Raw genomic sequence first — 67,053 nt, forward strand, 5'->3', positions numbered from 1 at the left:
TGTCCATCACATATGGTCACTGGTGCTGGATAAAACATACTAATTACTCTGTTAAAATTCCAGTTCAGCAGTTTTCTCAGTAATGAAGGGTTAGATTCTCTTGTAAGTGCAACATGGTTTCATTGTTGGCGTGGTGTTTGTTTGTTTACAGGGTGGGTTTGAGTACAAGCGCGCCATCGTGGACTGCATCATCAGTATCATAGAGGATAACCCGGAGAGCAAGGAGACAGGTCTGGCCCACCTGTGCGAGTTCATCGAGGACTGTGAGCACACGGTCCTGGCCACCAAGATCCTGCACCTGCTGGGGAAGGAGGGGCCACGCACGCCATCCCCGTCCAAATACATCCGCTTCATTTTCAACCGCGTGGTGCTGGAAAGCGAGGCTGTTCGTGCAGGTGAGAAGTTCCTAAACGTGGCTGTGGTTTAACGCACGTAAATTCCTTCATTTGTGTTGGCATCACCTGCTGTGCTCCATTTCCCAGTGTTCTCACAACTTTGGATCTCAATATATAAAAACCATGTTCTAATCTCCCAACAACTCCTGTCTGCTGTCAGGTAGTAATAGAACTGTAATCTTTGGAATGTAGTAGGAGACTGTACCATGTGGGCTTGCTTGCTTGGTTGTTTTTTTTTGTTTTGTTTTGTTTTGTTGTTTATGTTCAAGTCTTGGCAGGAAGCTGTTATTTGCTTCAACATCCTACAGTGTGACCTGACCCCTAACAAGGTTTAACACGTACTTCATATGGCCAGAACTCCCAGAAGGTGCACTACATAATATAAGTGTGCGATTCCAACGCTGGGGGTCTCTGGAGCGGGAATGGCCCTGTGATGGGCATGGCCCTGTGGTGGGCATGGCCCTGTGGTGTCTGACACTGTGGTCCCCTCTACTCCACAGCTGCCGTGAGTGCTCTGGCTAAGTTTGGAGCCCAGAATGATGACCTGCTGCCCAGTGTGCTTGTCCTGATGCAGAGGTAGGCCTGCCTCTCACATGGACCACCATCACCACCACTTGGCACGTTTAATGCACGCTGGTTTTTTTTTAAGGCATTATACAGGGCTGCTCGCTACTACCTGATTCCCTACAGAAATCCTAGAACATGAATATAACACAGAGGAAGGAACTAAGTTTGCACTGTCTGTGTCTGTCTCTCTCTCTGTGTGTGTGTGTGTGTGTGTGTGTGTGTGTGTGTGTGTGTGTGTGTGTGTGTGTGTGTGTGTGTGTGTGTGTGTGTGTGTGTGTGTGTGTGTGTGTGTGTGTGTGTGTGTGTGTGTGTGTGTGTGTGTGTTGCAGGTGCATGATGGACAGTGATGATGAGGTGCGTGACAGAGCGACATTCTACATGAACGTCCTGCAGCAGAAACAGAAGGCACTGAACGCTGCCTACATCTTTAACGGTAGGCTTTGTGGGCATGGTTTATTGCTACACATGTGGGCATGGTTTATTGCTACACATGTGGGCATGGTTTATTGCTACACATGTGGGCATGGTTTATTGCTACACATGTGGGCATGGTTTATTGCTACACATGTGGGCATGGTTTATTGCTACACATGTGGGCATGGTTTATTGCTACACATGTGGGCATGGTTTATTGCTACACATGTGGGCATGGTTTATTGCTACACATGTGGGCATGGTTTAACGCTACACATGTGGGCATGGTTTAACGCTACACATGTGGGCATGGTTTAACGCTACACATGTGGGCATGGTTTATTGCTACACATGTGGGCATGGTTTAACGCTACACATGTGGGCATGGTTTAACGCTACACATGTGGGCATGGTTTAACGGTAGGCTTTGTGGGTGTTATAACTGTCTGTGATTAGGGTTTTCCTGTTAAACTAATAATTCAGCTAAACATGGTTTTATACTAACTGACTAACTTTCTGCTGTTGTGTGAAGGTTGAAGTTTAGTCTTATTAGACTGTGGCAGGATTTTCATGCTTGGTTTGTGGTCTGGGCTCAGGGTTATCTGTATCTATTCCTGGACTGGAGAAATCTCTTCACCAGTACACACTGGAGCCTTCAGAGAAGCCCTTCGACATGAAGACCGTCCCCCTGGCTACGGCACCAATCACAGAACAGAAAACAGGTACAGAGCTCTGAACCATCACACCTTACATACCATTATGCCTTATCCCATGAATTCATCCTTCCACTTCCAACGCCTGTATCAGTGGGGAGAAACCCTTTAGCAGGAAGTGAGTTTCATGACATGGTTCCTGTACATAAAGCTGCTTGACCGTGTATTTGAGTCTTAGCTGAGTGTGACCTGCAGGGTTTACTCACGAATGCTCAGCTCAGCTTCCATGTTCCATGTTCTTTGTCAGAAATCGCCCCAGTGGCTACAAGCAAGCTTCCTGAAAAACTGGCCCCCTCACGGCAGGACATTTACCAAGGTAAGAGGCTTACCGAGCAAATATCTGCCGTGAAAACTGGAAATAAAGGAAGTTGGACAGGAAAACAAATAGTTTAGTCGTGCTCAGTTCCTCTCACTGTTAGGAATGCATCTGTGTATGGTTTACACACTGCAACGTGATGGTCTAAAGACTTTAGTCCTGGACTTCTCTCTATCCTCACACCCCTCCCTCTGTCTGTCTGTCTCTCTCTCTCTCTCTCTCTCTCAGAGCAACTGGCTGCCATCCCTGAGTTCCAGGCTCTGGGCCCTCTCTTCAAGTCCTCGGAGCCGGTGCAGCTGACGGAGGCAGAGACGGAGTACGTGGTGCGCTGCATCAAGCACACTTTTGTGGGACACATGGTGTTCCAGTTCGACTGCACCAACACGCTCAACGACCAGCTTCTGCAGCGCGTGCTGGTGCAGATGGAGCCGTCGGAGGCGTACGAGGTGGTGCAGCACGTGGCTGCGCAGAGCCTGCCCTACAGCCAGCCCGGGTCCTGCTACACACTCGTCCGCCTGCCCGAGGACGATCCCACAGCAGGTGCCATGCGTAGAATTCACACGTGCCCTCACCTCCTTCCTGTGTTTGTTGCTCTGCCGTTAGTGACTCGTGCGCAGCTCTGTCCGAATGCGCTTGCCTGGCCCTAAAGATGTCGTTTGTCGCGTTTTCCTCTCAGTGTCCTGCACCTTCAGCTGCGCAATGAAGTATCTTGTGCGGGACTGTGATCCCAACACGGGAGAGCCCGACGACGATGGTTACGACGACGAGTATGTGGTACGTGTGCTCTTACCTGACCAGGTCTGTCTCTTCTGCCAATTATTGGACCCGTAGCCAAGGCTATTGTAGACAGTCAACAGACTGTGTGTGTGTGTGTGTGTCTCTCTCTCTCTCTCTCTCTCTCTCTCTCTCTCTCTCTCTCTCTCTCTCTCTCTCTCTCTCTCTCTCTCTCTCTCTCTCTCTCTCTCTCTCTCTCTCTCTTTTTTTTTTTGTTTGCCCCTCTATTAGTTAGAAGATCTGGAGGTGACAGTAGCAGACCACATACAGAAGGTTCTGAAGCCGAATTTCAGTGCGGCGTGGGAGGAAGTGGGAGACGAGTTTGAGAAAGAGGAGACGTTTGCTCTGGCTTCAGTCAGGACCCTGGATGGTAAAGATGACCTTTGAGCTGCGCTCTGTTGCGTTTAGCACCCAGCTGACGGCTCGCAGCGCGTGGCTGTGTCCTGAGAATGCTGTGCTGGTCCTGACGTCCTGTGTGTCGTCCCGCAGAGGCCGTTGGCAACATCATCAGCTTCCTGGGCATGCAGCCGTGCGAGCGCTCTGACAAGGTTCCTGAGAACAAGAACTCGCACATCCTCTTCCTAGCGGGTACACATTCACTTCTTCACCTGGCACTTTTTTTTTTAATTATTATAATTTTTTAAGGAGACCGTGTGAGCTTTCCCTCGCTCATTGTAGCAGCAATTTACACAATACATGAAAGTTTACCCATTCCATGTATGGCCCCCTCCCTTCAAGATAAGATCTATTAATGCGCTGACAGGACAAAGTGGCATAAAGGTTGCAGTAGTCTGCATTAGATTACTATTCAGCAAGTGTCAGATTTGAATTTGAAATTTGATGAAAGCGCCTCTGATGCTGATGTGTGATTGGCTCCCTGTATGGAGGAAGAAAGCCACATTCAGCCCTGCAGTGGCTGAGACAGAGTGCCACATGACTCGGGCCTGATGTATGTATGTATGTGTGTGTGGTGCACCGTTCGGCTCTTTCCGCAGGCGTGTTCAGAGGAGGCCACGACGTGCTGGTGCGTGCGCGACTCGCGCTGGCCGACGGCGTAACCATGCAGGTGACCGTGAGAAGTGTGGATGAGAACGTGGTCGACGTCATCCTCGCCTCGGTGGGTTAACAGAAGAGTGATGTCCCCAGCCGACACCACCAGGGCCTCACATTAGGGAAAAGTATTTTTTTTTCCTGCTGTACAAGTTAATATGTGATATTTGTATGTTTTCATATTGCTCTTTCCAATATGACATATTATAAATCAAGTAAAACAATGAGGCAGAGGCTGTTTCCATTCACATCCAGCTGTGGCTTTAGTATTATTCCTGTCTTTTAAGGAGTAGTGAAACCTGTCCTGGACATTATTAAGTCCAAATGTCTTATCAATAAACAGCACTGAAAAGGTGAAAATAGAGTGAGGCACTGTTTGTTTATAATCGCAGCTTCTCTTCTCTCATCGGGTTCAAATGTATTTGAGGAACCATTCAACAAACTGTTTAAAAAAAATAACCACTTTATTTTTGATAAATTGAGCACATTAAAGTGTTCATCATTCCTTTTTATTGAAAACATTCAATATTTCCAAATTGCCTTTTGGAACTATGCATATGAACAGGGGTTTGATCATTGTAGAACAATAAAACATCACGACATCAATCAGAACAGAAAGGAACAGCTCTCAAACAGTGTAAAAACAGCGCCATTCCTAACTGATGTGCTGAGCTCTGAGGCATTCATTGATCGGTACTTGTCCTCCTACTTTTGCAAATTGCAGTTTTTGGGGCCATTCTTACGTTTCTCCATTTGCACTCACACTTCATGGCCAAATTCTGCTTTTCTGTACGTCAGGCCAGACTGTCCTTCCTCCAAGCTTCCCCAATGCCACTGTATTTACCGTAATGTTGAAGTAACGTCAGCCTGTAACAAGCTGTGAACAACCGACTTGTAATCCGTAGATTGAAGAATCCCCTCTGAACACGACTCTTCTGGCTTTATCACTGCAAACTTAAATTATGTTGTGCATTGACTGCTGAAAAAGATGAGTAGGCCATAATGAACTATAACCATAAAGAAACATTCCTTGACCACAGCACAGGAAACACTGCTTTTAGTATTACTAACAATGATCTGTGACTATTGTAACAACTTTTTGTTTGTTTTGAGTTTCAGCAGAAGCCCAGACTCTCATTATGTTTACAGCTGCTGCTCTGAGATCAGATTCCTCCTGTGCATGACATTCATTATCAGTGTTCCTTTGTAATGGTTGCCAGTGTCCTGCTTCGGCAAGTCAGCGCATGACATCGGCAGGACAGGACGACTCAAAATGAGTTGATGAAGCTGAGGTAGGCGTTCATGAAACCTGTGGGGTCCTCCAGCTGTGGGTAATGACTGATGTGCTCGTCCAGAATCGAGATGGTAGACCTGTGAACCAGCGTTCTGCAGATGTTAAAAAGAAAAAAAACAAAACAAACCTATGTGCATGTCATCAAGCTCTATAAATTAGTTAGCTGTGTGAAGTATGTATATTAATTCATTTTAGGAAAGAAACTTAAACATTACTGGTTAGGAATAAACCAAACTTTTCCAATACATTCTTCAGAAAGTTTCAGCTCAGGAGTTGTAAATGTATTTCCCCCCTGCCCCTTCCAATCGGACACAGCGTGGTCGGCTGATGTTACATCCTGGCCATCCACCAACGCAGGTCGTGCAGCTGAATTACAATGCACATGACAGTTTGTATCATACGCCATAAATGCTGCGTGTCCACTTACTGGTAACGATGAAGAAACTGATTGCTGGGGTTAACTGGATCTAGTGGTCCATAGATCAAATGCACTGAAACAAACAATACAAAAAAAGAAATGAATACTTCAAACCCCAGAGCTTTATCTTCGGCTTCAAGTGTCCTCGTCTACCGTCACTTTGTCCCCGCCCCACCAAAGATTAAGACCGTATTCAGGAGTGTATCGGCGTCTCAGACTGGCTGAGTCCTGTGATATATCTGATGGTCGTCCAATGGTGGGGGATTGGTCAGTGATGACAGAAAAAGACTAGGGGTGTGGTCAGGGGAGGAGCTGAGGAAGAAGGACTAGTTTTAAGAAACCGCTCTCTTACGTGTACTCTATCCATCTCTCTCTCTCTCCCTGTCTTCTTTTCTGTCCTTATCCATCTATCTATTAGGGAACATTCAGGTTGTAAATAGCAGAAATGCTGCATTTCTTTTATTTACAATGCCATTTGTACATTTACAGGTGTCCAAACATTTCAGACAGGGCCATTAGACCATATCATTGGCATTTATGGCTTTCAGCTGACACATTTATCTTAACTTAATCACATCTGAGCACAACTTGACTGAGGATTTTGCTCAAGGGCCCAACAGTGGTAACTTGGCAGTGGATTGAACTGGCAACCTTCTGATTATAAGTCAGATACGTTAACCCCCGAGCTACCACTGCCCCAAAATGCCCAAAGGCTGGTCACATTTGACAAAGATGATGAATTCTTCAGAATATTGAGCACTCAAAATATAAAAACTAAACAGTAGGGTGACTAACAGCTGTAAGATCTTCTCTCTAGTGTTTCCAAGCTTTGCTTCATAATGTCTTCTGATATTGAATTCCTTAATTACCCAACGGTCTCTTAAAACATTCGCTATGGCTCTAGATGAAACGTATTCTCCCTGTCACTATGACCTTTGTGTGTTTTGCCTGTAGCCATGGCTAAATGTCATTCAGTAAATTCATTTGCAGTTAAATGTGTGGGCCTGTGCTGCCACCATCAGGCAAAATGGAAAATTGCAACATGCTGGCCAGCGTGCGAGAGAGCTATCCGTAACCGATTCCGAGAGAGAAGCAACGGGACCTGCATTTGTCCTGCACGTTGGGCAGCCCTGGTACAGCCTCATTACCATATCTGTCCGATTATAATGTGTAATTAATTGGCTCCTTACCTTGAAATCAAACAAAGCCCAGGTGTGGATTTAATTACAGATCTCAGATTGCAACAACTGTTCATGTGAGCACTGTGCATATTCTTAATATGTGTCAAAGAAATGTATGTGTTTTACTACTTTTCTTTGGTCTATGTAATGTGTAACTAACTGGCTTGTATTATGGTAATAAATACATGCGTTACCTTGAGCTCACCTGAGGCTCAGTTAGCCTAGCACGACATAACGTAAATGTGGACTAGTGAGCAATTTTTATTCTTAGTGAGGAGCAGCTATGCATAAATGACAGATGGGTGTATGGAGCTTCTGGAGAGATTTTCAGTGGATTAAACACTTAATCCCACAGACTCAGAATACAGGTCACTGATTCTCTCCCCCCCCCCCCGGCCTATAATGGCAGCTGAGGAGAATGCTAGCAGGTGAGTACAGCAATAACTCCACGATCTCTGGGTTTGCCACGAAGAGTTCACTGTCTTGGTAATGAGCGGACTAGTCTGGCCATGAGGAATGTACTCACGTGGGGTCAACGTAGAGGTCAATGCTCCGACCCATCTGTCCCTGTGTGTCAATCTTTGGTTTATATACTGCAGGACGCTAGATAACAATAAGAGGAAAAAAAACAAACGGAACAGCACACACACCTCATTACTTCGTTATCTCTGCCATACAACGTTCAATTTAAGAGGCTCCCCATAAACCTTTAAAGAAAATGTTTATGATTTTGTGTAACATCTGCACTAGCACATTCAGCACAAACATGGCTGACACGACTTTTAAAAGGTACAGTGCCAGCAGGTTTTCTAGACAGCAGAAGGGTACACACACTGCAGCTGTGTGTGTGTGTGTGTGTGTGTACCCAAGCAGTGCAGCTATTACCTGTCCAAGACCAGGTTTCCGTCATTAAAGCGGACACTTGTCCACATGTCCCAGTGCTCTGCCTCGGTTGGCTGTGTGTACGGCCCGAACACCTCTCCAATCCTGACACACAAACACACTCTACTCCACTCACTTTACTGCACTTTTGTTTTACATCAGATGGTTTTCATTAAACACGGACAGCAACAGGCCACAGGTTCATGCGTGAAAGGCTGCACGGCGCTTTAACACTGACACTCACCCTCTGGAGAAGAGATGGAAGTTTATTAGACGCGTGAGCAGAGGGGAAATGAAGCCACAGTCTTTCAGGAGCTGCAGACACAGACAAAGTGAACAAAGAGTTTTTATATTTCAAAATTATACAACTTCATAGAATGGGCTGGAAAGCTACAAGCACTTACCTTTTGAAGGAATCGTGGGTAGTGTGTTTCTGGAAATATACCTTTCAACCAGAAAATATCAGTAGTTAGTAAGTAGTGCTTTATCTGTTATTGATAATGACAATTACAAGAGAACTGTTGCCTCTCCATTATAATTTAACAATGTATCTAAGATCAGTAGTTTTTACTAGCCCACCTGTGCCTGAGAAACACACTGCCTGGCCAAAAAAGGTCACCACCTGGATTTAACTAAGCAAATAGGTAAGAGCCTCCCATTGGATAATTACTTAATGGGTGATTGTTACAGCTGGCAACAAGTTAATTGACCCTAACTGATGCAGTGAATAGCTTCTCATTTGTTAAACAACCATGTCGAAAGACACATCCTGAAACTACTAAAATCGGGTTAAGAACCGTCCAACGCATTATTAAGAAGTGGAAGGACAGTGGGGAAACATCATCTTCGAGGAAGGACTGTGGTGGGGAAAAAATCTTGAATGATCGTGATCGGCGATCACTTCCAACATTTGGTGAAATCAAATTGTAGAAAAACAACAGTAAAATTCAGGGATATGTTTAATAGTGAAAGTAAGAGCATTTCCACACGCACAATGCAAAGGGATTGGGTCTAAACAGCTGTGTAGCCTTAAGAAAACCACTTGTCAGTGAAGCTAACCGGCAAAAACAGCTTCAATTTGCTACGGAGCATAAAGATTGGACTCTGGAGCAATGGAAGAAGGTCATGTGGTCTGATGAGTCCAGATCTACCCTGTTCCAGAGTGATGGACGCATCAGGGTAAGAGAGGCAGCTGAAGTGATGCACCCATCATGCCTAGTGCCTACCGTACAAGCCTGTGGGGGCAGTGCTATGATCTGGGGTTGCTGCAGTTGGTCAGGTCTTGGTTCAGCAATGTTATGTGCCCAAAGAATGAGGTCAGCTGACTACCTGAATATACTGAACGACCAGGTTATTCTATCAATGGATTTTTTCTTCCCTGATGGTACGGGCATATTCCAAGATGACAATGCCAGGATTCATTTGGCTCAAATTGTGAAAGAGTGGGTCAGGGTGCATGAGATATCATTTTCACACATGGATTGGCCACCACAGAGTCCAGACCTGAACCCCATTGAGAATCTTTGGGATGTGCTGGAGAAGACTTTGTGCAGTGGTCCAAATCTCCCATCATCAATACAAGATCTTGGGCAAAAATGCAACTCTGGACAGAAATAAATGTTGTGACATTGCAGAAGCTTGTGAAAACGATGCCACAGTGAATGTGTGCCATAATCAAAGCTAAAGGCGGTCCAACGAAATATTAGTGTGTGACCTTTTTGGCCAGGCAGTGTAGATTTCCTTTGACTAAATGAAAACATTAAATACATGTATGAACTGGGTGAAACTCTTCATCTGCACTGGCAGATCCTGGAACAGGGAGGTTCAGGACCTAATGTCTAGTTTTTATATCAACTCCAGTGGTCCACTGATAATTAATCTCTGCAGTGCTGCCCTCCCCAGGCCAGGTGACGGTGGGGGTGTGGGTGCAGCAGTGCCTTCTCAGTTTCTTCATGTTGCCACACCCTTTTTAAAAAAACAGTTTTCAGGGTTTTGGATGTATTTCCTTGCAGTGTTTTACAGGAGTGCAGAAAGTTGCAGACAAGGGTTCAGTTGCTCCGGCAGACCGAGCAGCTCAGGCAAAGAACCAAGCTGGACAGAAACGCACCTCCATTGGAAAGGCAGAGGCTGTTGATGGCCAGGTGTCCGCTCCGGTTCTGCTCACTCCTGTGTGGTGAACAGTCCATGCGAGAGCCATGAGGACCATATAGACAAACACAACAGTCACCTTCAGCGTGATCTGCATGCTACAGACCCTTTGGGGTGGATTTTTGAAGCTCCCCATTAGCTAGGCATTTTGGGAGTGCCTGTAACAATAGCATAGCCTTCACTACACTTGGACAACTCATTTTACAGATCAGCACACCAATGTTACCTCACAGTTTTTGGCATTTCAATTCTCTCCATCCACTAGGAAGCTGTGCCGACACGTTCCTTTAAAAATGAACACTTGAAACACTGGAATCTTAGACTGAAACATCTTCCATCACTAGTAGCCCAGTGTGTAGGCCTTCGGACTCTCAACCAGAAGGTTGTGAGTTTAAGCCACAGCTCTGCCATACAGCCATTGTTGGGTCCTTGACCAAGGCCCTTAACCCTCTCAGCTCCAGCGGTGCAGTACGATAGCAGCCCCTGCTCTCTGACCACAGTAATTCAAGCACAAGTTGATTTGACCATGTCTTTCATTTTTGAGCAAACCCACCCACTTGGGTGTAGCTTTCAAAGCTCGTATGTCATCCTACCTGTAGAGAAGCTCCAGGGCCACCGTGTCACCATAGTCGTGTGAGAGAAGGTTGACCTTCTGCTCCGCCAAGTCCAGATGAGAGAGCAGGGCCTCCACTATACTGGCCTGCTCAAATATGGAGTACGCATGAGGCCTCTGAAACACAGAGCCAACACAGCACCAATACAGTCAACACAAAGCTAACACAGAGTAAACACAGCATCAACAGAGTCAACACAACACCAACACAGTGTCAACACAGTCACACACAGTCAATACAGCGCCAACACAGTCAACACAAAGCTAACACAGAGTAAATACAGCATCAACAGAGTCAACAAAATGCCAACACAGTGTCAACACAGTCACACAGTCAATACAGCGCCAACACAGTATTAACACAGTCACAACGCAGCAGCAACACAGTCAACACAGCCCCAACACTACATTACTACATTACAACACAGTCAACACAGAGTCAGTGCAGTCAACACAGCGCCAACACAGCGCACACAAAGTCAACACAGCACGAACACACTCAATACAGTCAACAGAGTGCCCACACAGTGCCAACACATCACTAACACAGTCAACACAGTACCAACGCAGTCAACACAGCGTGAACACAATCAAATGCTACTTTTGATTACAGGTAAAACAAGCCTGGCTCAACTAAATAAAAATATCAGCGCGATACAAAATATTAAAAAGAAAGTGACTTCTTTGAAGACATGTAAATAGTAAACCGCAATTTTGTTTGCCTCTTTATTAATAATGTTGAACATGAGGCTATTTAGCTCACAGGTTTGTCTGAAAAGCCAAAGCCCAGGAAGTCAGGAGCGATCACTCTGTGAAACCGCTGCTTCAGAGGTTCCCAGATCTACAGAGCGACAAGAGAAGTTTTTCCTTTAGTACAGACCTACTTCAAACGGCCATAAACAAACAAATAAACCAGCTACTGGCTATGGAAACACATCGCATGTTTCTACTCTGAACTGTGATCTACTCATGCATTCTGTTTCATGGAGGCATGAATATTATTTGGGTTTTGCATTGTTCCTGTCTGCACATTGATTAAACTGTTACATCTTGGTGTAATCACAGCGGACTGGACAGGGACAGTTACGACAGACTTTCTGTAGCCTTTCAAAAGACTGAAAATATTGGCCGTTCTCCATGACAGTAATCAGCGAGATGGCCAGCTCACCTTGTGCCAGTCATAGCTTGATGTGGGGAATCCATGCAGCAGCACAACTGTGTCAGAGCTCCCCACAGGCCCCACTGCCTCTGGCATGGACCACAAAGGATTTTTTAAAAATAGCTGTTTGGTGAAATTTTCCACCCCTATTAAATGATGCATCTCTTTTCTTGGGGTGTGTACTTTTATTAACCAAAATTTCTGGGAAACTGCCTTTAATCCAACAGTAAAGACAACCGTTTCATTGCATTTTTGAGCATACTGAGGATGCCAATAATTGTGCATGTCACTGGACCGAAGAAAATTAAAAGATTAGCAGCGCAAAAATAATTTCCTGCTAAAGAAAGATATCTGCAATTTCTATTAGACAATACTTAGATTACTATGTCATGAAATAAGGAAAGTGCTCGTTTGTGTGCAATATTACACCCACGATTTAGAAGACATTTTTGTTAAAACATGTCTAGTGTATAATGATTCCATTAGAGAGGCTGCGCGCCGTATCTCACCTTTGTAAAAGATGCTGTTTCCACGGAAGCTGAACGAGCGGCCTGTGGCGCGCCAGGTGTGCAGGGCGCGAGACAGCTGCGGCTGCGGCACGTGCAGGTAAACCGCTACCAAGGGGACGCACAGCAGCGCCACGTGCAACCACCATTCTCTCGTCATAGCGCGAGCACGTGCGCGTTCCTGCCCTGCGTTCTGACGCGACACGAAAGATCACGTGGCGAGCGGATCACATGCGCGCAGGGCCGCTGCTTACCTGCGAGCGGAATGCGCTACAATTACAAAGACGCGAGCGGAGTGAGCACGTGCCGGACGGCCAGTTTTAGGGTCGTCATTAAACAGACCCATGGAGCAGATCTGCGCATGCTGTCATGCTGCCACGTTTGTTGCCCTCGCTGCGCGTAACCGGCGTGTTGAGGACGCAGTGGGGAACCTGCGCAGCCACTTTGCGCGTCTAGGCTTCTGTGGCGCTAACGCAGCTGCGCGCGCAGTTCTTCCTTTACTTTGAACTGCCAAAGGTCTCGCGCTCGGAATGAAGCCCAGGGCAGTGGAGGACGCCTGGCGGCGCGGGCGGCGAAGTGCACCCAAGGCAGCCCGAGGCTGTAAACCTTCATTTACGGCTCCCCGCTGGTGGAGACTATAACAAACACGCTAAAACATTCCTTTTAACTTGCGTGTTAAGATGCGCTTTTAAACATTCAGTGCTATTTCCAGAGTTTGTGTGAAATTGCGTACTGTGTGTTCATTATAATGTACAGAAGGACTCAGTGGTATGAAGCAGCCTGCTGTTCCGCTCTGTGAAGGACTTGTATCAGCTGGGTAACTGTACCCGTCCTCTCCAGCTCAGTCATACTAAAATAAAATAAATTAAAATAAAATACACGATTTCAGACCCGAACCACACGCATTCACCACAATTGCTTACTACACTTCCACACTTTTAAGTGCACAAAAGAATTTATAAGAAGCTACTTTAGGATAAGATGGTAAGACATGGTTTATTGTTTAATTTTCAAAAGAAAATACGTTATGAATATTGCGAAAACGTAGCCCTCTAAAACAATACAAAACTATTTTATTATAATCTTATTGATTCCTCTGGTAAAAGGCCATGTAATAGACTGTATAATGTGGACTACAACAGTATTGTTCACCGTGTCAGTTAATTATTGATTTATTTTGTTTTCTTATTTAGCAATAATGTACCGTTACATAATGTCCTCAGAGATGGAAGTATAACAATAATAATGGATTGGCAGTCAGTGACTGCGTCCACTACCTGGAGTCAGAAGTTTTAAATGAAAGTAATAAGGATGTTATCGCCATTAACCACAAGGTGGCAGCAGAACAAGAAACAAAACGTATCCCGCGGAATACTGCGGGCGTCTGAAGCAAATGATCTGTGCAGGAATACGTTTTATGGCGTTGTATACTTTCTGAAAAAAACAAACAAACGAATATTTCTCGCTTGTAAGTGTCTAACACAATATTAGAAAAATATATGAACATATTAATAATACATGAGCCCACTGCCTAAAAGTTTTGCAAGACACCCCGGCCTCATGGCTTTCAGGAAAAGGTCTGCGCAGTACTTGGCATATGACAAGAACCAAAAGTTTATTATCAAAAATTATACGCATAAAATTAAATATAATAAAAGTAAATTAAACAAAAGCACAACTTCAAAAGGTTGTTGGAGACAAAGGACTTTCTTCACAATAGGAGTAAGAGGGCCTTTAAACTTTGGTAGAAGCCAACACCTGTACTTACCTCACCCTGTGGGACAGAAAGCACACGGAACAGAGCTAAGCAGGACGTGGCCTGTTTGATAACATCACAGTGGGGTTAAAGTTCAACGGTGTCCGTGTAAGGTCACAGCCCAGAGTTCTTGAACAGTTGACAGGTACTCTTTCTGAACAGAATCCCCATACGTCTCTGTGCGAAGAGCTGAGAAGATAAAGGATCAAATGACTCCTGGGTTTTCACAAACCCATTTCTCATTCACCTGTTTAATCACTGTTAGTAGTGATGGGACCGGATTGCTATTAATGCAGAATTTGAATCGTGTCAGTTTTAGCGATAACCAGGCTAATTTAAATCCCAAGAAGAGCCTTCAGGAGAACAGGTTGCCAGTTAATTTCCTGAATTTGTGTTGGGAATCCTGTGAGACTCGTGCTGTGAGGGTCATCTTACTGACCATCTAAGACTGGAGTACAGGAGTCCATGTGTAGGTGTGGATGCAGTAGGCTGCAGGAATAACACTGCAGAGTCAGAATATACATCAGCTAAATCCGAAGGGCTTCCCGCATGGTTTTCCTTCCAAACTTTAGGAATTGCCAAGCTCCATTTTGGGATTTCCAGGAAGGATTTTTAGTATCTTATTTAATGGAAAAACACTAAACAAACTAAATGCATTAAGAATCTGCAGTCATTTTATGCTTACTACGGGACAAAGAGGATGGCTTTCCTAAATTGAGTTCATAGGACCATGATCACTTGTGAACATCAGGGAAAAAACATGGCCCTTAGATTAGGCTAAATATTCATTTTTTATTCTTAAAAACCATACACATTACTCGACAACTTTCAAATGTAAATTGAAATCACAATAACCATTTACATTGCTCAAGATAAACAGACATGAAGTATTTTTATTTCCAAATGTTAAGATAAAAAAATAATAAATCCATAAAACAGATGGAAAAACATTCATCCCTGTTACAGGAAGATGCTTCAGAACAAACACATGGATTGCTTTCCTTCCACATCTTCCCTAAATAGCAAACTAGACAGCTCTTCTCATTTAATAAATCCAAAGGGGAAAAAAAGTGGATGCACTGATGGAACAACGCTTCCCTTTCTTCTCTGTCTTCACCTTTTCCCTTGCAGACCTGAATGGTCTAAACCAGAACTCTGCTGTGAGTTGAAGAGCGGGGCACTGGGGAGAGGGAGCTAATCTAAACAGAAAAGCAGTGAGTGTTAGTATTTGACCACAGGTGTCTCCTTAAACCCTGTGTCACACGATCAGCCACCCTGAGTTATAGATTTGTAGCGGGACCAATCACAACCCTTGCTGGAAAAGCTCCCCACCCCAACTACAGTTTGTGTAAAATCTCCCCAAATCTGGTTCACCAGGTCAAAAGATGTCCTGTATGTTCCATAAAAATACAAAGTTAAGCCTTATTTATATGGTCTGTATCAAAATTTCCAAAGGGAGTTGAAATAAAGTACCCTGTGCTTTAAAAATCTTTTCCATTTTCTTTTAGTGTTTTTGTGTGTGTGTGTGTGTGTGTGTGTGTGTGTGTTTCCAGTATTTCAGGTGTCAAATATATTCTACAATCAAATCAATTGCAGCAATTCTTTTTCATGACTGGAACATTTATGGAATACAATTAGGAAAAAATACAAAGTTTTTGTGTGTTGCTGTTTTCAATTCCTGTAATGTCAACAAACCAGAAATCTTAAGGGGAAATATGAAGTTTCCAAAAAAGAAAACCCACAAAATTAAACGCAATTTGTATATCCTTTTTCTGCCTGAAAGAAAAGTTGAATTGAAAGAAAAAAAAAATCTTAGATTCAGGTTTTATAGATTGCATCCTTTTCAATTAATTTGTTCTGTGTTCATGAACATCAGTATTGTACACTGGTGGAGACTGAAATGTCTGCAGCAGACCTGTGTCATATCTTACTACAGAAGTATAAAGTTTGACTTGTGTCTGACTTGGGTTCAAAATCATTTCAAATCAAGATGAAACTTCTTCAATACAACCATTTTGATGACTTTCTTTAACAACCAAGAATGATGGAACTGTGAATTGGAAATGCAATGCATTTCCCACAAACATGAAAAATTAGCTTTGAAACTCTTAAAGTAATGCAGTAGTAAATATCTAAGGAAATGTACTGACAAAGGTCCTTACCTGTATCCCTGTCTTCACCTGTCTAACTTCAGTAATGGACCTCAACACCTGTTCGTTGATATACAAGCCTTAGTGTTATCTAATTGGCTAGAAGGTTCTATTTATCCACAAATATATAACAAATAAAACTTGCAGGCAAAAATAGTTCAGTTTCCATAGAAACACCTTTTTCCTGAAAATACAGCAGTATCTGAAATATTACTCTTATTTGATTTCATTTGTCCCCGTTTTTTCTGCATCAGGAATCTCCTTCACCAACAGAAGAAAAAAAGTATCTACAAACTTTGTAAACAGACCTGCTTTCAAAAAAACATAAATAATTCAAAATATTAACAGCCAAATAGAGCAAAAATTAAAGTATTTGAATGAGGAAGGGCCAAAGAATGAAATATACACCACCATTCAGAAAAAGAGAAGCCAAGAGGTTTGTCAGTTTCTTACAATTGATCTGCAAGCCATGGAGAGGACTGCCTCCTGTATTAGAATATTAATAATTAAATAACAACATAACAATAATAAAAAATACAGGTCACTTTCAATCTAAATTTGTAACCCCTCCACTCACAGAGGGGAGAGAAAAAGATTTCTATAAGTAGAAGTAGAAACAGAGAACCTGCCCCCCCCCCTCCAAGGGGATTCAAACAAGGGAGAAACTAGAGTCATGTCACAACAAAACTCTACATTTTGATGAATGCCTGCTCTTGTATCAGTCAAGCACAAGCTAAGCTCCCAGATTATGCTCCGCTCCACTGCACGTCCACGGGTCCACTGAGCTACAAGAGCCTCTGAAGAGGTGAGGGGTGGCAAAGGGCAGTGTGTGGAAGGGCGGAGCCGATCAGAGAGACGTCTCCAGACTGTGCATGGGGCTGACAGGGGCTAAGGGTGTGGCTGGTATGCTGGCATCTATGAAGAGGTGAATGCCACTGTCTACAGCATTATTGTTCTGATTGGATGAGGGAGAAGGAGGAGGAGGGGGCGTGGGCGTAGCGTTTCTCTTTGTTGGGCCTTCGTCCTCTGCGTCTGTGTCATCGATGAGGGGGATATGGGGCTCTGAGTCCTCTATCCGGAACTCCGGATGGGTCATGAAGTTGTGGATTGAGGTGCGTGACTCAGGCTTCTCCAGCCCCTCGTAGGGGGACAGGGAATTACGGAATGCATTCACCACTCGGATCTGTGGGAAAACAGAAGCATGGTCAGCTAAGAAGCTCCAAGTGGATATGCGGCAAAATGCACAGGCAGGCATGAAAGGTCACACTGTCCATTTTATACAGAGGTCAAACCATAGCCAAAGAAACTGGCTGTGATTAAGGTGAAGTGAGTTTGAGGGTGTGAGCTATGGGAAGACATACACTAGGAGCGGTGAGTAAAAACCTGATTCCCATATTACCGCAAGCTCCTTCTACCCTTCTGAGAGAAACCGTCTCTTTCGTTCCACTCTCTGACAAGGGAAAGTTTTATTGAAATAAAAAATATAAAAAAAAAAAAGAAAAAAAAAAAGAAAAATCATAAAAAAAAAACAACCATGAAAGACTTTTACCATCCTCTTAGTAACACCATAAGAAACTCTCAAAAAAAACGTGTCCAGTTAATCAAAATGCATACAAGAGCAAGAGAAAAAGAAAACTAGAAAATACAGAGACAGAGATAGACAGCATGAGTGAGAGAGAGAGAGAGAGAGAGAGAGACAGAGAGACAGAGAGAGAGAGAGAGAGAGAGAGAGAGAGAGAGACAGAGAGAGAGAGAGAGAGAGAGAGAGAGAGAGAGAGAGAGAGAGAGAGAGAGAGAGAGAGAGAGAGAGAGAGAGAGAGAGAGAGAGAGGTATGTAACAGACCGAGAGGACACGACTCAGCACATGAGGTTAACTGGTTTGAACATGCTTTGGTGAGGGGGACTGGGGGTCGTCAGTCGCCAGTTATGGCTCTGATACGAAAACTCTGAGCAGCCAAGCAGGTCGAAGCTGTACAGCACGAGTAATTCCACAAACAGACAAAACACTGGACCCATGCAGAGCGGAGCTACCTTTTCTTTTTCCACCAGAAGTAAACCTTTGAGTATAGCCCATGACACATTTCACAGAATCTAAAGAGGAACGTGTTGGAGTCAGTGTTACAGGTTTCATTTTTTGGCACCAGTTTGTAGACAAAAAGAACCCTTTGGCTACAGCAAGACACCATCCACTAGATTGTCTGATGAAATAAAATGGAGGTTAGATCACATGTCCAGGATATATCAGGAGACCACGATCAATGGTACCTAGGAATAGACATTTGTCATTGAAGAGCCATTGTCATTGAAGTTTGTTGAAAATAGACAAACAACAGTCATATAATGAAGAGCAAAGAATTTCTAACCAGGATGGACCTATAGAAAAAGCTGTGAAAATATGATTATGATTTAGGCATGGTACTTTCTAGAGTGTTTCCCTTGCATGGAAATGTTAAAAAAAAAAGAAGAAAAAAAAAAAAAAAAGACAACGAGCAGAGATAATCAAATCATTCATTTGAACACAGTTACAGCCGTCACAGGATCCGTGGTTCTGTGGTGCAGCATGGGGGAGAGGAACATGCAGGAGTGTGTAGAGGAAACAAGACTCCGCACATGTGCTGGGACTAATACCATTACCCTCAAAACACCTCGCAAACTGAACAAATGGACATGCCCACGACTCCGTGAAATTAAGTCACGCCGCAAGTAGCAAAAATAACAGAATAAAAAAAGCGCTAGAGGACCTGAGACACAGAGAGAGAGCGAGAGCGCTAGAGGACCTGAGGGAGAGAGAGAGAGAGAGAGAGAGAAGGTATGGAAAGAAGCAGCACGTGTTACATTCGGTACAGCAGTGTCTGACAGAGTGCTGGGCCTTCAGCTGTGTCTCAGAGTAGAATTAAGGGCTGACGGATGTTTCAGGAGGCAGCAGGAAAAGCCTGTGGAAGCCTGGAATATGCACAGCAGGTTGGCAGAGCAAGTCAGTTCCACTGCCTGAGAAAACTTTTTTTAAAAAACAAACAAACAAAAACAAAACACAAAGAAGATTGTCTTTAGTAAGGCTAATTTCTGATTTTAGCAGTCATGTGACTGATCTGGCTTTCAGTGTGACCATGGGCATATACTCAAAACATTTACACACAGAGGACTAGAGCAGTCACAGAGCCCAGTGAGCACGCCACGCGAGGAAGACGCCAGGCCACAGCAGCAGCTGCAGACACAGACACAATGTGGACCTGTTAGAACGCCTACACACTTTATCTGTGGATCCCAGCCAAAGCCATCAAACGGTACAAGGACACAGAGACCTCAGCCTCACTGGCCTCAGAACAATGCACACAGATATCTCCATATAAAAACAACACTCATATTAAGAAGCAATGTGGTGGGTATTTTTTTGACTCACTCTTTATTCAGTTTCTTTTCTTCTTTCTTTATATATATATATATTTTTAGAGAGGAACATTAGGAGAAGAATGTAGAACATTAGGCGAGTGAAGGAGGAAATGTTAATTGTCATGCACTAAGAAACACGCACTCACACCCCACAGTGGCAGAAGCTGGGCTGGAGGCAGTGGCAGTAGAAAAGGCTACATGTGTAGGGCTAGAAACATTGGTTACATCGTGCTGTTGGCTGCCGCTGGAGGGGTGACGCCTGAGAGCCCCCTGCAAGGAAGTGCTGCTCTGGAACGCACTCACTACATCCATCTGCAAAGAATTAGAGAGCATGACAGGAGGGCCCAAAGAACGCACACAGGAGAGAGGAGCAGAGAGGGAGAGAGGGAGAAAGAGAGAGAGTGAGAGAAGCGGGAGGGAAGACAGAAAAAGGGGGGCACCCATATAAAGAGAGGAAAGGGACAGTAGCAGCTGAGATAAACAAAGGCACTGTATGGAAGATAGTTGATGCCAGCCATTGCCTGCTTCCATTATCAACCAGCTCATTCCACAGACCAATTGTATTGCAAATCCTCCTCTCAAGTATTAAAAAGCTAATTTTCATTTTCACTGGAAATCTGCCTTAAAATAATTAACGGCACAAGAAGACACTGGCTAAATTCAACTATAACGAGCAACAGTGCTTTTGCACAAAGCAAGTTAAAGGACAGCAAAGTGCCAAGAGTAGAGGGACATAATCTGGGGCTCCTGGGCTCTACCGTAGTGGCGGTGAGGGAGAGGAAGGGGCCTGCTGAGGTTACCTGAGTCTGTATCCGGTTGAGGCCTCGGAACCAGAGGATCTGCCCCCTGCGCAGCTCACGCTCAGCGTGGTCGATCTCATCCAGGTCTTCCATGTCCTCCAGCTCCTCATCTGGGATCTCCTCCTTTTGAGTTCCATGACCTGCCGTCTTAAGGAACTTTAGGTGACTGGTAGGGATGCTGGAAATGACCTGCACACAAACAAAAACACAAAATACTGCCATTTTTACTTATTTTTTTACTCACCTTGGGCTCACATATATACATATATATGTAAAATACTTTAAATAAAAAAACAAAAAACAAACAAAAAAACCCCCACAACCCCCCCCCCACCAATTTTTTTTTTTAACTGTATTCATGGTTGTCTTCTCAAATGTACAGTTTGGCCACAAGAGAGCAGTGTTACACCATAGCATAATTACAAGCAGCCCACGTACACACAAGAAAACAAACCCCAAACCATTTTGCTGTGGTCTTGAATCCCAGACAGTTCTGCCCAAGAAAAGCATTCATATTTACATGGCCATTTCTCATATGAAAATCCAGTACTCTGGTACTCCTTCAGAAATGTTCTGCATTTGGTGCATATCAGTAAGATGGAAAACTAACTACACTCACAATTTTCTTTTGCGGGGGGGGGGTAGGAAAGCTTTTTGCATTTTGTAGGACAACTGCAAGCGTACCTGTCCCCAGAGCAGACAGCCAAATCCCAAGAAGACACACCACAGCCACTGGTCAATGGTAAGGCCCACACAGCTGAAAGGCTTTCCTCCAAACTGTACAATTACAATCTGACAAGAGATGGATCACATTTGCATCACATTTCTACACATTTGCTTTTCCAAGTAAAGCTTTTTATTCCAAAAACACCATTCTTGAAAGGATAGATCTGTCCTTCTCTTCTTTTTTACCTCCAACTTGATTCAGTACTCACCTGGATGACAAAAGTGCCAAAGACGATAGTGCAGAAGATCATATTGTTGAAGATGCCATCGAACACGTTCCTCTCGCCGTGGATCTTACGGGCATTGATTTCGTTGAATAGCTGCATCAAGACGAAGGTGTTGAAGACGATAGTGTAGTGCTCAGAGGGGGGCGCATGGAGAGGGGCATTACGACCACTGTCTATATCGAACATCTTCTCACCTATGACAGATAAAAAGCCTTCACCTGGAGCACAGAACCTTCTTTTAGGTGTGGCATCCTAGCCAGTCTGCCGCACTCAAGAGTGATGTGGGATTATGGTGAGGACTCGAACGCAAATCTAATTACAGTACTATACAGTAAATACTAGGGTTGACCGCAGAGACATTTTAAAGGCTTTGAACGCTCACTGATGTGTCCAAGAGAGTATCTGAATGCTAGTCATCAAAAACACAGTTCAAAACAAAATCATCAACACATCATAAATAACCACGATGTTACCGTAAGCATGTGTGTTCAAAATAAGTTATATCCAGTAAGTCACAATGATGAATTGATATTGTATACAGGTGATAGCACAAAATAACCAAAATATGCCAATAGATATTTGAAAAAGAGCAACTACTGGATAGGGATCACTAATCTTACATATAACAATATCTACCGTATAGTATACTGATATTATAAGTATATATACATGTTTAGACATGCTCATCATCCTATAATGTAAACTGCTCCCACACACTTGATTTCTGCTGTGCTACATCAGCCTGTGCTCAAGGCCCCTGCTCTCAGGTGACTTCTGCAAACAATTTTCAGCTATTCAGTTGTTTTCCCATCTTCAAAATATAGTTGGATATCAAAAAACAAATAAATATTGCAAACCGCCTAGGCCAGGCCTGTGAAAAACACTTTTAACCTACATTTTGCAATTAAATTGTTTTTAACTAGCTTGAAATGGGAAGATGGTAAGATTTCTTTTCCACTAATACCTACATGGACAGCTGTTCAGAGGTCATTCTTTATCCATCCATCTCAAAGACATCTTAAAATGTTAACCATCATGCACTCCATTGGTCATAGCCTTTTTAAAATAAATATTGTAAACAAGTCAGACACAAACTCCACAAACACAACCTTCCCCTCCTGTGTATGGGTTGTTATAACTTGTTAAAAGCCAGTTTAATGGCGTACTCCATGAATCAAATGTAGTTTCATTAGGTAAAAATACATAAAGTTTGAATTTTGATGAAATGGAGATACTCAAGTATATATACTTAATATATACTTTGATGAAATGGAGAAACTTAATTATTACATTAAGTGCACTTATGAATAAACTTGATTACACTTAAATTTGACCATTTCTGTTACCCAGTCCAATCAGAATCGACATCATCCTTCCTAGACCACCTCCTTTTCCATCCTAAGCCACATCATCCTTCCCAAACCACCTCATTCGTCTGTCTGTCATATTACAGCACAATCTGATAAACCCACTGCAATGTGCTTCATCACTTACAACCCACAGTTAGCTATCGAGTCATTTTAAAATGTCTAGGATGGCAAAAGATGTTTAGAAAAAATAAATTAAAAAAAATCAGCAAGTTCAATTATGTATTTGTCATGTAAGATTTCTACACAAATAAATGTGAACTATAAAACTAAAGTTCGCTGCTATAGCTGAATTATAAAACCGAAGCTTGCTTGCTAATGAAAACTAATACTAGCAATCTATGTAGCAACATAAGTTAACAAGCTATGACACTTGTGATGTCTTCTATAAGTAAATGACAAAGCATTTCTGCAAGTTGCTCTAGATAAGAGCGTCATCACCAACATGCTGCCCCCTGAAGTTTAAGAGCTGTCAGCACTCAGGTCGTTGGCTCTTACCGGCAAACAGCAAAGTGAAGATGATGGTGAGCTGGTAGACTCCATGACCCAAGATGTTCTTCATCATGGTCCTGGAGATAAGGGGCTTGTTGCGACCGTAGGGCTTCCTCAGCAGCAGAGACTCTGTCGGCGGCTCAGTGGCCAGGGCAAGTGAGGCAAAGGTGTCCATGATCAGATTAACCCACAACATCTGCACTGCTTTCAGAGGAGAGTCCTGACAGCATGAGAGGAGGGAGAGACGAAAAAAAAAAAAAAAAAGTTTATTTATTGGTCATTGTATGATTTACATCAGGAAGTAATTTAAGAGAGTTAAACCAGTTAAGATGCATGTCTCTAGCAAGGTTGCTGTTTGAGTGTAATCACCTAACAGCTGTAGGTTAAACTTGTTTTAATTAATAATTCAGTAGATCAAGACAAGCAGTGTATAAAGCATACGATATTATTCTGTTTAACCTGACACCCTTTGACCATTTATGATTTTTTAATAACTCTAAAATAATTCATGCTAACGTTTGCCAGCAGAATGGCATCTAATGCAAAGTAACAAAGATAATGCCAGCTTTCTCGCTTCCCACTCATTTCCAGAGTGGCTGGGGTCGAACTAACCTCCTTCAACAGATCTTCCATTGCTTTTAGCTGATTATCCTCCATATTACCCTACTGTTCCTTGCGTGCAGTCAAGAACTTGCGTGTTACCTGTGTAATGCAGGCTCCTGTGAAGGCCACAATCACAGCCACTACATTGACGGTGAGCTGGAACTGGAGGAATTTGGAGATGCTGTCATACACATTGCGTCCCCACATAACTGCTTTGACAATGCTGGTGAAATTGTCGTCAGTGAGAATGATGTCAGAGGCCTCTTTAGCCACATCTGTGCCAGCAATGCCCTGAGAACAACCGAAAATATTTATGTGCATGTATTCCCACTATAATGTGTCAGATGAGAATAAACATGCAATAAACAGGTTTACATTACTTAACATCCTTGTGAAATGTAATGCTGTCTACCAAAATACTAATTCTAGTAGAAAGTTATTCATTTAAAGAAAATACCATAGCAAATCCAACGTCTGCCTTTTTCAAGGCAGGGCCATCATTAGTGCCATCTCCCGTCACTGCTACGACTTGCCTCTGTTCAGAAATAGTGCTGTCAATTATACCTGTAATGAAAAGACATGGTGTTGGCAAACCTCATCTGAGATGGGCAGCATCTTTTCTCAGGCTGAATCACTCCACATCAGGTCACATTATGATTCCTTTAACAGTACAGGCATGAGAAAATAGCATACCTTTAACTAATGTGTGCTTGTCTGTGGGTGAAGACCTTGCTAGGACTCTGAGTTTAGGCCATATCCTATCAATACGCTCTTGTTCAATCTGTAAACGGGGCAAATCATGTTATTACATCTCCCAAACAAACAAAGAGGATAGGAGACTGCCTGCTCAGTTGCCAGACTGAAAGTGATTTAAATCAAAACATGAACAATGACACAAATAAGCAAACACAGGACGTAACAATATTTTAAGGAGTCTCTGTACAGAATAAAAGTCCTACAGAAATAGAGGTGACACTCACCTCTCCCTTCTCATTGCGTATCCGCCGGTTGAATTCTTTGCCCTCTAGGCAGAGGAAATCGTCTCCAGGCTGCAGGATGCCGCATTTGGTTGCTATGGCACGGGCTGTGTTGATGTTGTCCCCGGTGACCATCCGTACTGTGATCCCTGCACGCTGGCACTTTTTAATAGCATCAGGGACCTGAGTGAGAGAGCTTGGTCAGACTGCTGAAAACCGCTACAGTCTGACACCACTGATGTCTTTTACTTTAAGGTCAAGCATAAATGGACATGCAGTAAGCACTTCATCACCATCAACCTTCAAAATGAAATACAATAGAACATAAATGAGTTCTATTCAGCCGTGGGTAGAAAAGAATCTAGTGGCAATATTGAGGTCGTACTTCTGATCTGACAGGGTCCTCGATGCCCACCACACACACACAGGTGAGGCTTGTGAGGATGTCACTCTCATTTTCCCAGTCTGGCTCTCCGTGCTTGGCGGGAAAATCCCTGTAGGCCAAGCATATTGTCCTCAGACCTTCAGAAGCCATGGGTTCAATCACTTTCTTCACCATGTCGTCCCGGTCTCTGGGCCGGAACACCTTGGCCTCGCCACTTGCCGTCAGAATCTTATAACACCTGGACAAGAGGAGAGTAGAAGAAATGGAGGGACAAAGTTAAGAAACAGAAAAGCGGTCACCAAAACAGGGTAGCGAACGTCCAAAGAGTTTATTTCTCTGGGAAAATCAATCAGTAAAGAGGAAAGCATTTGGTCTGCTTATTGAGAGCGCAGACTCTGCTCGCTTCTCCATGACTGCTTCTTGTAGAAATGTTATGAGTTTTGAGAGATCCAACAGTGCAAAGACAGAACTGGGCTTTTGGTTGAAGGGATGCCTACTTCTTGAGTAAAATCTCCGAGGCTCCTTTGCTGAACATCCGGAAACTTCCGTCAGCATTCTTGAGCACGGTGCTCATGGATTTCCTGACAGAGTTGAAGGTGTAAACTTTGTAGAGTTTCTCCTCAGGGATCTCGTTGCGGACTGCTTGATAGTCCTTTTTCAGGTCCAACAGAAAGCCGAGTAAGGCACATTCAGTTTTATTGCCCACCTGCCGAGGTAGTCCTCCCTCCTTCTCCATGGGCTATAGAACAACAGAGTTGGAAAGAAGAGAAACACACACACACACACGCCCACGCACATCAGAAGCAGCACACATCAAAAACAAAGGCATGCATTTTACTGACCCACCATACGAGTAGAGAAGTAGAGTTTGTATTGTGCAAAACAGATGCAGGTACACGCACCATGATCTTGGTGGTGTAAGCACAGTTGACACTGATGCCCAGAAGGAGAAGATCCATGATGGTGGCAGGGATGACTTCTGGCTCAGGGACCCTCCTGTAGTGCTTGTCTGCTATGTACACCTGCACCACAGTCATCCTGTTCATGGTCAGAGTGCCTGTCTTATCTGAACAGATGGCCGTGGCGTTGCCCATGGTTTCACAGGCATCTAAGTGCCTCACCAAATTGTTGTCTTTCATCATTTTCTAAACAAGAAAAACAAATACAAAAAGACAAAAAATATGGTTTTACTAATGGGAACATGCACCATATAAACAGAACAAAATTCAATCATGAGAAATCATAAAGTCATAAATTCCATGTTAGACAAAAGGCACTGGATAGCATTACTGTACTGGCAATAGCACAGGTGAGCCAGTTTAATGCTACATAAAGAAAGTGTAGCCAACCAGAGTGGCAAAAATGATGTGTTGGCTAACGTGGATCTAACAAACTCAATGCAAGGCTATCTTAAGGCCCTGTGTCAGGAGAAGCCATGGAGATTACTGAGCCTGATTTAAGCTGGAGGAACGTACTTTGACAGAGTAAGCCAGAGAGATAGTGACAGCGAGAGGTAGGCCCTCGGGGACAGCCACTACCAGCACAGTCACGCCGATGATGAAGAATTTGACAAAAAACTGGATGTAGACAGGTGTGCAGGTCTGCTCCCATGGAAGGCCTTGAACCCAGAAGGTGTCCAATATAAACAACACCACCAGGATTAGGACTGTGATGGCAGACATCACCAGACCTGTACAGGGGAGAAACAAGCAGTGTTTTAAACCAATGCTATACCCAAACCACAACCCACAAACAGCACCATGACCTTAGCTTCAGCAATGACACAACAGGATCATAACCAGCAATAACGAATCCTAAAATTAGAGAAGGGAAGCGGGAGGTTTGGCCATTAATATGTAAAGTAAAATGCTCTGACCTGCTTTGCCGATTTGGACAGCTAGTTTGGTCAGCTTTCCCTGAAGTACAGATTTCTCTTTCTTTGGCAAGTTGGCTTTCCTCTTCTCCTCTGAATCTCGCGTTTCCTCAGTGTTCAGTGGCTGCATTTCCATTGCAGCGCCATCCTGGGCTTTAGCTGAGAGAGCAAAAGAGAGAAAAGCTATAAAACCCAAGTTGAGGATCAGGGAAGGCCAGGTCAGAGGCACCCTCAACACCCCCCATTCATTGCGTCTGAGGTTCAAGTTCAACTGTGCCATATGCTGTCCGAGGTTGGGGCTCCCAGCAGAGGCAGCTGGCCTCATTCCCACCGGGAGGAACGGACCGTAGGGCCCCTCTGTGCTCTCTGCTAGCCAGTTGGCCTTGTTCATGCATGCACTGCAGTCTCATACACACAACAGGGACAGGAAAACTAGGATGTCTGCTCAGAGCTCTGATTAGACAACTCTCTTCCTAAATCCGATTAGACAACTCTATTCCTAAATAGTAACAAATAGGCTAAAATTAAGTTACGTTGTAATAACAAATTTTTATTTTAATGTAAAAATAAAATTTAAAAAAATTAAAAAAAAAAGGTAATTATGAAGTGGAATTTTTTTATACCACAATTTCCAGGAGGGGCTTTAAGTGGAAACTTTCATCACAGTAACTAGTTCATTAAAAACCACTAAAAAAAGAAAAAAGTCACATACACAATTCTGGGAAAGTAACCGAAGAGAAACAAAGTTGCTATTTGCAAGTTTGCACTCTGATCTCTGATCCATAACAACTTGTAACCATCATCAGTGTGATAAAATCAGGCTTTAATCCTAGTTTGAGAGATTAGGTCTCATTCTTGGCAACATGATGGTGAGAGTGAGAAAGTGTATAGTGCTTCATTAAATACATGCAGTCCTACTCCCACTCCAAACATAAACCCAGTAACACAAACGTACTTCTGTTGTCAACACTAGCACTAGCTAGTGACTAATGCAGCTCTCTGACTGGCTGATTGCTGATTGATAGTGAAAGGTTTCCGTTTTCAAAATTTCAAATAAAAGCACCCACTTGTTACAGACAAAGTGCACGCACGCACCCACACACACAGCAGGTTTAATGACTATCCAATAGTACTAATGGGTGAAGGCAAATGCAAGGTGCAGTACATCAGAGTCTGCTAGCTAAGCCAATACGTTGTTTGTTAAGCAGTTAAGTCAGTAGGGTTACACACCTTTCTTTTTGTTGTCCACACAGCCATCTTGCTTCTTCTCTGTGGAGAGAAAAAGGACACCAGAAACACTCAAAAACATTTATTTATTAATTAATAAACATTTGTTATTACTTATTATTTATTTATTAACAATATACTGATGATTCTGTTGTACCTGGTACATAGTTGAAGAACAGTGCTTAATATTATGAGTGTGAACAACAAATGTGTGCTACAGCATAAAAATGTACAACTACTGCCACCAGACCGCAAACACACCCACACACTCACACCCACACACGCGCACACACACACACACACAAACACGCGCGCACACACAGTGGTGATGTGTGTGTTCACTGAACCACAACTGGTGCCTCAACCTCTGTGAGCACTGAACTATTAAAATATCTAGAGGCATTCATTGGAACTGCTAACACGTGCACTGTAAGCTTCTAATATTCATTAAAAGGCTGTTAGTAAATGGAGGGCATCAGAAACTCTCACAATACACTCAATTAGGGGTGTGAATGGTTTCTGTTTAAAGAAGACACGTTAAATACTAAAGAAAAAAATTAAGAAATCTAAATAAAAATTCATTCAGCCCCTGAAGGTTTGCAGTGGCAAAACAATTAGGAACAAGAGTTGAAACTGTGTATATTAACAATGAAAATACTGTAAAGAGTCCATAACTCAACAGTTTCAGGGGGGAAACGCCAACAAGCGTGATGAAACAAAAATCTTTATTCTGACAAAACAAATGCATTTGTTGTTCATTCGTTGTATGGAATAATGTAATGTCAAAATACTTAAACACACTCAGAGAAATCAAAAATAACAAAAATACCTCCCCCTAAACAAGCAGTCCTTTTTCAGAAAACATTTTAAAAAATGGACCATTTAAATAATCTAACCCATTTAACCTCTGGAAAACCAAAAAATGGCACAAGAATGTTTACTGCAGCCTTATTAAGGGACATTGCCCTTTAGAGGAGCATAAAAGCTTGTTGGAGGGAGAATAGAATCGGGCTAATTCATGGTCGGCTGAATTCATGTTCTGCTCTTTGTATATGAAGTCTGAGGACTTACAAGGCCAAAGTGAGGCATCACCAACAGCCTACTGACAGGAAACGGCAAATCATTTGCAAGGTTACAGGGAACAAGCAGCAAACCTGTGATTTTCAAAGTCTGGACCTGAGAATCTATAATACAGGTGGGACCTGTTCATTAAGGCTGTAGAAAAGTCTTTCTACAAATTGAGTGCAATGGCTTTTAACTCTAACAAAAAGGCAGACTTCCATTGTCTGCTGTTTCCAAGGATAGCTAGCGCAGTGTTTTTCTATGTGCGGTGACTGAGCTGGAGCTCAGTGCAGGAAAATGAGCACATTAAAGCCGGAAAGGAAGGCTGACATCGCTGGAGTCGTTTGAGGCTCAAGCACCAGAACTCCATTCCTAGTACTGAGCCAACACACCTAAATTAGATAACAGCTTTTCTTTATGGAACTGAATACCAGCACCAGCACAGCTATAAACTGAAAAACTAAAAGACTGAGATGGGTGATCTATTTTAAAACAGGCCACACTGCCAAAGGAGGGCTGACGGGCACCATTTAGTAATAACAACAACAACGTACTTTTCTTCTCTTTCTTACGTTCTTTTGCTTTCTTCTTTTCCTCCTTCTCCTCGTCTTCATCCTCCTCTCCTGCCCCAAGTAGGGTGAAGATGATTCCAGTTTGTGAGTTAACTCCAATAGCCGTGACGAGCATTTTTCCAGAGCCCTCCATGACATGGGTACCTGTAGACAGGATGACACAGGTGAGGGCATGCCAGTCAATTGCAAATACAATAAACACAACAGCCTACACACACACACACACACACACACACACACACACACACACACACACACACACACACACACACACACACACACACACACACACACACACAAACACGCTTGCCCATTTCCACGTATCTGCTAACTAAATATGGGCTGTCACTGTTCAGCATTCTAGCACAAACTGTCAGATGACCCCAACGTTCCAAAGAAACTGCCCTTCATATCACATTCATTCTGGGCTCTGGGTTTACTGGCAATGAAAGCGTTTCCTCTGCTAATGCTGCAGGGTCAGTCTGGAGCTGCTGGACCTCGGTGATAGGGCCAGGGGAAGGTCCAGAGCAGAGTCCCAGCACTGGCTACTGTGGCCTCTTGTGTGAGGGCGTGGAAGCTTAGGGGAGGAGGACATTATAACCGCAGTACGCAAGGGAAGGCACATGTGGGAGAGAGGACTCTGTCAGAGAACTTAATCTCTCAGTCTTTTCTCAAGATGAATTCTAATGGGACAACAGCTGCTTCACGGGTTGCTGTGACACTTCAGCGTACACTTCCAGTGTCAAAGTTCTTACCAGTGCCCATTCATTTTAGCTGACAAAAGCCAGTTGCTAGAGCACAACAACCTAATTCAGCATTCACCATGTCATCATCGTTTCAGGTAGCTCACCCGAGTAACCAGCAACCAAACTTCTATGAAGTGCAAGCCAGAGTGAGTGCATCAGAAGACTCCGATCGTCCCATTTTAATTTGGAACACTTCTTTTAGAAGATTTTCCATTATTCCAGCACTTAAATTTTTAAGCACAAAATTTGAGTAATTTAAGCAGCTTAAGAAACTTGTGCAAGCCCTATCAATCAGTGGATTAACTAACTTTAATAAAATAGGATTAGGAAGAGATGAGAAATAGTTCCGTAGAAGACAACAGAGCTTTGTAAGCCAGAGTCTGTCCCACGAGTTACATCCATCGTTCTGATTTAGCTAAAGCTAAAAAGAACTCAGAGCTGTTTAAGAAGTCATGATGACTGGGCATGCAAATAAGAGCCTATTAAAAGAGTAAGAGTGCTCATCTGAAATGTAGTAACTACACATTAACGGATATTTAATAATTCATATTTAACAAAAAACTAAATGACAACCACTAATTTCAGGCATCAATTTCCCATTAACTGGCCTGTTGTTATTATTGCACAAATCAGCTGGCCACAATAAACTGAGCTGATTACCATTGTTTAAACTGATTCTGATCATTTTGCATAGTCTTTACATTCCTCATACGTTCTCGTTTCATTTGTACATCTGTTGTTCCAAGTCAAATAAACTGTCTACTTTCCATATCAAAATGACAGAGATGCCCCAGCAGGATGTGTGTGTGCTTATTTACAGCGATGGGTGCATCAATGCATTTGACAGCTCTGTTATCCTGGAAATAATTTACAGACAGTCCTTTGGTTTAGTTGCAGAAATTATCCTAAGGCAGTGGAATATTTGTTCCCTACTGAAATACTCAAGACACCTATACTTTGTACATTTACGTTAAGAACATTCTTAATAGCCAAATAAGAAATTATATTTAATTACTTGTTTTTTATGATATTCAATTTCAATAAACAATAAATTCATTAAACTCTTTATAAGCTGTAACCCATTATTATTAGGGTTATATTATAATAGTGGAATGGAAAAGACAAATCAATACAAATACCACCATTAGACATGAACTGTAAACTATAATTTCACAATTAACAGAGACCATTAACAGTGGCTGATACCTGACAACAGCATAGGATCCTTCTCCAAAGTTTTCTTCACATGGTCTGACTCGCCCGTGAGAGAGCTTTCATCAATTCTGAGATCGTTCCCCTGGATGAGAATGCCGTCAGCAGGTAAGAGGTCACCTGTATAACAAAGAGGTTTGTAGGCAAGGCAACATACTTGCTTATAGCCTGAATACAGCTAGTGAGACATTCCTTTATATTTTGTACAGAATCATGTGCTCTGAGAATGACTCGATATTCGTCACGGTTAAAATAAATGTATAAAAATGAAAACATAGGTAGCTAATAACTGGTCCTTGCAGTATGTGATCTTACCATATTTAATTTGTGCAATATCCCCAACTACAATTTCAGCAACGGGGATCTGAATGACTTGCCCGCTGCGCACCACTGTAAACTTCTGCTCTTGTTCAATGCGGCTCTGTAGGCCACGGAACTGCTTCTCTTTGCTCCAGTCATTAAAGGCAGTCACTAGCACCACACAGATGACAGACAGGAGGATAGCAGCTCCTTCTATCCAACCTGCTTCTGCCTCACCCTCATCTTCCACTCCTCCTGTTCCCTTCCCACAGTCTACACACACACACACACACACACACACACACACAAAATCAAGATCAGCAATACACTATTCAAAAAACAACTGTTCTGCTCAGTATCTAGTGACTATAAAAACAATATTTGTAAACTGAATTACATCTGACTTAAGAATACACATTCTAAGCCAAGCACTGAATACATAAACTTACAAAAGGGAACTTACTTGTACCCTCTGATTCCGGAGGTCTATAAAAAGAAAGGCCTAATGAAACTATGGCTGCCACTTCTAGAATAATCAATGTTACATCTTGTAATGCTTCCCATACTAACTGAAGAAATGTTTTTGGCTTTTTTGGAGGTATAAGGTTCTGTCCAAACACTAATTTCCTTTTGTCAATGTCTGCAGGATATCCACTTAAACCTGAAATCAAGAGAAAAACAATAATTCAGATCATCATTTCAAACTTTTTTGAATACAGAGTCTCTATCTGTATATATGAGGGAGCACTGAGCTAGCTGCAGCTTCAGAAATAAAAAGCAGAGAGTGAACTGCTTTAACTCTCTAAAACCAATAAGTCCTTAGATAAGATAATGGCCTAAATTCCATGAGCAGTAGTCAGACACCAAAGAAAAATACTGCATTATATTGCACTGCCTGTATGAAGTTCAACCAAAAGAAATCAATTTTCACTTATCCTAATGCAGATGATGAACGTCCACTTATCCAAAATATGAGTAATAAAGAATTTATTCATACTTGGTTTGCTTAGATTTGAAGTTACATGGCAAATGTTGCTAACAATTCCTGTCATCATTTACTTATTTTTTGTCTTGTACCGCTCATATAAAACTATAGAACTACAGTATTCAAAACCGAATCGATCAGTCCCGGAATAGATGAAGAGTGTAAAAACAATGTGCAAATCTGTCTACTACAATGTACTGCCATACAAGAACTTGATTAAATATAATCTGAAAAACAACATAAATCAAATAGGCTGTCACTGTTAAGGTTTTAGGGTGTAATACTTTCAAGCATTTCAATGGAGGAAAAACAGAGCACTTTTACAATGTTACAATACGCTCAAGATATTTAGCAAACGGTACAGATCGACTGGTACGCTGCTCGCTGCTGGGAATATGATTATTCGACAATCAACTTGTCTGCAGTCCTAAAAATCTTTATTAAGAAGTAAAATGTGTCAACAAAGGACCTGCTACCTTCATAGAAAATGTGGCGGGAACATGAATCACAGCAATGACAATTCTAAAAATAAAATGTACTAGCTCCATATGGATGCTCATGCTTATTTATAAGAACCCCACTCCCATTTGTTATTTGTAAAAGTTGTAAAAAGTTTTTAAGTTCTTTTTTTTATGACCAGTATATACAGCTGACCATAGCTTCTCCATCTTCATGCTTCAGTCCTCATAGCAATGCAGCATATAGAAATGGGACAATTTGTTCTTGCAAAGGCATTTTTGCCTTTCTTTATATAGCCTATATATTTTTTACACACACACACACACCCACACACCCACACACACACACACACCAAACCCGCTGTTGAAATATCTATACTTATCACTATTGAAATATCTATACTTTCCAATTGCGGGATTTTCAGAAGTACAACAAAGGCTTACAAACTTGGATTTGAGACTAAAGCAATCTGACAAAGAATTTAAGTAACCCCCATCTGATGCTGAAAGCAACTGCACAATCTTGTTGCATAATTTGACACACAGGAAATGCCTCCGAGCCATTCATTTACATAACCCTGTTTTCAAATGAACTCATATCCTAAAGAGTTCATAAGGTGGGAATTTTACCTGATTCACATTTTTCACCAGCACTGAGGCAGAGATAACTGGGGACCTGTGTATGCCTGTGTTATCTGGTCTACATGTTAAATGGGTTACTGTCCTGGTGAGCACAGCCTACTGTCATGACGATAATCCTTATTATTCAGCAGTCCCAGGTCAGCTGTCTCATTCTCTCTCACTTTGATCCTCTTTCTCTGTAGATTTGCATACATACTTTTATTCAAGCATAACTTTTAGGTCATTCTGTGAGTCATATTTTGCCCCAAGACTAGACCAAGGTTATGCTATGAGCCAAACTGATGAAATGAATAACTGTCATTTAGCTGCATTAAAAACCTGCAAAATAAATTGATAAAAAAAATATAAGAGATGACAGGTTTGCAATGTTGGTGCATTTCACCTCACCACCAAATCCAGTTCTGATGATGGATGTGATTCAGTAGCTGTCAGTTTTAAGCATGTGTGTCCAGGAACATATGAATAGGACACATCATGTCTACCTTTTCTTGCACATGTGCTGAGTTGCTGATGACTCAGATCTTGCATGTCAATGAAAAGCTTTATTCTGCACTACCAGCCTGAAACACAGCAACTCTCACCACAGCCAATGGGAACCTGCTGACAGCAAAGAACCATTCCATTTATCCAAAACACTTCCTCTTCTCTGCGTTTGCATTAGACAAATAAGCAGCAGTAACTGAAGATTAAAGCCCCTTGGAGCAAGGGGTGGGGGTTTGTGTGTGTGTGTGTGTGGGGGGGGGGGGGGGGTTGTGACGTGTGACAACACGACAACAGATTTGCATTAAAAACGTAATTTAGTCACATTTACGTTTAAATACAGTGTAGTAGCATTTGTGTTTGCACTGTGTTTTAATTAGAAATCTTGAAATTAGCAGTAATCATTTTTTTAGTTTGGTGACTGATAAATTCAAATCACTGACTCTACAAAATACACTTTAATTGTAGGCTGTTTTAAATGAGATGGCTTTTACTTTTAAGTATAAAACTGAACTACATAAATTATTTGTCGAACATACACAAAGTTGCAGACAACGCTATAAAGGCACATAAGAATTGCATTTAACTCTCAATCTTTCTAGTTAAATTGCTCCAAAAACTAGCCACAGCACTGAAAAATTAGACCAACCCATTATTCACATGAATAAGAGCCCAGATTTTACAAAATACATTCTCTACCACCACTATAGTGTAGTAATGTCATCATAGTGCAGTCATGTCTTATTACAATGCAACAGCATTTTTGGGAAGCAAATCTCCTGCCTTTTACAACATGGAACGAAAGAACTGAGCATTCTGGGATATATATCCTCATTATAAAAATTGGATTCTACTGAATAGCAAGATATCAAGTCCAAATAGCATGACTTGAAAAATTAACATGATTAAAAAATGTTTTGCTTTGCAACTGAGAAATGACCTACTTATTAATTACAAACATCTTCTCAATTGTCAAAGTTCCTGTAATTCTGACTGACTGCTTAATTGACAATGCTAAACCTGAATGAGCTAATTAAGATGTACATCATGCATTATAAATACATCATAAGAGTTTAGATACATAGCAGGGTGCTACTATAGAGCTAAGATAGAGGGGCAGAATGGATTTGGGATTTCATTGTAGGCCTGACCCCTGGAACAGTGTATTGGCTGTGTCATATCAGTATCAGTGTTTAGGCCAAGGGGCAAGGCATGCTTTGAAGGAATGCCTCATCATTTGCAGGCAGAAAAACTCCACTCCAACTCAGCATCAGACAAGTTTAGTCTATGCACAAGGACACATCACACACACTGAGCCCAAGAACAAAGCGGTAGTACAGTATGAATGTTTCACTCATAAAATAATTTCTGTGGCAAACTGTGACCGTTGTGTTATTTTGGGACATGGAACTGAACTTCATGCTGCTTTATGAATAGTTACATAACTTTGAACATTTGCAAATATAGGAGCCAGTAAAGAGGATGTTTAGAAGACAGGCCAGCATTTCAGTCAGCACTTAAGTGCATTCATTTACATATTCATCATTAATAAACTTGCTGATCCTGTTTTAGGTGCCGAAATGGACTTTACTACGAGTGTAATCCCAAATCATATGTGCAACCTCTTGTCCTGTACCTTCTACTGTTATAAGAGTACCTTTTATTCAACTAGAAAATTGCAATGAGAGTATATTCTCCCAACATCTATGCTCAGAGAAAAGGACTACAGAACATCAGTTGTTCAATTGTATAGTCAGTGCTATAACAAACCACTCTGGTAAACATTTGACCATTTTAATGCTTAAAGTATGCATCATTTTCATTTAAAGAAGAATCATCAAACTGCACGGGCACCTGTCATGCATAAAAACATTCACATAAAATATATCACCAACACCTCACTGGTTAGTGTTACCTTCACTGGAAATTTCTATGATTCAGAACATTTGCATAATGTGGACTTTGTTTTGCTCAATGGTAGATGCTATTCTTAATGTCTTTTGACTTTAGAATATTTAATACTAGATTACTGATATTCTAATATCTTTATTGTAGATGCCAATACAGCAATACAACACTAAGAAAACACATTCTCTCCAAACACTCAAAACCTGATGGGCTCTTTTAAAATTGCCTATATAAGTACTGTCTCAATATCAAAAGTGACAGTTGGAAAACACTAAGGCTTCCTTCAGATATCTGCTTCAGCAAAGGCATGGCACAGGATTCTTAAGTATATCCTTTGTGAAAGACAACTGCATCTTTGGGTGACACCCAGTCATGACTATTTCATGAAGTCATCCACTATTTCCACATAGAGCTCACATTACTTTCCTTCTTAAAGAACTTTGGTTAATTTGTATTCATGACAGACTTCTGCAGCAATATTTCCCGTTTTCTACAGATGAAATACAACAGGTAACCAATGGGAGGTAGCCTTTACCTTGAGTTTCGAAATATAAAAGTTAAAATAATACTGTGATTAAAAGGACCTGTGTGTGTCAGTGCTGCAACGCTTCTAGCAGATGTTTAAGCGTTCACCTGTCAGCTGTCAGCACAAAGTCGATATTTGTGTACTTTAAGAGCACTCCCTTGCTCCATGATGTCACACACGCTCACACACGATGGCCTAAAGCAAGTTAGTATGAACCGATGCACATGCATGCTTGCTCCTCATGCCCTCCCCAAGTCTGCTCCGTTTCTCCCTTCATCTGCTACATGAACTTTGAATTAAACAATGAAGAGTGGAAACGAAGAAAGGAGACAAGGTGGTGGTTTTGGGACGTGCCCTCGGTATTCAGACAGACCTTGTGTTCTGCTGTTCATTGTATTGTTATCCTGTACTCTTTGTAATTAGTAATTTGCCCTACAGGCCTTTGTTATTTGAGTGAGTAACCCAAGAGTCAGGCTGTGCTGCAGGATATACTATTACAAACACAGTTTTAGACTGCAGTGCCTTAAGGGCAGATTCTTGAACAATGAATGAGATAGTAGCCTTTTTTTTAAACATGTACTCATCATAGTTGCCATGTAGACTATAAAATAGCCCAGAACTACTCATTTTGATTTTTGAGTTTAAAGCAGACTGATGTGTTAAACAACCATGTTTCACAATGTTAGTTATGTTTTTAAAAGCCTCTGTGAACATGTCGGTTTTAATCTATAATCAAACCTCCCCCCCCCCCGCCAACAGGTCAATCAAGTTCAGGCCTGCAATTAAGCAGTGTCTATAAAGAGGTAGTAAACCGCTGCAACTGTTGTACACTGGCAAGCCACTATGCTGCGTACTGCATATTTTGTGCTTTTCCTTCTGCCACTTTCACCCTCTTAGCAGGAGATGATGACAGAGATAAAAAAAAATGTAATTGGTTTAGCAACACAGCAATTATGCCATTCTAGTCTTTTTAGGGATAAAGAAAGGTTGGGATACAGGCAAGAAGAAGGCACAGAAAGAGATGGAGGAAGATGGAGGAAGGGGGGGGAAGAGTGAGAGAGAGAGAAAAAGAGAGAGAGACTGGGAGGGGAACAGAGGGACTCAATACTACACTGTGACTGCAACACAAAAGTTCTGAATGAGTACGAATTTAAACACACAGAAAATAGCAGATACATTTTTTTTTAGACCTGTGCATGTTTAGTAGCAATACTGCTGATTTCTTCCAACACGGAATGTATTGCTTAAGTGTTGTTGTTTTTTTCTTCTTGACAGTGATGTTTGGTTCATTTTGCCTGCTATTTAAAAGCATACATCAGTATTACACATCTTTCAATGGCTTCTTCAGAGCAGGGACTGTGTGACTGTCTCAGCAAACGCTGTGGAGTGTCCTACACTGACCTTCCTGATCTTGGATGTAGCGAGTCCAAAATCTCAGTTTCTTTTACGGGAGAGATCACTTCAGCTCTACCCCTGAGTAAGGGCTCTGACACTTACCTTGCACAGTTCTGTCTGCACTGCAACATACTCACTCACTCATTGGCTCAACAAAAATCTCCTTTGGAAAATATGAATACAGGGAGAATTTTTCTATTTAGATACAGATATATCTAAATTAATACAGTTGCAGGAAGAGCATATGTACCATCTATAGGCGAGGATTTCAGTCTATTGCAGAGTCCGTTAACATCCACATAAGATTCCTGGATTTTCTGCACTCCTTCAGTCCCCCGCAGCTCCATAAGAGAGCACAGCTCTTTGAGTGAGCAGCTAAATTCTCCATCATGACTGGGCTCTGCCACAGAGTTCTTCACCCCAGCATAGGAGTTAGTAGCCATGTCGCCCAGTTACACAGCCCGTCTGTGATGGTGGAAAAATGGCGTCCCAAAAGGAGAGCTAAATCCACAAGAGAGCAAGGCAAGTAGTTCCCATAAACAGCTGACGTCCTTCAAAGGAGGAGGACCGACTGTAGGTGGTAGGACCAGCACAATTTAAAAGCCATTTCCCTCAGCTTATAGAAAAGGCTTATTCATTCATGCTGACAGGAGTCTCACAGATCCACTTAACACAGGCCATATAGATCTGGGGTCTGAGAGAGAGAGAGAGAGAGAGAGAGAGAGAGAGAGAGAGAGAGAGAGAGAGGAGAGAGAAAGAGAGAGAGAGAGAGGAGAGAGAGAGAGAGAAGAGAGAAAGAGAGAGATGAGAGAGAGAAAGAAAGAGAGAGAGAGAGAGAGAGAAAGATAAACCAGGGGTTACTCACAATAATTTAACACATAAAAAGAAAGAAAATATGCACAAGTATGCAGTGATGTTTTGAAATGAAACACTGAACACCCGAACTTCAGCAAGATTACTTTAGACCTAAAAATAGAAACTAGGAACCCCACGTCACTGGCTAAGGTTCAACATGACACAGTACACGCTTTTGCAGGGAAAAACATCAGGACATATTTGAACAGCGTGGGAACCAGTCTGCTGTCTCAACCAGCACTTCCCAACTGTCATACCATAGCAAATCAGGGCACTTTTGGGAAAAGCCACATGTAGAAACAATCAAAATGAAAGAAAAGATAATAATGCAGGCATGAGCTTGCTAAAGGGTTAAAATCACTAACTGGCAAGGATATACTGGTACCACTTTATGAGTGAGGACAGACATACATGTAACTTCTCTCTGTGTCCCTCTGACTTTAGGGAGACAATCAACAACCAAATGAGTCAAACGAGGTGACTTCATCACTTCAGTTTTGGAACTCATTAAGAATACCGTTCATTCTCTAGATGCATGTAATCTAATGCTGTTGCATCAAATTACACTGGGGAATAAGAATCAGTTTCATTCTGATGCATGTTAACCATGTATAATTTAAGTACCACCCAATCTCTAAAAACCCAAGACCCATTTCCAGCACAGGTTGTACTTTCCATCAAGAGTCATAATATATGAAAAGACTTCATTTGAGTTTTCCATGTTTACTCTTCAACCTGTTTGAGGTGTCAGATCAGTGGTCATAGGGGTGACCAAGTCATTAGCTCAGGAAAGCCAGTCATTTAATCTAAATGGACTATCTGCAGCCTCCAGAGAACCAAAGTCCCTGTCTCTCAGCTTTTCTGCTTCAGGAGTCTCAATGCCATTCAGTTAAACTAAAATTACTTGTTCATTACATGACTAAGCACATTTACTGCTATGAATTAGGGTCGTGCATTATAATTTTTTCTAAGAATGGAAAAGATGCAACGCCCCAGCTGGTGAAAAGGAAAGCTGATAATAAGTCCAGCACTTTCTCAGAGAAAAAACTGAAAGGTAATGAGCACAGCAGGTCCCTGCAAGCCCCTGGCCCGGAACTACGAGGACACAGAATGTGGAATCAATGGTCTGTAGTTTAAACTCATCAGCAGGTGAGCAGATCACAGATTATGTTTCTTTCTTTCTTTTTGCTGGTGTGTCAAAGCAAAGGGCATCTATGCTGGAGCAGCCTGCCACTAACCTATATTTATATCGCTTTCACCTTCACTCTCCACTCCACTAGTGAAATGATCAGGGTGATTGTTCAGGCTTAAACCAACAAGCGCATGAGCTGGGATACTGCAATTAACTTTTCATTACATAAAATCAGTTACATTTATATTTTCAGCAGACACAGTAAACATTTTCATAGAAAAACAAATGTGTCAAACCACATGTTTCAAACAAAATGAGCTATGCAAAAATTTTCTTGAATGTTCAGGCGAGAGGACTTCCACAGAGGATAACTATTACCTCTCCCACAAATCTCCTACTTCCTGGAGCTCTGAGCTTCAGTCTGCAAAGTGCCAACATTTGATGCACAGTGATAGTTTTGGGTTGCAGAGCAAGTGACATCAAAATAGTGGAAAATCCTTTTGACCAGACACACATACACTGTATGGATGAGCAATGTCAGACTCCATGTTAAACCTTTCCTGTATGAGACTGGGTGACAGAGCTATACTTGTGTCTTAAATATAAACTAGACTAAACAGAATAAATCTATTGTCTGAAATATGCAACTGCCAAAATGGCAGTAATAACATCTTCTCTTTGTGTCAAGTTCAGGACAGATCCCCTTTAATCAGTGTTAATTGAAAGATTAATGCCTTAGATGCAGAAGCACCAACCCAAGGACAACCCTCGTCTTGGATAGTAGTTGGACCTCATACCACTGCATGTGCCAACACTATGCATGTGAGTTGAGGACAGCAATTCTAGGGATCCCTCTGCAGTGAAGCTGCAAGCAATGATGTATTTTTAGTAACACCCAGACCCCCCCACCCCCCAACCTCAACTGCATCTGAAATGGACCAGGGCAGATCTATGGAGCAGAGGTGCCCATCTTAACAGTGCTGACTTGTTCGCTGGCAACATGATGACATCCTAGTTGTTGTGATAAACTCTTGTTAAAATACACTTTAATGAGCACAACATGGGTACCATCAGTACTTCTAAAACCCTGACTACCTGCCTTTATATACATACACCAAGTATAGGGAGTTTACTGACTAACTATATGAATTTCTCAGTAGCAAGTAGATGACTGCAGGCAAGTCTGTTTTTCCATTTTTCTTATTTTATACCTGTTTGAATCTTCAGTTTACAGTGATTACATCAATATTGAGATTTAAAATATTTTTGAAAGTGCTTTTTTTCTATGCCTAGTTGCTAGCAAGAAAATTACATATCCTGAACACACACACAAAGGCGCACACACGTGGGCACACAGACACGCACACTCCTTTGCTTTCAGGGTGTTCCTTGCACAACATTAAGGCCTTACAGATTTCCCAGGACACAACTGTAGAAGTCAGAACAAATTAATTTATCAAATGAATCATTATTTGCTATTGCTTATTGCAGAAGTATGTCTTAGATGCTAGCATTAAGAACAACAAAATAGGAGATGAAATCCTGGTAGCTGAAGTGAAAGTAATTTCCCTTTCCTATACACTACGCACGATGTGAGAAATTGAAAGGACTTAGACTTGCATGGGTGACTTGAACTTACTGTTAATTATACAAATGATTTTTTTTTTTTTAATGAAGTGACAGTCAACCAATGATGATATAAATAAAAACAGACGCTTATGGTGCAGCAAAACGACAGAGGCCTACAGAGAAGAAACTTCACTTTGGAATGTTAAGGTAGCCACCAACATTACTGTTCATGCTGTGTTAATTCATTATCAATTTCATACAAATGTTGACTGTCAACATATATGCAAATTGGCAGAGATCGCACTAGACTACCATTTGGATCAATTTTACCTGCACTTTAAATCAGTTTAACTGGCAAATTTTGCACTGACAAATGTGCAGGACCACAAGTGTCCTAAGTGATGACCTCAATTAATGGACCCAGTGCACCTCCCAGAGGCTACAACCCTAAGCCACTTACAGCATAATACAGTAATATTTCAACCTTGGACCCCTTGACCTGATGCACTGCAGGTCGTTCCATGTCAAAGCACTGAAGCCCTCACACAAGTTGGACTCATGGCACAAGACGACACAGACATATCAGAAGCACTACTGGATTTAATTTTTTGCATAAATTCATTTTTGTATTAGTTGCCCCTTTTTACCATGCACTATGCATATGTCTTAAGATTATATGAGATATAATGAAGTACTATGTTATGCTAACCTAGAGCAACTGGGTTCTTAAGTGTATTACACGTTACACACTGTTTATTGAAAAGACAGGCATGTACTTCTATGAGATACAGTTAACATTCAAAAACCCAATACAGTTTAAATGAATATAGTGTTTGTGTGATTACAATTTTGTATATGTGCAATTACTTTAGACCATTTAACCTAGGAATTTGTTACTTTCATTTAAAACTCTTTTAGTCAATATTTTCTTTACTCTATATTTATTTGGTGAATTATCAATAAGGTCAAATAATCATTAAACTATTGTTTATTAGTTCAGGTGATATAAAAGTTATTTTTAATGTGTGCATATTCTTTTTTTAATGTGTACATATTTACACCTAAATGCTTCAACACTGCATTAGCTAGATATCACTTTGACCTCTTCTGCAGTGGCTCCAACATAGAAGGATAGTGCTAAAATCTTTCTCTGGGTTATTTCACATGGCATAAACTGTATCTCTTTCATGTTTTACATGTTTTTATCAGATTTTCTGATTTATCCTCAAAATTTGAGCTTCACCAGCTATATGTTGCATGCATTCTCTGTTAAAAATTTGCTCACAAGGTTACAGATTATAAAGGAAGGACAATGTAAATGTAGTCATAGGTTTCTGTATTTTCTACATTTTAGATAATACCCACAGTAGAGGCCATCCAAGAGTTCAAAATTCTCAAAAATGAATTAAGTCATGAATGCCAACTAGCACTGTGTATTACTCAGTTATTCACCATTACCTGGTCCACCACAGTCTCCAAAAACTCATTTTTATGTTTTCTCTATTAATTGCCAAGTGCATTTGAGTGCACAACACCAGACTTAATAAAGGATGCAAGTAAAACATTCTGAAAAGTATGCTAGAGCAGACAAGAGAGCATGCAATAATTATTTTGCTGCTGCAGCTTTTAAGAAATAGTTCTGAGATATGTTTGGTACTCCAAGCCAACTGATTCACACATATACCTGTTACCACCAGAAAATCAACCAGAAATTTTTAATTTTTAATTCTTAATTATCAGATGTGCTACAAGTGTGAGGGAGAGGAAAGGGAAAGAAACTTTTAAATGGCACTTTAATTATGATGTAATTTTTTTATTTATTCATAATTTTTTATGTTCTGGTAAAAGATTTCTGCATTATGTATTAAAAGGCAATTCAATGCCATTCTGGCAAAGCCACAGAATTACGTCTACAAGCGTCTCATTACACTAAATTGTGTTTCCTATTTTGTTCCAAAGCTGTCAACCAAACATTCCAACAATAATTTGTTAAGTAAAACATAAAGGATTGCAACTTGTAACAAAAATAGCTAGCTTTGAATTTTAACTAATGGCAGTGAGTCTGACATAACTTTTTGCATCAAAGCTGCAATGTCAGACAAGAGGTGAGATGTGGATATGGTGGTTGGCACAGAGAGAAGAATAAAAACAGCTAACTGCAACTAGAAAGCAAATGCATGAAGGTCCAATAAATTTGCTGTGCCTACAACGATAAAAAAGAAAGCAAGAACAGGAGAAGAATCTTCACCAAATGGATTCTGACACATCAGAACAGAAGAACATACTGCAAGACATGTGATTAATCTAATGTTTTTTTCTTTTTTTCTAATATAGACTAGCTTGATTTGATTAGAAAGTCACTAATAAGACACTGTTCTTAAGACACCTGCCCTTAAGATCTCAGAATGCTTTTATCTGTTTGCACAGTGCTGAGTAACATAGTATCATGAGGAAAAAAAGTTACAGCAATACAATGTACTCAAAGACAGCAGACTATATTTAGTTTTGAATGATAGTTTAAACCATAGCTACATTTGTGCCTGGTCTGAAAATTATTTTGTAGTTTGACTAGAGACCAGGCTATCTTTAATATGATCTTGTATACTTTCTGTAATATGGAGCTGTATACATGGATATGTGCAGGATTATATATGGAAAACAAAAAAAACAAGACTGAGATAAAAAATAACTACAGTGAGTGAAGACATGCTAATTAAACTAGTATTACAAGCTTCTAAATCTGGCTGTAAACATTCATTACCTAACAAGGCCTTGAAATATGACCCCATATCATATATCAAGAAATAAAATTACCAAGTGACTCATGTCCAGTCTGGCCGACTTAATTGTAAAACTGCTATATCTTGAAACCAGCACTATAATACGGATTGGACAAGACTATTTATTCCCAATTACGTTATTATTTTCACATATGTAACAAATTATCTACTTTGGAAGAAAGGTTGTAATTTTGCTTTTAATTATGGTTTTCATGATACTGTATTTGGCTATTTCCTTAACTGTCATTATTAGCAAATGAGTAGAGGCATTGCTTAGAATTAGACTGAGCAGTGCATTGCACAGTAGTATGGTCTGTTCCTGCTTTTGCAAAAGTATGCCAAGCCAGCAGGATTTGTGACTTTTAGAAGCTGAGAGAAATTAAAGATCAAGCATATATGATGAGTTCAGAATTAGCAAGTGTGAAAGAGAACCATGCATATGAGTGAGAAAGTATTAAAATAGGTTCTTCAATATTACTTGCTATTTAATTTTTGGGGGTTATTTATGTGTATTCACTATGTTGTTGGTGAATCAATGAAGGCAAAACACTTTTGTTGCTTTAATGCTAATAGTGTTAACAGGAATTTAATCCGGTTTGACCCCTTTTAAAGTACCAATACATCAGACATTATGAGAATTAACCATGAGAAACCAATTCTGATAACATGCAGGGCTGTATGGTTATTGTTTAAGTGGTAGTGGAGGTGCTAGAAGCCTAAAAAGTTGTTTAAATTTCACAAGTGATTATGTAACATGACAGTAATTTTGTAGCATATTGAGTATGAAAGATGCATATTATCTGTAGGCTCATACACCAACAGCACTGTTTATCAGTATAGATTTTCAAAAATTCTACTGATTCATACTAGGAATCATGGCACGGTTAGCTACATTTTTAGATAGGCTACAGGATAACGAACAGTATCTCTAGCTACAGTATACATACAGCTTAACGCACAGTGGTCTATCAGCATAGCTTATGTTGAACAAAATTGGGTCTTACTGATTATTAGTAATTATGCACTGTAGCTTCAAAAATCTGTTCATGTTTTGGAGGAAGATAACAATCCACAGCTAACAATTTTAGCACAGTTCCTTCTGTTATCCACTGTGCGAAGGTTGCTTACCACACCACTCTTACTTACAGAAATTCTTAGCTAACTAGACAGCACATGCCAGGCAAATTTAGCAAGCATGCAGCAAAGATCCACTATGAGTTTTCCCTCCACATGAACCACTGTTTGTAAATGTTCACTCAATCTTCACTCACTATTTACCAGTGTTTATAGTGAACTGACTAGAGACTAAAATGCAGGAAGACTTTTAACGTACCTAGCTAGCTATAGATAATAATGTTACTAATGATAGAGTGCGCGCAGGAGAGACAAAACATACACATATTGGAAGATTCCTTGCAACAAGCACACACCTACTAGCTAGCTACACAATATTTCAATCATTAGAACACAAATCCAAGCCCAACCTGAAACCCAATACTTGTCAGTACCTGTCAGTTTTGGGTCAAGTTGCAGACCTCTCATTACAGCTAGCCAGAACTTTATTTTATATATAATGTTACTAGAAAATGTAAGTCATTAAACCATTGTCATTCTGTTCAAATGGGATTGAAAGCTTACCTTATGTGTACTAAATTGCTTTGAGAGATTATCACGAAGTTGTCCAATCATATTGCTTATGTTGGCTAACGTTGCTGCTTCCCACACATCATGTTTATTGGGCAGCTGTCTGCAATCACTTGTCCTTCATTTTATCTGTAACTGAAATATTTCCATACTTGGGATTTAAACTTTTTTGATAGAGGGAAAAAAGTTCTCGATTCATACCACTTCCCCTGTGCTCTGATGTCTATCTTTACATGTCTCATAACAGCTAGGACAGTGACATGTGATCATAGTGCCACACAGCAGTGAGAGGTTTAAGAAGGGCTGCTTTGTGTCTCTGGTAAAAGAAACAGCATGTTTAAATGTAGTATTTTTAAGTGTTCACAGTAGCGTTACCATACATCTTTAATATTGTGATATACTGGCAAATATCTATTCACACAGGATATTTTTTACTCACAAATGCAAATAAAACTTTCACATTGTACAGCCCTTACATGAAGTATCAAATTGTGAGCAAGTTATTAGTAGTTGTGTGATGATGTATAATTTAAGGACTGATATAATTTTTGATTCTGAGATACTGAAAATAAAACTAAGCTGATCTGGTTACTAATAAGATCTTTTTCTCTGTGGTGTATTGATGAATTCTGTTCAACTTAAAACAATGCTAGTGATAAAACATGGCCAATGTTTATATACTATTCTTCAGTGATATTTAAGTATTTCCAGAATATTTCACTACCCATTCCAACTTCGATCTGTTCAAAGCTCTTAGGTTCAGCTACTATTGCTAGTAGTTTATTAAAGTTTAGTTAAAATCAGATTATTAAAATTTGTTTATTAAAAAGTATAACCTGATTTTACCCAGGCATACCTCAACATTTATCAGCGGTTGTCAATACATTTTATAGGCCAATGCATTTCCAGTGTAAGAAAGTTATTTTGAAGAAAGCAATAATTTACTCTGATGTACATTAATATGCAAAATTATGTATTATCATAAGAGACTATAATACAGGTGTTTATAAATAAAAATATCTAGAAAAAAAAACTTGTTACTATCTATGATCTCCACACTAAATAATACGTTTGTGCTGTTCCTATGCTTATAAAAACTAACATAAAATAAAATCGCTATCCATAATTTTAACAATGAACACAGCTAGTTGAGCACCTACTGCTCCAACCTGTCAACAGTCTGTGCTGTTCTATGAATAAATGACTGAGCCTCTCCCTCCTCCTCATATAAACGTAAAAGGAGACACCTTGTGAAATGAAGTAGCAACTGTTCAAAGTTTAAAAGCCTTTGTTACTATTACCAGAGTAAGGACCAAAACTGCATAAGCATTTTATCAAAAATAAACACACATTACTGATATTAGTTTAACACAGGTTTAGCTTGAGGCTACATTATCTGCTACCCTGTTATTACAATATTTGCTACCAAAACATTGGACCAAACAGCATTAGTGTATTGAGAAAAATGTTTGTCCTATAGGCAGTTGTTTTTGTTAGAGCAAGAACTAAATAAACTTGTGAATCAGTAGTAATGGTCAGCATATAGTTAAGGATCTCACTGTTCGTTGTGAGTACATTGGGCCTTATTTAACACCTCTTACTTACATAAACTAGTCTCTTATATAAACTTACTACCTGCAACTACATGCATTCAGCCCATAGGATCATATTTAAAATAAACAATATGATAGTTATTTGACAGATTTTGGCATGCAGATAATTCATCCATTCAAACCAAATTAGTGCCCCATTTTATTTTTAAAAGTCATTAATACAGGTTTCCTAGCAGAAAATTATTTTTCTTTGTCTACAGGCCAAATCGAGTCTTACCTGTTTTCTGCTGCCTGGGCTAAAATTTGCCCCATTATATAAGATCAAGAGAGCATCATTACAAACAAATGAGGTTATGTAACCTCCTAAATCTTATTACCTTTGTTAAAAAGAGAAACAAAAAATTTTGTTAATATCTTACCAAAACCAAGGAATGGTGTAAGAACAAATCCTGATATATTTCTGTGAATTCAAATTAAAGGAATAAAGAAAAAATATACATTGTTCAAATTTCTTAGACCATTATATGAATTTAATGCTACCCCACTCACCAATGGTAGCATGAAAGATACCAAATATGCTTAAATATTTTTGCTAGCAGTGATACTAATCTGATGTAAATTAACTTTCATACACAACTTTTCATACGCATAATTCTTTTGTGTGCATTTCACAGCTACACAGAGCTTTAGTAAAAATTCCATTTTTACATGGAAAATGATCGGAAATTCTATAGCTTTCAGGTTTAGGCCATCTCAGACTGTCTTATCCAATTTAATTAGGCTGAAACATACTCCGCTGAGCCTCAGGTTTTCCATTCAAATGGTCATGTAAAAAAGCAATAGATCTAATAAAATACAAAAAACAATTAAACAGTAGGAGAACTGTATATATAAAAATTTGAGGGCGTGAGGTTGCATCACATTTTCATAATTCCTATAATAATTTCTGTGTCTTGTTAATCTTGGACCTAAGTAAATGAAGCCCTTTCAAATAATATAGTAATGCTAAAACTTAAATTATTTGCTAAAATTAGAATCAGAATTATTGTCTCTGTGCAACTGTGCAACAGCAGTAGTCCAAAGGCTGCGGAATCTGTTTTAATGGTCAAAGGTTACTGTATTTTTTGTCAGAGTGAATCATTAGGTCCATATACTGCAGTCTCAGGTCTAATCTCGCTAAACTAGGAATACTGCACTGAAATTAATAAATGTCAACAGATTTAGCATACACATTATGCACTTAAGGGAAGAATGACTAGAATAGCCATAATCTTGTTTACTTACAACTAACCAATGAAGATACCACTGACCTCTACATATTTTATTCAACCTGTGGTTGAATAACCTATTAAGTCCAATCAAGTATATTAGAGTTGTACTAATTACTAAAGTGTAAAGTCCTCTGGTACTGCGGGGCTGAATTGGGATGATCCTGTTTCATACAGGTGGGGAGATGTTTTGATCACAAACTTGCTACACGTGACATGTTACAAATCTAGTATGTGTATTTCAGTTCAGACATATAAATGCTAAATGATTCATATACACATACATATCAGGAGTGTATAAATATAATAAAACTCATAACTAGCCTAATAAATCAATAATGCAGCAGTCCTGGAGCTAAGGACACTGAACATTATTCAACTAATCTAAATGGCTCCACACTTGAAAGGCACATTTAGTGACCCATTTTGTCTACAAATACATAAGGAAGGTTTACCATAAAATATACATCCAAGGTCAAATGGCTTTACTGTCATACGACGAAGAAATGTTCCACTTTCCCAAACTTACAGGCCAAGCAACAGAGCTGTGAATGAAGTATGCAAAGGCGCATCATCTTATAGCAATATACGCACCACTGCAGAATGCTCAGAAAACCGAATGAGGTTTTTGCTGGCAGCAATCTGTCTGGTTACATATCGTGCCACAGTTGAGCAGCAGACACATTATTCGAATCCGTCCGTTCGCTATAACATCGTCAGCTGTCCCGTTAAATGAAAGAACCTCGCAACGTTGTCGTGTCCAAACTAAGTTAGAGAGAGCGATCTTAAAACGTCTGGGTTTTTTTGTTTGTTTGTTTTTGCGAGGCTAGCTTGCTAATTCTGTATAGCAAACGTTTCAGGCAGCATGGGAAAAAATACAAGACGATAGCTACTGTCCAACAATCGGCTCAAACGTCACCCATTTCTGACATAAAAAATGCATTTGATACCTCTAGTAGAAGTCATGCTGCTACAGGCGCATGCACATTATCTTGCTAATGCCAGAAGGTGGGCAAGGGTGCATCGCAAGGCAGTTTGACACGTGAGGGTTTTCAGTAGCGAGCTAGGACACCCAACGATACGCGCGCGCGAAGAAGCAACGGGGACACTATCAGGCAGCTGTCTAGCCAGCCAGCTAACCTAACCTATATAAGGTTTCTTATTTAACTCTGCTCACGCCAGCCACCCAACTTTGAACAGCGGTAATACTGAGCACGTAGTCTCGTCTCGTAACTTAGCTAGCGAAAGCAGATATTGTAACCCATCTTTACAGGCAAGAGTCGTTCCGACTAAGCTAATCATTCTCCTTCCTCTGTCAAATTGACAGATCTTGTTCTCGGGCTTCACACAGAAGCCACGAGCTACTTGCACTTTCGGATTTTTTTTTCGCTCACAATGACTAAAACCACTAAAACAACTACCACACATTATCTACAGTTCCCACAGGTTTAACAGCTAGCCCCGGTTAAGATAACGTTAGCTACCTGCATAACGTTTATGTGAAATTGCAAGGCACAACGGTCCTAAACGTGCCTCACCTTGTAGTTAGCCGGGCAGCTATATTTCCATGTCGGTTTTAGGGGGACACTCGTTCTTCTGAAATCTGTATATTGTCTCGCGAACCCAGTCATCCTTCGCCTGGTCAGCGACCTCCTCGCAACTACATCGCGTGCGGCACAACATATTAAGGAAAAAAAAAATCAAACACCAACGACTAACTTTCCCAGGTACAATGTAACAAAACCCGTTTCTTTTGATATATTCTTTGACAGCCCGACTGTAATTTGAGTGTTAGTTTTTGCCGTCTCCGTTTTCCGTATCTAACGGTAACATCGACTAGTTGTGGCAGGTCGGTACCGACTAACGTTAGCTAGGAGCAGTAACCTAGCTAGCCACTCTGGCTAACGTTAGAGAGGGCTGAACCGTCCGCCGAGGGGGGCGAAGAAATCCGCACCGGTCAGAAAACATACACCGCGGGCGCCGATAACACTGCAACGAGGAAGATTTTATTAAATATCAAGAATAAACTTGACGCTCACCCTGGTCGGCGAGCACTAGCGCAGCGGTCCGTCGCTCTCTCGGTCTCCCTCAGACTCCCTCTCTCGTGCGGAGTCGCGACCTCCCTCCTCCGAGCTGCGGTAAGGCCCCGCCCACCTCCACGCGACGCCCGGGGCACGTGGTGCGCGCCAGGAGGCCGCGCGGAGGCTCGAGTGCGGATGCCCATTGGCTTAACAAACGCATCAGTCGCTGCTGGACGCGGGCACGTCGGTAACGTTTCTGCAGGAAAAGGGTTTATTTTTGCTGAGCATTCACTGCCGTTATTTGTGTGCATTGACAGTTCATTCAAAGTGATGGCAAAAAAAAAAACATAACTTATGCATTTGACATTAATTTAACTACGGAAAAAAACCTCCTGCACAATCAGCAGAAGTGTTGTAAACTCCACCCGCAGTCTGGGAGAAGTCTTCCCCAGCGGCTAATTAAACCTGACGTCATTCTTTCCATGACGTAGAGAATTTCTATCTTGATTTAGTGGCGCTGTCCAGCCGCGTGCAGAATCGAATCGCACCCGCTGAACTGGTCCACCAGACAGTCCGTGTTTTGCACGCAGCGTCCTGCACTCTTTAGCAGACTGCATTTTGGCCATAGATAGTCTTTTGAAATCTGATTCGACATAATAAGAATCGGGGTTAAGGTTTTATAATGACCCTGTATCTTTTGAGAGGTTAATCGTTTATATATATATATATATATATATATATATATATATATATATATATATATATATATATATATATATATATATATATATATATATTTCAATTTATTCTATTCTATAAACCATTTAAAGCATTATTGTATATGCTACAAACCCATAAACAGAGTATTACTAAAATACCACATTGTATAATTACCTAATTCATCCTAGATTAAAAACGTGTTTATTTTACAGCGTGAAACATTCTTTATAGGCTAAATATTTTAGATACCTCCCAAGTGGTAATTCTAAATGTTTATTTTGTATATTCACTAAGGTGATTGTTAGAATTGAACTGGTACATTAAATGCTGTAATCAGTAGATTAAAAATGAAAAAGCAATAGGAAATCCAGAGAAAGCTAGCACTTTTATAGTTAATATGTGTGTAGCAAGAGGGTATTTGCATAGTTTAACTGTGCAACAGCTGTGATTGTTGTGGTGTTCTTGTTGCTGAAACTGTTCAGAAAATTTGCTATCACAGGTAACTGTTCAGCTGATTACTCATGATTTTCCCAAACAATTGTAATGTAGGAAGTACTAAAATACTAAAAAGTTAGTTGCCATGTTTTATGGTAATAAATTTGAATTGTGATACAGTGTGATGGTCACCTGTTTTAAGCCTTTGCAAAAAAACATCATAGCCTTTCCCACAATCCACCAATCATAGAGAGAGGGAGAGAGAGAGAGAGAGAGAAAGGCAGAAAGTTTTCTCTTAACATCAGCATATGATGACGATGATCGCTCTTTTCACCTAACAGCTTTTCTTAATAGCTAATGTACGTAATTGCTTCACAGCATAATTTTATTAATTACTTTATTTATGAGTTTGTGAAAAAAAAAACCAACTTTAAAAGCAATTTGACCTCAAGTTCAGTATCTCCCAAGAATCTGTTAATGCTTTGTCTGACCCAGGGAGGATGGTCTGGGGAGGAGAGGGCACAGATTGCTTGCTTTGAATACAGAACACAAGTAAATGCAGATCACATTCTGTGTGTGAAGTGTAAAACCACTATGAAAGAAGCTCATACCTTTGACAGACCTGTGCAGTTTTCATTTTAGTAATCTAAAAGACAAATGTAGGCCTTTCTCTGCAAGAGACTGTCAGTTGAGTTTCCTTTTAGGTTTCCAAACATTCTCTGTAGCAGTGAGGGACATGGATCCCATTTTCCTATTTTTGTTTGTGCCACTTTCCACTTCTGAGGTTTTTTTTTTTTTTTTTTTTTTTGGAACTGCTCCTCCCACCGGTGGCCTGTCGAGTTTTAACAGATGAGAGAAGATATCTGGCATGCTACAGCCACACTGCACACACACACACACAGCATGTCACACCACATACACAGTACAGCTGTGGCATTTAATGGCCCTGTTAAGGAAGCAGAATGAGCTGATTCAGTCAGTTAGTTTGTTGCGTACATGCACATTCACTGTTCGCAGTCTCTTCCATTGCTAGGCTGATTAAATATACATTTAAACAAATATGTTCCACTGAGGTATCTAAACCAACCAAAGGTATTTCATTTATCTGCCACAGGGGACTTTAGCAATCTGCAGAACATTATTTAGATTGGGACAAAGGGACAAAGCTAAGGAAATTACTCATGCTATAGTATGCAGAGTAAGTAGTGCATAAGCTATTACAAGCCCTGCCTTCATAGGTCACAAGGTGCAGACTTGTTATCAGTGCATAGCAATGTGGAAATACTGCAAGGGGAAGATCTTTTTCCATTGTTGTGAAACAGCTTTTTGTGAGCTCCAGAAGGCTGATTCACTCTGAAAACCTCATTTTCACCTCAGTCAGTCACACAAACACACACACACACACACACACACACACACACACACACACACACACACACACACACACACACACACACACACACACATTTACACAGTTTAAGTATACATATAGAAAACCATGAGAGATTTCAGACTTGCATATGCACAGCAGTCACCAGAAGTTAAAGCAAACAGGGCCATCACATGCAGGGTCAACACGCACACAGGGCCATCATGCATGCATAGTCATCACACACAGGGCCATCACACATGCATGGTCATCACACACAGGGCCATCACACACAGGGCCATCATGCATGCATAGTCATCACACACAGGGCCATCACACATGCATGGTCATCACACACAGGGCCATCACACACAGGGCCATCATGCATACATAGTCATCACACACAGGGCCATCACACATGCAGGGTCAACATGCACACAGGGCCATCACGCATGCAGGGTCATCACATGCAGGGCCATCATGCATGCATGGTCATCACACACAGGGCCATCACACATGCAGGGTCAACACGTACACAGGGCCATCACACACAGGGCCATCACACATGCAGGGTCAACACGCATACAGGGCCATCACGCATGCAGGGCCAACACGCATGCAGGGTCATCATGCATGCAGGGCCAACACACATGCAGGGCCAACACGCATGCAGGGTCATCACGCATGCAGGGTCATCACGCATGCAGGGTCATCACACACAGGGCCATCACGCATGCAGGGCCAACACGCATGCAGGATCATCACGCATGCAGGGCCAACACACATGCAGGGCCAACACGCATGCAGGGTCATCACGCATGCAGGGTCATCACGCATGCAGGGTCATCACACACAGGGCCATCACGCATGCAGGGCCAACACGCATGCAGGGTCATCACGCATGCAGGGCCAACACACATGCAGGGTCAACACGCATACAGGGTCATCACGCATGCAGGGTCATCACGCATGCAGGGCCAACACACATGCAGGGCCATCACACATGCAGGGTCATCACATGCAGGGCCATCATGCATGCATGGTCATCACACACAGGGCCATCACACAGGCAGAGCCATCGCACATACATCTTTTGAGTGTTAGAGTTTACTGCAACCAATTCAGTTACACTCGATTTTATCCAAAATATATTTGTTTTACATTCAGACATAATATGACAGTTACATCCAAAAACCACTTGAGACATAAGCTCTTGAAGGTGAACATGTATTTTAAATCGCAGCCCTATGGTGTTTTTGTTTTTTTTGTTGGTATAAAGACCTTTTATATCAAGTGTCAGTGCACATCAATCATGTTAATTTATGCAACACACTTCTTGTTTAAAAACAGCAGCTTACTCCTCAGTTTTTTTTTTTCAGTGGGGGAGTGCAGTAAACATACATTCTTTTCCATCATCATTCTACACAATCACACTAAAGTTGTACTGAAAAATAGGAACATGGTTGTTTGTTGTTGTTGTTGTTGATGTTGTTGTTGTTTTAGCCAGTGACATCCCATATTTCAACTTCAATTCTCTGGAAGAGAACTGGTACCTTGTTTAGGTTTTGTGTGTTAGTATATATAACACACATTACAATATGCAGTATTCCCAGAAAACATATAAATACACAATGACATTATGGTTCTTAAAAGGCTCATGTAGAGTTCATTTTTATTATTGAGTAAGGACATTCCAGCCAATTGTAACAGATGCATTTGTTTCTGCGCATTTTTGATGCAAGCTCAAATCTGTGTCTTGGGAGCAGTGGTAGGGTGTTATGCTCAGTACCCTGTGTAACCTTTGGTCTTCATCTTTTTTTCCAGTAATTTAAGGCAAAGTCCATAGACCTTATGATCTGGTTAAGTGACAAACAGTTAAAGTCAAACCGATTTCTCAACGTGTGTGGCCAGCTTTAACAGGTGATGTGAACGAACCAAAGAGCAGAGCTGTATTCATGCTGTAAGCATGCTTGGACATTTCTGCGGTTCACCCGTCCCATTCATCACTAGCACATGCTGTAGTGCTGGGTTAGGACATAGCAGGTGTCATGCCTGCTCACTTAGTCTGAACTGGATTTAACATGCGTAGCTTGTTCAAATATTGTCTACAAATACACATTTTTCTAGGTAAAAGATCACTGTAAACCTATATTTCCTATGTTCTATTAATGGCATTAAACGATATTGAAAGTGTTTCCATTTTCAGTACTACTTGTAGTGTCTTACTAAGTTAGGAGGGCAAAGTTTGTGGCCCTGTTGTCTTATCAAGATTCGAGATATGGCTATTTGTTCAAGGAACAATTTGAGGTGGGTTATAAAGCATTCAGTGAAAAAATGCATATTCAAAGGTCAGGCAAACTGAACAACATTAGACAAAACCTCTTCTCTTTAATTGATGTTAATCGATGAGCCATGTTGATGTGTTGGTCACATGACCCCGGATCAATGTTGAACAAGCAAAAGGGCGGAACATGACGCTAACGTACTGGTGAGCTCATGCCAGCCAATGCAGACCTGCTATCAGTCCGAACACACTGGCTCATTGCTTCCTCTGGTCACTTCGGTTCCTACACTGCGATTTTCCACTGGCTCAGCATGTCAGCACAGAACTTCCTTTATCCCAGAAGTTCTCTGTAAGTCAGAATGGGAGGGGGAAGAGAGTGAAAGAGTGGGAGAAGATCCACTGCAACAGGCACCGTGGTTCATTTTGTATAATACACAGTGTAACATTTCACACATATCGCTCACTGTAATTTTCCTACCTGTATATTATCAATATATGAAGTTGTCACTGTATGCTACATTTTGATGTCATGACACATTCCTGCCATGTTTTGGGTACAAGAAATTCAATGAAAAACATCTATTATTCCAACCATATCATCACGCTACTGTAATTACAGTAATTGCCTCTTCCCAGATTTGGGAGAAGGGATGGAGTGAATATGGGGTGTGATTGGTGTGAGACTGCTCAGTTAAAGTGGTAATAAACGCCCATTGTGCTGACAAAAGTCAAAAGCAGAGTGACAGTCCCATGTTATAGCCTTACAGCAGGGGTGGGGTTATGGTTTTGGTGGCAAAAAAAACATTGTATGAGCTATGGCTCAAATTGTGTCCTTATTTGACATTCCCACTGCTTTTAGTATGAGTTGTGTGTGCACATTGGTAGCTTCCGCAAGCTGCAGTGTGCTTAATTGTACCGTTATTACATGGATAATGTACCAGAACCGCTGGAAAACAACCGTTGTGAAAGACAGTGGAGATGTTTTGCAGTCAGCATTTGCAGTCTGTTATGTGTTGGAGGCGCTGCCAAAGGTGCTTTTAACTCGCTAGCACACCAAACACGAACACTGATGCAAAAGTGAACATGTTAGAACACTGCTGGACTTTACACGTGAGTTGAACCTCTTTGCCTTTAATAGCTGCATTTGTACATGATAAGAGCAAACATTTTTGTGTTGTTCCTATATACACTGCTCAGACATGGATCAGTGGCAGAAGGTACAGCGTGACAATTTGTGATTTTCCTTTAGTGTTTGATTTGATATGTAAGTGTTCAGTTACTACACTACCAAAATCCTAACCCTAGATAGTAAAGTACGTAGTGTATAGTGTACGAGTAGGCTGTATAGCTCATGATTTAAGACACAGTTATAAAAAAAGGAACATAAAGGAAGAGAAACAGAGTGAGAGAGAGAGAGAGACAGAGAGAGAGGGAGAGACGTACACAGAAACATACATACACATCACTAGTCTGAGTTTGGTGAGGGCATGTTTGTGTTTCCAACTACTCCTGGAATTTACAGCAGGAGCTGGCCAGCACTCAGGAGGAGCTGTAGAGTTGTGGGCACTCTAGCAGTGAAGGACATCTACTGTATCGCTGTCTGTGTGTGTGTGGGTGTGCGTGTATGTGTGTGTATGTATGTTTGTGTGTGTGTATGTGTGTGTGTCTGTGTATTCAATGGGCAGAGAGATGGAGAAACACAGAAACGCATGGTGCCCTTACTCAGCAGGACTGCCAGTGATTCAGGTGGGCCGGGTTTCCACCTACAAACAATAATAATTCACCCAAGTGCCCTGTGTGTGTGTGTGTGTGTGTGTGTGTGTGTCATGAAAACGCATCTCACCCTGAGCGCTGCAGAGAAGTGCACTCCACCCAACAGCATCTTCTGTTTTTACACTAGGTTTTCCATTCTGATCTTGATGTTTACCCTCACTGCATGTGTGTTGTGAGACTTGCCCTATGCGCTATGAAGGTCAGTGTACCTGCATGCTATTTCTGAAAACCTGTCAAGCATTCAGTGCAAAGTAGGCCTCGAGAAACCAAAACTGCCAAACCTTGCCACCTCATACTCATTTCACATTAACAAAGTATTATGCTAAGATTTAACCCTTCTCTGTGCATATGAGTGTGTGTGCATGTGTGTGTGTGTGTTTGTGTGCCTGTGCGTGTGTGCATGAGGCAAGTGTCATTTACAGGTTGGCAGAGGTGACATTTTTAAATGGGCTGTAACTGATGTAATTACAGATCATTTTACTGTGTTTAGCTGTTTATTTAGGCATAACATTATGCCCAGTTAAACAACCCCAGCACACACTGCCTCAACACTGGCCCCATGACACACACACACACACACACACACACACACACACACACACGCACGCACACACACCCTGCGCAGCATAATTAATCATCTATTACACCACTTCACCAGGTTTCCCACCATGATCTGAGATTTACTATTTAAATTCACCATAGCATCAAGCAGTTGGCTGTGATGTGTGTTCGATAGGAACTGCGTCCTTGCCGTGCAGATGGACCACATACCTGGCACAAACAAGGCATGCAGAGAGGAACAGGAAGCAGCATATACAGCAGACGCCCACTTCCTGGTGTAAAGAAAAAGGCCCACATGCACACACGCATGCACACGTATGCTCATGCACACACGCACACACACACAAACACACACATGCATGCACACACCATCATTAGGATCAGCAGCAGAGTGGCACGGCCCCTGCACCCAAACGCAGCTCACCGTGCACTCACTGGTCTGGTTGTCTTCTCCTCCGCGTGTCTCAGTGATCCCTGTGTGGCTTGTCTGGGTTGGGCAAACCGCAGTGCCAACATATCAACATGAGCACAGGGCTAAAGGAGTATGTGGTTAACAAGCCATTAAAAGAGGAGGAGAAAAATAGAGAGAGAACAAGAGAGAGAGTGAGAGAGAGAGAATGAGAGAGAGAGAGAGAGAGAGAGAGAGAGAGAGCCTGGAACTAGAACTGAAGAAGGATATTGTGTCACAACCATTTTAAGAGCCACATTTTCCTACCTCTAACCAAAGGAACAAAGCCAGCCGCAACTAGCGTGCTAAAAACTGCCCATTCACCAAGCTCCCATTGAGAAGCCTTAAAATAAAACTCCACTTTGGGACAAATCACGCCCCCTGAGCTCACATGAGACTGAGGAAAGAAAACGGGATGTTTCTAGTTCTTCCTTTCTTTCACCGCCGTGTCGGCTATCACATAATCTTGGTTTGTGCGGGAGAAGGTGCGCAAAGACAGGACAGGTGCAGAGTCTGAGAGCAAGAGGAAAGGACACTGAAATTAAAGTCTCTGCGATGTTAGTCAGCATGTCCTTTCTATCCTCTCAGACACCTGCCGAACAAGAATGGAATTGGCAGAAACATTTCAGAACACGTGAAAGAAGGGCTGTGGTTTGTGGAGTGGATTTACACTGGGGAACTGGATGTGCATTTCTGCTTGGACTGAAGTGAGTGACGTTCGGGCGTTATCTTATCGCTGTAGTTTAGACAGGAGCAGTCCTGCTCAGCCACTGTAATTCAGTCCCATGACCCTAGGGACACCAAGAAAGAAAATTCACAAAATTCACAAAGCATTGTGAAATGGACATGCTTTCTTAAAAAACATCCTATTTTCAAGACTACAAAGCAAATTCAATTAAAAATAAACATGGTGGTGTTATACACAATGTTGAAATGCATGTAATATTATATAATGCTATATAATATAATATTCTATTCTATAATATAATGTTGTAATATTATTTAATGTAAGCATATATATATATATATATATATATATATATATATATATATATATATATATATATATATATATATATATATATATATATATATAATATCAGTGAGGAAATTCCTGCATCATACCTGCAGAATAACTCCTCCTGCAGCTGGGGTCATTCACTGGTCAGGTAAAGCATCACTCCAGATAGATCGCTATGCTACACTAGCAAGCAGTTGTGTAGTAACTGTGAAGTCCTGAAGACAAGCTACTCTTTGTTTTCCAGGCAGAGGAAAAGTTAAAAGCGTATCACAACGCCCCCACCTCTCCTCATCCCCACCATCACTGCCAACACCACCGCTCACACCCAACACTCTTTTGCCACTGCGCCTGCCAAGATCTAAACCTGGTCATGCACGTTTTGGTGACCTCAGAGATGTAGAAATGATCATTCTTAACTGCCCTTGGTTTTTTCCACTGGTGGTCATTCATCAAGGCAGCTTTCAAACAGAGCCTCTTTTTTTTTAAATCCACACCAACAGAGTGTCCTTGTTTGTGACTGAGGACTAAGGCAGGGAAAGAAATGGAATCAAGAGGTGATTGCCAAAATTCTCTGTTTATGTCTGTGCTTCCTCGCACTTCCTTGCAAATGTCAGTGGGGTTAGGTGTGATCCCAGACAGATCTGGGAGATCTGCAGTTAGAGAGCATGAAATGGCCCCACACGTCACTCCACAGAACAGTAAAGATATTGGCACACGTAACATCGTAAGATCGTGCCCCTGTATGCACAAAGCATGTGCATTTACACAGATGGGTCGATAATGTGGAGTTTATGCTTACATGAAGACACAGAGTGTCAGATGTGGAGCTGGCTTGCTGTAGCCATGAGAAATTAACTGTCTGTATGTCTTGGCACTTAAGGTTAAAGTGTAGGCCAGGCCATCCGTCCTAGTAGCGTGGTCTACATATATTACACTGACAAGCTAACTTAGCTCAGCTACAGCAACTAACACCTCGTCCATCACTGTCCCAGACTGCAGAGAGAAGTGTTGCAGTTTTGCCATAGCAACAGTAAGTGTAAATGTTCCAGGCTGGGCTGTGTAGAAACACCAGGTCCAGGGTCTGGTCTGCTAAATGCCTGGTCCTGTGACGCAGTTCGGTTGGAATCTAATGGAATCTAAGGGCAAAACTAGATGCCACAGGGGCTACTAGCCATCAATGTCTCTCAAAAAGAAACACATGACTGTATTTAATTAGTGTCGATGGATGACTAACCAGTAGCATTACATCTTTCTTCTCATTCTGTCAATTTTTTAAAAAATGAACGCCTGACCTGCTCTTTTCTCCATTTGAATTCCATCTGACCTCTTTTTAAAATAACTAGAAATATCACATTTGACTAATATAAACAACAGCCAGTTTGCCATCAAGAATTCTTGAGAATGACAGTCCAGAATGGCTGGATCTGTGAAAGGTCTTTACTTATCCAGTGTGATGAAGTATAAGTGAAAAGGAGTAATGGAATAACAGAAAGCCTAAACACCAAAACACCTAAACACCTAAACCCTAAACACCTAAACAGCTAAAACCTAAACATCTAAACCATGAACACCTAAACCCTAAACATCTAAAACCCAAACACCTAAATCTTAAATATCTAAAACCTAAACACCTAAACCCTAAACACCTAAACACCTAAAACCTAAACATGTAAACCCTAAACACCTGAAACCCAAACACCTAAAATCCAAACACCTAAACCTTAAATATCTAAAACCTAAACACCTAAACCCTAACCACCTAAACACCTAAAACCTAAACATGTAAACCCTAAACACCTGAAACCCAAACACCTAAATCTTAAATATCTAAACCCTAAACATCTAAACCATAAACACCTAAAACCTAAACATCTAAACCCCAAACACCTAAAATCCAAACACCTAAACCTTAAATATCTAAAACCTAAACACTAAACCCTAAACACCTAAAACCCAAACATCTAAACCCTAAACACCTAAACACGTAAACACCTAAAATCTAAACCCTAAAGACCTAAACCCTAAACACCACTCTTTATCCTATATATTGCACTAACCTCCAACCCTTTATACGCTTAACACTGCCCCTTTTCGCTGTAATAAACTTCAGACACCACCTACGTTCTGTCTCCTCCTACCATCCCCTCACATTCATTGCCCCCCCACCCATCCCAGAATTCCATCCCAAAGGTCATCTGAGTTCTGTTCCCTCCTACAGTCATTCTGTCACCTCTGTCACTACTGTCCCCTTAAAAAAGTCCTCAGTGAACTTTGACCCTTTCACCTCCGACCTGGACTCCGACATGGACTCCTCTCACCATCATTCACGTCTGCCTATTCTGTAGCTCAATTTGTTTATCTTCCGTTTCTAATAATTGTACTTTTTTAAAGATCCTGGCTATACTGGCTAAAAATAAAAACTGTTTACATGAAAAGCGTGAAATCCTAATTCTGCCCAGTTCCAGGATGACATGGGTGGAATTAAGGCACGAGTAGGAGTCGGGGCACTGTGTCATCTGAACCTGCGGCCTGCCTTTTGGGAAAAGGAAACTGATTCCTTTACCAGTGGTAGTAGGGTAAAGTATTCCCTTAAATAGCTGTCCCGGGATAAATCCTAAGTCATCTCTCAACATGTGCTCTGTGTGGCAGAGGTGTGTTTTGTCTCTCCATGAGCCACCGAGTTGAGAGGGTTGACAGGGGCTTCTGGAGCAGCCCACAGTGTACCTGTTCATGCATTATGAACAAGCTCCACAAATAATGGATGAGGCTGAAAGGTAACCCTAGGATGTTGTCAGATGAATGACGGAAAAAGTGGAGAAAATTTCCACTCAAGTAGAACTGTTACTCCTGAAAACAAATCAACTACTTACGTAGTGAGGGTCTCCACTATCCCCAAGAGGAGTGTGTGTGTATGTGTGTATGTGTGTGTGATTGTGAGATACAGTGGGGGTCAGGTCAGGCACACGGGAAGTACATGGAAGGACAGTGTCTTTCCTGGGGCTTCCATTGGGTGGAGGGAACCAGACCCGTGACACCACAGTGCCTGGCACCTTCCCTGGCATCTTCAATGGCACTTTTTTCAGTCTACCTTTGCAGGTGTTTGAATGCCAACAGGGTCTAAGCTGCCTAGAGACCAAGGATTCTCTTTCCTGCTCCAGCAAACCTTTCCAACCACAGAGAAGATTACATTACGCCACAGCAGAGGGGAGAAGAGCAAACGTTGGCAACGTTGTGGAGAAATGGGAGGGGACTTCTTTTTTTTTTTTTTAAATTAAAGGTCATGGTCATCGTGTGTGTGCTGTGAAAAAGGAATATTTATTTAAAACAAATATTTATGAAGCAGTAAAAGAAAAAGAAAACACGGCAAACAAAAACAAGAAGGAACACTTTAGATTCTGCGTTGTTTTTCAGAGAGCAGGTGCTGGACACTGGGAGGCCATAAAGCTATGCTTTCCTCTAAAATGCTAACATGGCTAACCTAACCGTTAGCATAATGTTCTCGTTTGCATAACTCTATACTGGCTTCTACTGCCTCTCATGCATTATGTATCATACTGTGGCATCGTCCTGCTCTGTCCCGTTCTGTCCACGCTTCCCTTCAGTGCGCCAACTAATTAATCAGAAACCACACCAGGTCAAAGGCTGCTGAGCGGACAGCTACGGTTCGGACAGGGAGAAGCTGGAGGCACCGGGCGGTCATTGGTCGCAGGAGCGCGGTGGTCAACAGCAGCTTGACCATGCGACAGCATGACGGGGAAACATGGGCAACTGAGAAGATGAATGAAGACAGGAAAGCTGTGTGTATTGGTGCGCTCGTGTTTGTGTGCGCGATTGTTTTCACAGTGGTCTGTTTAGACACAGGGTTGACAGACGCAGGAGTAAATACATCATGAAACAGGAATGGATGAATAAATGAACAACGTGGGCTTTCATGGCCTCTGATGTCCGACTTCAAACGGTGTGACACAGCAGAAAGGCTGCGAGGCAGGGAAGAGGCGGTCTAGGGAGAGAAGCAGAGCAACGGAGAGAACGAGGGGGGATTAAAGGAAAGGTCAGAGGAAGAACCATCCTGTCTATTCCTCTCTGCGGCGAGTCTTCTCTGCAGGATGGCCGTGCTTCATGGATGATCTCTCTCTCAGTCCCTCTCTCTCTCTCTCAGTCCCTCTCTTTCTCTGTTTCTCTTGCTCTCTCTCGCTCTCTCTCTCTCTCTCTCTCTCTCTCTCTTTTTTTCACTACACACGTCACTTCAGTGCATCGTAAAGCGCAATGAAGATTCAGAGCTTTGCTGTGCTGCTGATGAAATAAAAACCCACACAGCATTTTTCTCACACTCCTTTTGATTCCAGTGTCTTTTTCATAATTCCACCATATAAAATCCTTTTAGGGCCTGTGCACACTGATTACTTACGGTGCCACTCTATGAAAATGACTGTTGAAGGTCCATTAAGTATAAAGTGATTGCACAAACATGGATGATAGAAAATCGTTCTTGAAAGAAAGAAGAGAAAACGGGAGAGAGAGGATTTGTAAACACCGTTGGCCAGTGTGTCACACCACTGTGATTAAGTCATGTTGGACAGGGGAGATGTCAGCACACGACTACGGTGTGATAATGAATCACTACACTGCTTTACCAGGATGTTTCAACTGGACACTGTGTGACACGATGCTGATGACTGATGAATCTCACTCACAGCACAGCACACGCTTTACAGATCGATTCAGCCGGACACGTTGTGAACAAGGTCTCCATGATTGGATGTTTGAGCCATGACAGTGACTGATGAGGCAACGTCCTTGGGTTTAATGGCTCTAAATCAAATCCCGGTTGCACCTTGGATGGATAGTCTAGACAGATCTCTTTCAGGGCTCCTGGAGACAGCATGTTGGCCCCTACTGCCATCACTTCAGAACTGGGGGGTTTTGTGTATTTTTTGTCCAGGTATGCACACACACACACACACACACACACACACACACACACACACACACACACTAACAAGCACACACACACAAGAAATGAAAAACAGAACCGAGTGTTTTTATTTCAAATAAAAGATTGAGGTATGTTTTACTCTGACAGAAAGACAAGGAGAGAATAAATTACTAAAGGAAACTCTAGGTGTTGCATATAAGGCACAGACTTGGGTTTGTGCACATTGTGTGGTCTTTCTCACGAGAACCAAGCAAACAGGTACTTCAAGTAACTGAACATCACATAAAAATACAACCCTTAAGGAACCTCACGCCTTTGCAATGATACCCCTGTCATGTCTCCCCATTCATCGCCTTAGTGCCTCCTTAAGTCTAATGTATTCTTCCACTGATGAAGTTAGCTGCTCCAGGTCAGACAGAAGTCGCCCTGAGCACAGCATGCACACATTGTACCTGAACTTAAAACAAGTGATTAAATAAGTAAGTATTTAACCAGAACTTAAGCAGGAGAGACAGGTCTCTCTGTACCCCATTTAAAATTAAGCACACTGAACATAGGTTACAGAATTTGTCACAACCAATTAGCCTATAATAATTTTAAACTTAATAAAAATTACAAACGCAAACGATTTCAGATGTATTCAGGAGCATCTTGGTGTCTGTTGTCACATTGTCATTAAGCTAGTAAAACATATTTTCCAGTAGGCAGTGGGTACTGATGGACTTGCCATGCGCCCCACTCATGTGTCCCGGTCCTAAAATCTCAGGCTTTACTGTTTTATATCTACGGCTTGCCTGGTCTCTGCTGTGGTGGTCTAGTGTGGCTCGGTATCCGTGAGTTAGGAGTACACTGGGAGATGGGATGAGAAACAGAGTCATGTTACTTCACACCACACTGATTCAAATGTTCCTCCGAACGCTTTTAAAAAGCCTTCACATTGTCCTTCACACCTGCTCTTTGAATGTTTCCCTGGGCATGCATTGGTCTGATGCATGCAGTGCAGGATTTTTTAACTGGGCTTTTTGTGGAGGTTAACTGTCATCAAAGTACTCATTGACATGGAGTTAGAAAACCTGAATTCGGGCTATTGAAAATGGCAGTTAGTGTGCATGTGCGTGTGCGTGTGTGTGTGCGTGTGTGTGTGTGCATGTGTGGGGGTGTGTGTGTGGGTGTGGGTGTGTATGCATGTGTGCGGGAGAGACAGAGAGAGCAGAGGAAAGCTGATATGGGACACAGTACTGGTTATGATACCCATGAGCACAAAACACTTTATAAATAACTAAGGGACACATGGCTGAGGCTCATTAAAATGAAAGAAACCCCCAAACAGAAAGGGTAGCCAGTCTCAGATATTAACAAGGCCGCCATGTGGGACAGAGCAGTCAGACCAGGGAATTAATGGCAGGTGTCATCTGAAAGGCCAGCATCCTAAAGAAACAATGTACACTGTAACTGTCTGTGTGTGTGTGTGTGTGTGTGTGTGTGTGTGTGTGTGTGTGTGTGTGTGTGTGTGTGTGTGTGTGTGCATGTGCTCAGAGATCCTTGCTTTCTAAGCAGGCCGGATAGGACACCTTAATTAGACACGTGCACACACACACACACACACACACACACACACACACACACACACACACACACACACACACACACACACACACACACAGAGAGAGAAAAGAGAAACACACATTCAGAGAGAAAACAGATACTGTGTATCTTGATGCCACTGTGTACCTGAATGTATACTTCTGTGGTCATGAAGAATCCACCTCTGTGTATGACACACAACATCCTCGTCTTCAGTAGAAACTATGTGTGTGACAGCTCAAGTGGTGAACGTCAGTCTACGTCTGCTACATGTTTGTTTGTGTTGGTGTGTGTGTGTGTGTGTGTACGTGTTTATGTACTAAGACTGAGAAGACTACGTAAAAACAGCTAATGAAAAGCACTAGAGCACACAGTGTGAGTCAGCTCCACACAGCCAGGAGAAAAGAGAGA

The 67,053-nt window shown here is 41.5% G+C and overlaps 3 protein-coding genes and 1 long non-coding RNA gene across 8 annotated transcripts in view; 1 reads left to right on the forward strand and 3 right to left on the reverse strand.

Moving 5' to 3' along the window:
• copg2 (COPI coat complex subunit gamma 2) overlaps positions 1–4,589 on the forward strand; it is a 9,606-nt gene extending 5,017 nt beyond the window's left edge. The window contains exons 14-23 of the mRNA XM_027029085.2: positions 152–395; positions 896–971; positions 1,292–1,395; positions 1,973–2,098; positions 2,337–2,405; positions 2,634–2,945; positions 3,082–3,179; positions 3,411–3,549; positions 3,669–3,767; positions 4,175–4,589. Coding sequence (XP_026884886.2) covers positions 152–395; positions 896–971; positions 1,292–1,395; positions 1,973–2,098; positions 2,337–2,405; positions 2,634–2,945; positions 3,082–3,179; positions 3,411–3,549; positions 3,669–3,767; positions 4,175–4,305 — 1,398 coding nt within the window. The 3' untranslated portion in view covers positions 4,306–4,589. The remainder of the gene's footprint in view (positions 1–151; positions 396–895; positions 972–1,291; positions 1,396–1,972; positions 2,099–2,336; positions 2,406–2,633; positions 2,946–3,081; positions 3,180–3,410; positions 3,550–3,668; positions 3,768–4,174) is intronic.
• An 85-nt stretch (positions 4,590–4,674) lies between these two features.
• On the reverse strand, positions 4,675–13,007 carry mest. Of its 2 annotated transcripts, none has more exons than XM_027029087.2 (11): positions 12,434–13,007; positions 11,934–12,013; positions 11,529–11,606; positions 10,746–10,882; positions 10,112–10,170; positions 8,409–8,449; positions 8,249–8,319; positions 8,008–8,109; positions 7,649–7,725; positions 5,951–6,014; positions 4,675–5,600 (listed from the first exon to the last, which is right to left on the reverse strand). In XM_027029087.2, the coding sequence occupies exons 1-11, from the start codon at positions 12,588–12,590 to the stop codon at positions 5,498–5,500; spliced, it is 969 nt and encodes a 322-aa protein (XP_026884888.1). In that variant the 5' UTR covers positions 12,591–13,007; the 3' UTR covers positions 4,675–5,497. The 2 variants fall into 2 exon arrangements, with proteins under 2 accessions (XP_026884888.1, XP_026884887.1); XM_027029086.2 differs by having other exon boundaries at positions 4,675–5,615; positions 12,434–12,913.
• A 1,951-nt stretch (positions 13,008–14,958) lies between these two features.
• atp2b1a (ATPase plasma membrane Ca2+ transporting 1a) lies at positions 14,959–51,622 on the reverse strand. Of its 3 annotated transcripts, XM_027029090.2 has the most exons (23): positions 51,530–51,575; positions 51,029–51,150; positions 38,940–39,383; positions 32,759–32,956; positions 32,311–32,568; positions 31,990–32,115; positions 30,038–30,181; positions 28,407–28,445; positions 27,180–27,335; positions 26,779–26,993; positions 26,206–26,448; positions 25,801–26,042; positions 25,304–25,541; positions 24,922–25,101; positions 24,635–24,722; positions 24,399–24,505; positions 24,041–24,232; positions 23,345–23,558; positions 21,462–21,673; positions 21,211–21,318; positions 20,527–20,715; positions 19,952–20,038; positions 14,959–17,519 (listed from the first exon to the last, which is right to left on the reverse strand). In XM_027029090.2, exons 3-23 carry the CDS (start codon positions 39,130–39,132, stop codon positions 17,184–17,186), a joined length of 3,765 nt encoding a protein of 1,254 aa, XP_026884891.1. In that variant the 5' UTR covers positions 39,133–39,383; positions 51,029–51,150; positions 51,530–51,575; the 3' UTR covers positions 14,959–17,183. The 3 variants fall into 3 exon arrangements, with proteins under 3 accessions (XP_026884891.1, XP_026884890.1, XP_026884892.1); XM_027029089.2 differs by lacking the exon at positions 51,029–51,150 and having other exon boundaries at positions 51,530–51,622; XM_027029091.2 differs by lacking the exons at positions 19,952–20,038; positions 51,029–51,150 and having other exon boundaries at positions 51,530–51,622.
• Positions 51,623–55,731: 4,109 nt separating this feature from the next.
• On the reverse strand, positions 55,732–60,009 carry LOC113589436. 2 transcript variants are annotated; one of them, XR_003411979.2, is made up of 4 exons: positions 59,369–60,009; positions 59,089–59,187; positions 58,864–58,925; positions 55,732–56,666 (listed from the first exon to the last, which is right to left on the reverse strand). It is a non-coding gene; the product is annotated as an uncharacterized LOC113589436 (long non-coding RNA). The 2 variants fall into 2 exon arrangements; XR_003411978.2 differs by having other exon boundaries at positions 59,078–59,187.
• Positions 60,010–67,053: the final 7,044 nt, after the last annotated feature.

Source organism: Electrophorus electricus, chromosome 7 (assembly GCF_013358815.1).
Source record: "Electrophorus electricus isolate fEleEle1 chromosome 7, fEleEle1.pri, whole genome shotgun sequence".
Taxonomy (NCBI): Eukaryota; Metazoa; Chordata; class Actinopteri; order Gymnotiformes; family Gymnotidae; genus Electrophorus; species Electrophorus electricus.

What these genes read in the sequence shown, in the direction of transcription:
- atp2b1a (XM_027029089.2), bottom strand. Translation starts at nt 39,132, where the DNA reads ATGGCTACTAACTCCTATGCTGGGGTGAAGAACTCTGTGGCAGAGCCC. An exon ending in TGTCCAAATCGGCAAAGCAG is followed by an intron (nt 26,994 to 27,179) that starts GTCAGAGCATTT and finishes TCCCCTGTACAG; the next exon opens with GTCTGGTGATGTCTGCCATC. An exon ending in AGGACCCTGTCAGATCAGAA is followed by an intron (nt 25,102 to 25,303) that starts GTACGACCTCAA and finishes TCTCTCACTCAG; the next exon opens with GTCCCTGATGCTATTAAAAA.
- mest (XM_027029086.2), bottom strand. Translation starts at nt 12,590, where the DNA reads ATGACGAGAGAATGGTGGTTGCACGTGGCGCTGCTGTGCGTCCCCTTG. An exon ending in GCCCTGGAGCTTCTCTACAG is followed by an intron (nt 10,171 to 10,745) that starts GTAGGATGACAT and finishes TTCACCACACAG; the next exon opens with GAGTGAGCAGAACCGGAGCG. An exon ending in GACCTCTACGTTGACCCCAC is followed by an intron (nt 6,015 to 7,648) that starts GTGAGTACATTC and finishes TGTTTGTTTCAG; the next exon opens with TGCATTTGATCTATGGACCA.